This window comes from Oncorhynchus mykiss, chromosome 26 (genome assembly GCF_013265735.2).
Source record: "Oncorhynchus mykiss isolate Arlee chromosome 26, USDA_OmykA_1.1, whole genome shotgun sequence".
Classification (NCBI taxonomy): Eukaryota; Metazoa; Chordata; class Actinopteri; order Salmoniformes; family Salmonidae; genus Oncorhynchus; species Oncorhynchus mykiss.
The window spans coordinates 22,735,087-22,807,175 of NC_048590.1; the positions used below are offsets into that span (position 1 = coordinate 22,735,087).

The 72,089-nt window shown below is 44.9% G+C and overlaps 1 protein-coding gene across 5 annotated transcripts; it reads left to right on the forward strand.

Moving 5' to 3' along the window:
• Positions 1-11,934: 11,934 nt before the first annotated feature.
• On the forward strand, positions 11,935-53,207 carry acsf3 (acyl-CoA synthetase family member 3). Of its 5 annotated transcripts, none has more exons than XM_036963573.1 (11): positions 11,935-12,076; positions 12,670-13,468; positions 15,281-15,436; positions 32,212-32,366; positions 34,333-34,478; positions 37,240-37,323; positions 37,498-37,595; positions 37,768-37,894; positions 49,806-49,940; positions 50,165-50,276; positions 51,487-51,956. In XM_036963573.1, exons 2-11 carry the CDS (start codon positions 12,764-12,766, stop codon positions 51,662-51,664), a joined length of 1,896 nt encoding a protein of 631 aa, XP_036819468.1. In that variant the 5' UTR covers positions 11,935-12,076; positions 12,670-12,763; the 3' UTR covers positions 51,665-51,956. The 5 variants fall into 5 exon arrangements, with proteins under 5 accessions (XP_036819468.1, XP_036819471.1, XP_036819470.1 ...); XM_036963575.1 differs by lacking the exon at positions 51,487-51,956 and adding an exon at positions 52,493-53,207 and having other exon boundaries at positions 11,936-12,076; XM_036963574.1 differs by having other exon boundaries at positions 11,992-12,081.
• Positions 53,208-72,089: the final 18,882 nt, after the last annotated feature.

The following is a 72,089-nucleotide window of genomic DNA, read 5'->3' on the forward strand; positions in this document are numbered from 1 at the left end:
GGGTGTGTCCTCATGTAGCAACCCAGGCAGGAGCCAGAGGTTTGGACACACATAAACAGATGATAGTGGCGGGCAGGGCGGGTAGCAGTGGGCGCGTCCTCGTTAGCACCAGAAGTGTAGGGCTAAATTGGGCCCCGTTGTCTCCCCTGATCTGCTCTGCCGTCACACCTGCTCTCCAACCCTGCAGCTGTCAGTCAGCCCTGTCAACACACACACGCTGCCCCCGCCAGGCAATGGAGAACAATGGAGCCCCGATACAGAGGATCAAATCCATATCTCTCTCTCTCTGCCTCAGTCTTTCTCTCTCCCTCTCTCTTTCTGTCAGTCTTCTCTCCATCTGTTGTTAAGAAGACTACCGCTGACCTGCTTTACAGTTACCAGGGCTGCTTCCTCCTCCAGCACACACTCGGTTAATCCTCTCATTACTGGGCTTCACAGGCTGAGTGGGGACTAGGGGGAGGTGAGGAGGAGGTGAGGAGGAGGGGATTGACAGATGGCATATGGAGCATGTTCTGTCAGGGCAGAGGGAGACAGGGGTGCTTTTAAATAGACCATACCCCTGGCTGGGCAGGGCCTGGGCAGTCTGACTGGGATTACATTAACCAGATGAATACCTCAGCAGCGATGATCCATCTCATGGTTCCTACGACTCCCCCCTCCAGTTCCGACTGCCACAGTCCCCCTCACACCATGTCACTCTACTGTTACGGGTCTGAATACGGCACACTAACAGTACATACAGCAGTAATCTATACTGATCGAAACAGATCGCAACCCCTTTCAACTCATTAATCATGGTGTTCAAGTCTCTACATTGGGTTTTTGTATATCTCCCAGTGAGCACTGTTAAGAATGAAAAGACAGACCAGGCATAAAAGAGAGTGAGGTCAAAGGGTCAGTGGGGTCATGACCTTATCTGCCAGTTAGCATGTACCTGCCCTGTCTGGGCACCATCTCTGGTCAACTCCTCTCAGACCATCTGTCTGGTCTGACCACACACAGCTGACCCCCGACCTCTCAGCCCCACCAGGCCATACATTTACATTTGACATTTTCATCATTTAGAAGAGACATTAGGGTTAAGTGCCTTGCTCAAGTACACAGACATATTTTTCACCTAGTTGGCTCAGGAATTTGAACCAGTGACCTTTTTTACTGGCCCAACACTCTTAACCACTAGAGTACCAGCCGCCCACCCCCATCGCCCAGCACTCCCCATCTCCCCCTGCTTCCATCCCTGACCCTCTGCCTGTCTAGTTCAGTCTCACGTCCTTTCTCTCTATCCCTGCTCTCTATCCCCCTCTTTCTATCTGAAACATCGTGACCTCCCACCAGCACACTCACACACTGGCTCCCTCAACAATATTGCTTTTGAACAAGCTCCAATAAATAAACAATTACCAGAGAGGATGACTTATAAGGCTGAATTGCTTCACGATGGCGATGCGTTTCATTTCAGATTTCACAGTCCCCTGGAACAGAAGACAGGAGGCCAAACCAAACATGCTCCCTCTTTCCCAGGCTCTGAGCCTGTTGTGTGTGAGAACAAACACACACACACGCACGCACGCAAGTATGCAAGTATGCAAGTACAGCCAGCCAGGCAGGCAGGCACGCACGTACACACCCACTCACCAACTTCCGCACCATGGCTGTTTTGGATGGTCTTTAATTGACTCATAGACTAATGCCCCATTTTCATGTTAATGTATGGAAGTAACACATAATGACTAGAAGAGACATCCATCTCTATCTGGGGTTTACATGATCCCATAACTGCCTTGCAAATTAAATTGTTCAATCTACAGCCATATATAATCATTAGGGGGCAAGTGACCACAGTTTCAGTACACATCTAAAGTAATGGATTGATAAAGTTGTTATGGCAGTGCCCTGGAGTAAGTAAGTAGTCCTTCACAAGCCTGCCTGACCGCAACTCGCCATAAAGACTAACATAAAAAATACACCGAGATCAATACATAGCGAGATAAAACAATTTGAGGGGCGTGTAAGTGCTGGCCTCAGGGAGTAGAGGTCTAACAGTGTTCATGTTCACCACTCCACCATGGGGATAACACTTCAGAAAGCTAGGGTCACATTGTCCTATACTGTAGATGGGGTCAAATGAAACAGCAGGGAAAAAAAGAGAAGAATTGGGAACTTAACAGGTGCAGGACAGAGGAACGTATCAAAGAAAAAAATAAATGGCCTCAACTCTGGCATGGTGATTTAATCAGACGCACAAAAAAGACCGCGATCCGAGTTGGATCACCGTCATACACCACTGTGAAACACGCCTACTTAAATAACCTCTAGAGACAAGAGTCCTTTGGGATACAGTCCCTCAACACTGTTTCCAAGAGGAACTAGATATAAAACCTATAAAATGTGTTCTACTCACAGGGTTCATGGCTATATAAGACACAGCTTGTGTCAATGTGACGTCTAAAGTAGATTTTTGGGACGTTTTAGCCAACCCTAAACTTAACCCAAATATCCTAGCCTGCTACGTTAATTCTCCTAACCTGCTTCGTAAGTTCTCCTAACCTGCTATGAAAAGTCAAATCTGACATAAGCTGTATCCCTTCTAGTCAAAACCGCTCACAGGGTTTACATTTTCCCTATATAAACACGGTATACAAAATGATTGACACATTTGTCTCACCTGTTTTTAGTCTATTGCACACCTATATTACTTGACATGGATATATAAACCAACATGTATTCATGTTTTTCCCGTATATGTCTACTGTGTAAAATGCATTGTTACGTTTAATGTACTATATGTATTCAAATGACTGGATGTACATGCCTCTAGAGGTTATTTCAGTAGGTGTGTTTTACAGTGGCATATGACCTGACGAAGATCCAACTCGGATCAAAACATTGTCTTTTTTGGGCATCTGTTACAGTCACCATGGGAGCATACCAGAGTTGCATTCTTTTTCTTTTTCGTGAAATGAATCAGAACATGTTTCCTCCATAGTCTGTGATTACAGTATAGAACTATGGCACGACTTTCCCCCTTGAGCCAGACAGGTACATCAACTCAGAATACCAGTATCTCAGATACTGCTGCAGGGAGGTGTCCAGACAAAACTCTCGCTTTTAATTTTGTTAGTCGATTTCCGTTTTCAGGCCATCACTGGAGATAAGCCAGTCGTGAAAAACTAGAAATGCCATTTCATATTTAATTCTTGTATCGTTTCCTCTGCTCCTGTCATCTCTGCTCTCTGCAGTAACCCTCCATTGTTCTCCTGCTGGTATTGTTCTGTGGGCTTTGCATCTGCGAGCCATGAGCCATTGTTCAGCGCCATGCCACACAAACAGAGCTCAATTAGGCAGATGTCCTTTCTGTAGCAACGAGATTGTTTTGGGCAGATCTCCATCGAAGCACCTGTCTCGCACATGTTCAGCCCACTGATGGGTCCATAACTTCCCCCCTCTCAAATTATTACCATATAAATAGCACACGCTGCACATGTCTAGTTCCTAGAAAAAACGACTCATCTCATGAATACTTCAAATGAATAGTTAGATCGAAAAATGGAAATGGCACCCTCTCTTTTGTTGTGTTTGACATTCTATATCCTCAATGAGGATCTTTAATGAGAGAGGGCACGACTGGAGCATCATGCCTTACACCCCAAGTTTGTATCCCAGAAAAGAGCATTGTTGTTCAGGCTGTGGCCGGTCCATCTCTGGGTCCAACGGGTGTCCTGTGGCTGGAAGTGGAAGTCCCCAACGGCTAGTTAGTCAGTCTGTGGGTTGGATGCAGGAAGTACAGAGCGGTGATTGCATAATGAAAGCCAGGCAGTGGGCTGGATCCAATCTTCTTAAAGAGGAACCATGTGGTAGTACCTTCCTCAAACACAAATCCACTAAGGGAAAAGCACACATGCATATATACAATAACACACACACACACACACACACACACACACAGATTGATTGATTACAAACTCACAGAAACGGTCATGTGCACTCACACACAATAGTACATTATACATGCTACACTGTTGAATTGCAATGTCATTATGTACCTCTCTATGGGAACCTATGAGCTCTCCTTGCCTGTTAGTCACTGCTGGAACCATTTCCTCACCAGTAGGACTGAATCTATGACCCCTGATCCCTCAGTTGCTGCTACATGTCACGGTGCTGTGACCAGGCCGTTACCATGGGACCCTGTTGCCTGTAGGGTGGTGAGATGAAACCAATGACCTCATTAACCCAGCCCATCAAAGATCCATTAATGGCCAATTCATTAGGCCCTTTCAAGCATCTCACCACCACAAATGTCTTAAAAGGGATATTTCAGGATTTTGGCAATGAAGCCCTTTATCTACTTCCCCAGAGTCAGATGAACTTGTGGTCGTGGATACCATTTTTATGTCTCTGAGTGCCTTTTGAAGGAAGTTGCAAACTAGCGTTAGCGTGATTGCTAACTAGCATTAGCACAATGACTGGAAGTATATGGGAACTGCTAGCATGCTAGTAGATACTATAGACTTCATCATTGCGCTAACGCTCGTTAGCATTGGCTCGCTAAACTACCTCTAACTTCCTTCATACTGGATGCAGAGACATAAAAATGGTATCCATGCGTTCATCTGACTTTGAGAAAGTAGATAAAAGGGATACTTTGGAATGTTGGACCTTTAACAAAACCAGACATATAGCAAATAGAGGGGAAGACATGCCTAAGAATGTCATGTTAATTCATAGGAGCATATTTCTCTCTGTGTGTGTGTTTTTGTTTGTTTGTGAGTGTGCGTGCGATGTAACAACGTGTGGCTGACACACAAGCATGTCACATGAAAAGCGAAGGGTTTTCTTGTTGTTTGCCATCACAGTACTTTTAGAGACTATAAATAAACAACTGAACCAGGGTTAGACAGTATTAAGAGATATCCATATCCATCCAACTGTTGTGTCGCATCATAAGGTTAATTAATATGTAATAAGATCGGCCATCACCAAAGGATTTATTGTACCTACTCTTAGACAAAAAGGGGGCCATTTGGAACCTAAAAGGGTTCTTTAGCTGTCCACATAGAAGAACCCTTTGAAGAACCCTTTTTGGTTCCAGCTGGAACCCTTTTTAGTTCCAGCTAGAACCTTTTTTGGTTCCAGCTGGAACCCTTTCCACAGAGGGTTCTACCTGGAACCCAAAAGTGTTCTCCTATGGGGACAGCTGAAGAACCCCTATGGAGCCCTTTTTCCTAAATGTATGTAGGGAGGACGCAACAACAACGGATCATAACCATCATATGGTAAAAGCCTCATTGTTATTATTTACAGCACAGTTTGGGAGCATGCTGCATATCAGCATTAGAGGATCATTCCCCTGACAACACAACAGTCTCCACCTCTTTAGAATGACATACCTTTCGGTTAAGTTTGTGGTGGCATATCCTAGGGACACATAATAAGGTATGCTTGTCACAGACAGTTACTTAAGCAATGTGTGCTCAGCTTTCTGTTAATACTCAATCTGTGACTACTTCATGCAGTTTTACAGTACATTACAAATTACACAAACAGACAAAAACAAACATGAGGGTATTAGAAACCTCACCAATGTGTCTGTGTACGCATAATTCTGTTGAAAACAATTTGTTTTTACCTATTATCTGAAGAGACTTTAAAAAAAGATGTGAAATAAGAAACTATATAATTCATACCGTTTATATTATCATCTGTTTTGATCAACACAACTACTGCCATCTAATTCAACAGGGTCGGCTCTGGTGCAATATGTTATCTTGTCACTGAAATAGATACTCTTAATCTGTTCACAAACTTCATGGCTTAAGAACTACAGCTAATTAACCAGACGAGAATACAGGAATACATTTTAATATTGATTTTCACCGCCCCCTTTCTCCCCAGTGCATTGTGTGTGTGTGTGTGTGTGTGCGCACGAGTATGATTATGAATATTTTAAGAGCACATTTAACACGGTGAAGCCAGACTGCCTGAGAGAGGGATTTGCACCCACTCTTCAGCTAATGACCCTGGGCGCTTCCAGCAAGCTTCCTCATATTTTAAAGAAAGTCGATAGCGCACCAGCCCAGTCAGCAGCATTAAGATTCATACAGACGCCACGGGACTTGAAAAAATTAATAACACGCGTGCCTAACAATCCTTCCTGCGATTTAGTGGAGCACTGAACCCCTCTGCTTGAAATGCAAAGTGGTAATGAATACACAGACAAGATGAATTCTGAACACGCATCCCCCTCAACACACACACACTCACATCCTCTACCTACACACCCTCCTCCCCCACCACTACCACTACTCAAAGTACACAGAGGGAAAAAAAGTTCAGAGCCTCTTTAAGACTTGAGATATGGCGCCTCTGAACAAAAGATTTTCACATTTCACATCACTGCTTGTGATGAATTTTTGAAGACTTCATATTTGCAGCTGTGGGGAGGCATTGACAGGTCCACTCGCTACAAGGTCGACTATTTTCAAGAATCAATCCCAACAGCTCTCTGCTTGTTTACCAGAGACGTGAAGTGTTCACTAGTATGGAGGGCTTTCTGAGGCTCCCTTGTTGAAAAATGGGACAGGTCTGTCAGGAGCTGGCAGCTCACAGAATGAAGACAATAACAGCTGAGGGTTCAGTCACAGTGCACAGCTACACAGAGGAGTCTGTGTGAGGACACAAAACTAGACGACAATGATGAAGATCCACTGTGGGATTAGAGAGAGGCTCTGTAGATATGGTGTGTGACGTTTCTGGGTGGCGGGACAACTTAAATATGTCTGACTGATTATGTCAGATCATTACCAAGAAATCCTGGATATTGATAAGACTATTCCCCTAAGAAATATACCCTTGGGTTAACACTACACAGTAAAAAGTAATAATGCTTGATTCCTTGTTAAGCATGTATGAGCCCCAGCCCCAACCCCAGCCCCAGCCCCAGCCCCAGCTCCAGCTCCAGCCCCAACCACAGCCCCATCCCCAGCTCCAGCCCCAGCTCTAGCCCCAGCCCCAGCCCCAGCTCTAGCACCAGCCCCAGCCCCAGCCCCAGCCCCAGCTCCAGCCCCAGCCCTAGCTCCAGCCCCAGCCCCAGCCCCAGCTCCAGCCCCAGCCACAGCCCCATCCCCAGCTCCAGCCCAAGCTCTAGCCCCAGCCCCAGCCCCAGCTCTAGCACCAGCCCCAGCCCCAGCCCCAGCCCCAGCTCCAGCCCCAGCCCTAGCTCCAGCCCCAGCCCCAGCCCCAGCCCCAGCCACAGCCCCAGCTCCAGCCCCAGCCCCAGCTCCAGCCACAGCCCCAGCCTCCAGCTCCAGCCCCAGCCACAGCCCCAGCCACAGCCCCAGCCACAGCTCCAGCCCCAGCCCCAGCCCCAGCCACAGCCACAGCCACAGCCACAGCCACAGCCACAGCCACAGCCCCAGCCCCAGCCACAGCCCCAGTTCCAGCCCCAGCCCCAGCCCCAGCCACAGCCACAGCCACAGCCACAGCCACAGCCACAGCCCCAGCCCCAGCCCCAGCCCCAACCACAGCACTGCAGCAGAGCTGGTACTGTTACATTCTCCCTGGGAGGCTAGACAGCATATGGCACTGTCTCTCTGTGAACACACCACCCAAGCAGAGTGCCAGTCTCAGATAGAGGGGGAGAGAGAGAGGGGAGGAGGTGGGTAATGTAATGAGAGAAGAGTGAAGAGGAAGACAGACGGATGTCAAGCTTTGTGCAGAGAAATAGGATAGGGGAAATAAAAACAGTGCTCCGTGTTAAAAGAGGGAGATGTATGTTTCAGGTGATTTATTTCTCTCATGTCCACATAAACCATAAACGTCATGTATTGCAAACACATGCAATGCCTTAGACATAATAAACACAATCCCTCCATTTGAATTTAGGAAGGAATTTGGCAATTTTCCTTAAATTAGGAACATATTGTGAAAGAGGACGTATATGGATTAGATTAAAGAATCAAAGTTGACATCTGGATGTAATATAACGTTTCCAAGTGCAAACCCCAAACACAGCAAGACATTTTGTGTGGTGGCTTGCGGTGAGTCCTCATCTCTAAAAGCGTCTGCTAAACGACATATATCTCTGAAAGTTAGAGTTAGTCTGGGAGTACATTTGGGAAAAGTCCTGATTGTCGGTCCTGCTCCATTGTTTCCATTTCCTTGGAAGGATGTTGAAAGGGAAAGAAGGGAATCTATAAGTCATTAGTGGGAAACCATCAGCCGGTCCATTGCAAGCCCCTCGGTGTCTGATTGGTTGAGGATACCTGCTGGAGGAACCTTCACTGGTTATCACACTCCTATTCATCAGACTTCTTACTGTTTCTACCTGGTGCCTAACTGTACAGTCAACATACTGTCACTGTGTGACCTGGAGGAAGCAGCTCCCATCTGCCACAAGGCCATCATCTCAGCCTTGGCCTGGCCTGGCCTGAGTTTGGTCACTTTGAATGAGTCCAAGCTCATATACAGTAAGTAGGTAGTAGGCTACAGAGCCATTAATCCCCCATGCAGACGGAGCAGCTCTCCAGGCCATCAGCAGCTCACATCAGCAGCTCATCACCAGCCTGGTGCTCCATATGTGCCTCACACACCAAGGTCCCCAGTGGGCCTCAGCCCTGTGAAATGATACTGTCTGCATGCCTGTCTGCCAACAAAGGGCATTTTTAAAGTCTCTGCCCTGGCTAGTGAGCTGCATGGCTTGTCTGCCAACCCCATGGTTGTTTGTCGGCCAGGTCAGTACTGGAGGGTGGGGAGACGGGGGTGTCAGAGGTCAGGCACTGAGCAGCTGGGCCAATGACAATGCACACATTATAGCCGATACTAGATTGGCAAAACATCACACACACATAAACATACAAACACATAAAGTGCAAACAAAGATAAAGAGAGAGACATATACACCCCCACCACACGCCCCCCATAACCTAATTTTAGCAGTTGCCACACAAAGGAATACCCCTCAGAAGCAGGAGGGTTTTTCCAAATCCATCTCCAGAGTGAGTGGGATTCTTGGGGGCCAGCATTGATGACATATGCTGTGGGAAGATGGGCAGACAGGAGATCCAGTGTCATATCTGCAGTGTGTGTTTCAGAGTCCCGAGTGGTGATGATTGCTTATCCCCCACCACAGCACACATGTTTGGGATGCGGAACAGTTGGACGTGGCCGAGGGCTAAATTGGGTCAGAGCGACACAGATGGAGCCAAACTCCCAGTGGGTCACTATCAGCAGAACACGAAAAATAACGTCCTTTGAATCTTGACAGAAATGATCTATTTGCCTACAAAGTATTATTTGCTGTATAAAAAAACCCATCCAGAACGAAACAAGCACTTGAAATCCAAATTAGGTCACGTAGCTTGCTAGGGGTGAACCCCCAGGCTCCAAAGTCCTCTGGATGTCTGGATCGCTTAAACATAATAGAAGATGTGTTTTTGTCAAAATTCTCTCCCTGATGTCAGGAATCACATATGTGGTTAATGCACAAAAAAAAAAAAGTTGTTTTACACTTCAATCGAGACTCGAGAGGTTTCTTTTCATGTTACTTTGAAAGAACATGACAGCGTTATCCTGAGAAGAGACACTGTATATCCCTTACAACTGGTGTGAGGACTCTGTAAACACCGAAGGAGATGGAAGTGCTGACGTTTGGAAAAGGGTACAGTAGTAATGCTCAGGGAATTGCCCCAGAAAGCTAGCATGTGGGCCTTTCATAGTAGACATTTTAATTAACGGTTCAGCATAAACCAAACATGTTTTTGCACAGATGGGGAGCATTAGGCATCAGTGAGGTCCCAGTCTAGTCCCAAAGAGTGTATGGAGCACAGCTATCCAGTCATAGCAAAGCATGTGATACAATTCCTCTCCAGACAGCTCTGTAAGAAGATAAACACTGTGTTAACCAAGGAGAGTGTCTCTTGTTCTGTTATTTATTTCCTCTGAGTTGAAAATATTTCTAAGAGCTTTTCTAACAAATGACCTCGGTGCTGCCGCATCGATTATTTTGAAAAGACTCAAAAGAGAGTGGAAAGGTCATCCATTCAATCGTAATCATTCCTTAGCAAAAGATTGAATGATTTTTGTCGCTTTGTACAGCAAAATCCTCAGCTGGCTTTTGAAAGCATCAACAACTTCTCCCAACATGAAAAAAAGCAGTATCTCTGTCTTTCGCCTAGAATAAACCATCGCCCAAGGAGACGTATCCCAGTAAGCTTGGGCACAGCCCAAACGCAGTGGTCCCGGCCGTGGTGGTTAGTATGTGGGTGGTGTGAGATAGTCAGATGTTTACAGTGCTGCATCTCTTGGATGGAAGTCAAGTTTGCAGCTGCAGCTCAGAATAATTCATCGCCCCCTCCACGCCCGGGAGGATCCACAGGTAGTTGATGAAGTGGCAGTGCCAAGCGTCCCAACTGGTGAAGACAAAGCGCAGCTGCTGAGAGTCAACGCGGCCAGATGCCGCTGCCGACGTACCATGTGTTCCAAGTGGGGCAAGAGGGGGAGAGTAGAGGCGCTTGCCAAGATCATTCTCACATGGTGCCAACCTGACACATGTTCTGGCACTCCCGACGGTTTCTTCTCCCAGCTCGCGCCTCTCCTTCCCTCAGATATGAGGGGGTCCTCTCTCACTCTCCCACACTCTCTCCTGTCTGAAGTCTTGTGCCAGTCCTGTGCCAACCGAAAGGGGAGTTGGCGCCCGCTGCCGGCCAAGTTGCACGCCCGCTCCGGAGCTCCGTCAAAACGGCAGGCGCTGGCTGGCATCCTGAGAGGAGAGTGGAGTGCCAAGCGTCTGTTCGCCAGGTCACCATGCCCCCCATTGTGTCCATCCCAGTATGTCTCTCCAGAGCAGTTCCATGTGTAGTGCTGAGTGGCTGGAATTCCAGATCTGCCTTATGGTATGTGTCAGCAACATGGCTGACCTCGACAGTCGCAAATAAGCCGTTTTAATCCAAACAAACATGTTGTTTGTGACCAAAGTACAAACGTAGAAAACAAAAATATGTATCCACATTCGACAGGTTATGTTGTATCAGTATAGCGGTGTCAATTACTGAGCCAATATTCTGATAAAGGGATGCTCTATGAAGATGATATAGCTGCTGGTGGCATCTTCTCGACTGGCGTTTCCTCTGTGAATGGAATGGCTCTCCCTTTGACGATACTACTTCTGAAACTGGAGGGGAGTTTTTCTGAGACAAAGCCTCCAGTTTCATAGGAACATGCCATCCTCGTTTGCAATGTAGGGGTTCAGGGAAGTGAAAACTTTTTGAATGAGTGCCATGTCTGAACAATTCTTATCTGAGGCCCGCGACTGCCAGCTGGTGGCTGAATGTGCCCGGCTCTGTGAGATGATGCCAAGCTAGTTGGCACACTGGAGAACTGGCATAGAGTGATCTAATGCCAAAACAACTCTGTGTGGTGCATATCCCACTTTCTCTCCTCTTCCATCTCCCTCATGGCCCATGTCTCAGTTTGAATTGACACGTGTTCACAACAGAAGTCTTAGTGAGATTCTCAACAACAGATGCCACCAGGTTGAGGCAAGAGGAGGTGGAAAGAGATTCAAGTTTGCAAACTCCAAACATTGAGATTTTACATAGTTTACATTAATGAATGGGTTACCAATAGTCATAGAGGTTATTTTAAGAGGTCAGCGAAGTCTTCTACCACTTGATTCCTCACCACTCTTGATCCAGGAAAACAAATCCCCCCCCCCCCAAAAAAAACAGAATTACCAAATTGCATAAACATAACTCAATTAAATGTATAACAAGGCTATTGGCTCTTTTGTGTTAAAGTGGAGTAGCATCTCCTCCAACTCCACACCTTTTCCTGGACAGTGTAGCCTAACATCATAATAAAGCACAGATACATCTGTGTTTTAAAGTAGTCAAGCATTGCAGAATGAAAAGGACTTGTTTGTACTATTGTTTATATATCCTGCAAATTTAACAAAACCTGGATTTTCAGTCTCAGATTGCTTTGTTCCGTGTTTCACAACCAGAACCCTAAAATCTAGCTCCAGTTTCCATTCGGAGTTTTATTGTGACGCACCGTCACAAGAATAACCGGTGTTTGGGTAAGGTGAATATTTACATTAGCAGTAGGTTTGAATTACCAGGTTAGCAAACATTGCGCTCTTTGAAAAAATGGATATCGTTTAAACACACTAACATCGCATGTTAGAATGTAAAACACAGTCGGGTTTTCTCGCTAAAAATCACAGTCTTCACCAGCATGATCTAGCTAGCTAAGCTAGCTGCTATTTATGAGCATATTCATTGAGTGGTGTTACGTTAGCTAGCCAGTTAGCTGCACCATTACCCCCATGTCCAAAGATCAAGTCAGAGTTACGTCACTGTATCTGTAAAAGCTAAACTGTATACCAAAGTGATTGAAGCAAAAACCAACAGTGTGCTCACACCACAAACGGATTATTATTCTGTGCCACTGCCTGTCCCTGAAGGATTTGTCCTTTCAAAATAAACAGCTTGGCATAGCAAGATATTTGCCAGCAGTCTAGCCTGCACAGTATTCATAGAGGTGTCATTGTGGATAAAGGCAAGCCTGTCAGAAATACAGTCTTATCACTATAGCAGGGATAGCGTCTATTCTTATGAAAACAATTTCACTTAGCCTATGTTAATTATGAATCTCTCTCAAAATGAACAGGTATTCCAATGTGACCATTGTGTGGCTTGACATGATGAGGATGGACTTTTTATGAGGATAACATTGGTAGCTTTGAGCAGCATAGTCTCCCATCATGTTGCCAGGGGCAGTACGTCACTCAGTCCCTCTGTGGCGCTCTGCTTTGGCCTCTGGCTGCTTCCAGTGTGAGGCAGGGCCAGGGAGATGGCTGCTGAGACGGGTCCTGAGGAGAGCCTACACCTCCACAAGAGCAAGGCAGGCTGCAGCAGGGGACAGTGCCCCTGTGTTTTCCAGAGCCCAAGTGTACAGGGACAAGCTGGCCATAGTGGATGACAGTGGGAGCCACAGCTACAGGGACTTGTATGGCAGTAGTAGGGGCCTGGCTGGGCGTATCAAGGCAGCTCTGGACTGTCCCTCTGGGGACCTGCAGGGGAAGCGCATCTCCTTCCTGTGTGCCAACGATGCCTCGTACACGGTAGCCCAGTGGGCATCCTGGATGTGTGGCGGCACGGCCGTGCCTCTCTACAGGGAGCACCCTCCGTCTGAGCTGGAGTACATCATCTCTGATTCCCAGAGCTCCCTGCTGGTGGCTGGGCAGCCGTACGCAGACACCATGGAGCCCCTCGCCCACAGACTGGGACTGCCCTACCTGCAGCTGCCCCCCACCTCCAGCCTCAGCTCCCTGCTGGAAACCCCAGAGAACCAGCCTGAGCCTGGCATCACAGACTGGGCCCAGCGTCCTGCCATGATCATCTACACCAGCGGCACCACAGGCAGGCCCAAAGGGGTTCTCCACACTCACAGCAACATTCAGGCCATGGTAAATTGATTATTCAGTTGTTATATGCATGAATTGTGAGCATAAGATGAATACTATTGTTATTCTGTACACTGCTTTTTATCATAATGATGTACCGAGGCATGTTGAATATTTGATCAGTCTGAAGGTTGGACTGAATTTTGAAAGTTAAACTTCAGCTTTTTTTTCATTACTGATACTAACCAGGTTTCGATCCAACCTTTTCAGGGCTCCTGAGTGGTGCAGCAGTCTAAAGCACTGCATCTCAGTGCTTGAGGCGTCACTACAGACACCCTGGTTCGAATCCAGGCTGTATTACAACCGGCCGTGATTGGGAGTCCCATAGGGCGGCGCACATTTGGCCCAGCGTCGTATGGGTTTGGCCGGTGTAGGCCGTCATTGTAAATAAGAATTTGTTCTTAACTGACTTGCTTAGTTAAATAAAATAACCATTTAGAGTAAAGTACATATCGGATAAAATAATGTCATGACAGTCCTGATGGAAACATAATATTTTTCGGGAAACCTTCCAAACATCGACAAAACAAAATACGCTAGACAAGGTGTCGGTAAAATGAATAATGCAACAAATGTAGGTGGAAAAGCTGATTAAATATTGATATAATAATAATCATCATATCAAAGTAAACTTAGTCACGTGAGGACATGTTGTGTGGTCCTCCCACTACAACTCATTGGGAAACCATGCAGTTTATAAAGCTTCAGGTGAAATAAGTTATGATTAACTTCACAGGGTGGTGAAAGTGCAAGGTGATGAGCTTGATGCTGCTTTCAATGCTAAATATCGAGGGTCTTATTCTTCTGACATGATCACCGATGCTTGGCTGCCGTTTGACAAGTCAAAATAAATATCGCTCTTTTTTCCATAATCTCATCGTGTAGGCTATAACGCAAAATGTTTTGAGACAACTGTCAGTAGAGTTGAAAATGCAATGGTAACCCATTTAACTTTATTTTTATTTGGTACATGGAAATTTAACTGCAAAAAAAATGTGTTTATATGTACTTTGTCATCACGCACAGCCTTTTATCTGCAACAAGTCAATTAGATGGAAACACAACTCATTGTTTTTTTCTATAAGTATTTTTGAATATATTCGCATGAACACCTGTCGCCAATCGGATGGAAACGTAGTTAATGTTAGTATTTTTTAAATGTTTTATTTCCTGGTGTCGGTACTGCAAACATCTGAGAAGTCTTTTTCTCTCAAAGTATTAATAGGGTTTCTGCTGAGACAGTTTTCTGTAGCCCTTTGGTAGTACGTAAGGGTGGGTTGTCGGGGGTTACACATACGACGGACACAGTGTCGTTTTGCTTTTGTTCCACATGAGCTTTCTGAATAATCGGCCAAATTATTTCATTACATGGGGCACTTCAGGCTGTGGAGGATTTATTTTGGTACATTTTCAACCAAAATTGACCTGCATGTCCAATAGAGTGGAAAATTAGATCACCCTCAATTAAAGAGCTTCATTTGGAAATGACAAGCCCAGGGAGGGAGCTCGGTGAGGGAACACGGAAGAGATGGTTCCTGGAAGGTTGAGCGCTTAGGGACACTATCCATTCCCTCTGCTCCTTCCAGCTATCTGGCCCTGCTTACTAAAGACAGGGGTTTACTCTCTTCTTGCACGGTGGTTACATTCATAATTATGTTTGATAAGGAGTGAAAGAAACCTTCAGGCAGGACCACCATGAAAGCTTTTGAGTGAGCTACCCATCATTATATAGAAAGGAAATGTCCAAAGAACTGGAAGGAAAACATTGTATGACCAAATAGCTCAGTGGATCTCTCATGTCTCCCTCTCTCCCAGGTTCAGGGTCTGGTGTCAGAGTGGGGCTGGTCCAGAGATGATGTCATCCTTCACACCTTGCCCCTGCACCACGTCCACGGCATCGTCAACAAGCTGCTCTGCCCTCTCTGGGTGGGTGCCACCACCGTCATGCTGCCTACCTTCCAGCCTCAGAAGGTACATTGCAACTATAGTACACTACTACTTCTAACATGTTGTTTCAGTTGACTCCCACCTCATGTCCTGTCTGTGTGCTGTCAGGTATTCTACTGCAGTCTGCCTTGTGTGTGTTAGCAGTAAGTAGTGCTCTGTAAGGGACTTGTGGGGATCCACTCCACAGACCTGTACAATGGAGACACACCGGGGTGGGAGGCGGGTGGGGAGTAGACGGGGGCTGCTGTTCAACCTTATCGGCTAGTTGTCAGCAATTGGCGCTAATTGTAGCAGGGTTGCTGTGCTGAAAGCACCGGGCCGGTAGTGTCAATAACAGAGCCTGGAGCTGAGCTGACATGGACAGGTCCATGATGCCCCCTCTGCCTCATTCCGCCGGGCCGCTGGGGGTCAGGAGTAGAGGCAGCCAGGCAGGCAGGCAGGCAGTGCTCCCCCCCAGACTGTCACACTAAGCGTTTGGGGCTGGGTGATGGATTGCCCTGTGTGGCTTTGTATCTGACCACGCCAACTCACAGCACAGGCTTTAGAGCCAGATCAATCGATGAGGTGACATTGAAGGATGATAGTGCTTGTTTGGAGGGGTGGTGGTGGAGTAGGTAAGGGGGGTGGTGTCAGAGGGGTTTTAAGGTCTAGGAGAACTTAATGGGAGTCAAGGGTATGATTGACAGGTAAGGGCTGTAGAGGACAACCAATAAAGAGGAGGTTTACTGTAGTATCAGAGCATTTCACTTTCTTTGTACCTCACCTGACCTTGTGTACAAAATAGACAGCATACACTTTGCTCTCATCCCTAAGGACGCCTTGTAGATTTTTCTTTCATTTTCTTGAAGTCATGATGAGATACAAATCAATATACTGTAATATATTAATGTAGCTCCAGGCTTTTTCTGAGTGACTGTCTAATAGACCGGTTTGACATTTTACTGAGAGTACACTATATTTACAAACCTTATTGACACCCCTTCTAATGAGTGGATTTGGCTATTTCATCCGCACCCGTTGCTGATAGGTGTATAAAATTGGGCACACAGCCATGCAATCTCCATAGACAAACATTGGCAGTGGAATGGCCTTACTAAAGAGCTCAGTGTCTTTCAACCTGGCACCATCATAGGATGCCACCTTTCCAACAAGTCAGTTCGTCAAATTTCTGCCCTGCCCTCAGCACAAGAAATGTTAGTATGGACTTTCATGAAATGGGTTTCCATGGTCGAGCAGCTGTACTAACACAAGCCTAAGATCACCATGCGCAATGCGAAGCGTCGGCTTGAAAGGTGTAAAGCTCGCCGCCATTGGACTCTTGAGCAGTGGAAGCGCATTCTCTGTAGTGATGAATCACACTTCACAATCTGGCAGTCCGACAGACGAATCTGGGTTTGGCGGATACCAGGAGAACCCTACCTGCCCAATGCATAGTGCCAAATGTAAAGTTTGATGACATTCCAGACGGTTCTGTGCTTCCAACTTTGTGGCAACAGTTTGGGGAAGGCCCTTTCCTGTTTCAGCATGACAATGCGCCCGAGTTCCATACAGAACTGGTTTGTCGAGATTGGTGTGGAAGAACTTGACTGGCCTGCACAGAGCCCTGATCTTAACCCCATCGAACACCTTTGGGATGAATTGGAATGCTGATTGCGAGCCAAGCCTAGTCGCCCAACATCAGTGCCTGACCTCACTAATGGTCTTGTGACTGAATGGAAGCAAGTTCCCACAGCAATGTTCCAACATCTAGTTGGAAGCCTTCCCAGAAGAGTGGAGGCTGTTATAGCAGCAAAGGGGGGACCAACTCCATATTAATGCCCATGATTTTGGAATGAGATGTTCGATGAGCAGGTGTCCACAGACTTTTGGTCATGTAGTGTATGATAATTGTGAAAAATACATGCATTTTTGCCTCTAATGGACATACCTGTGGTTGGAACTAGATGAAGGATAACCAGTACAGACCAGGATACAGAGAAGTGAGGCTAGACATGGACATTGAGTGCTGACTGACTGAGGTAGTGTGTGTTTGTGTGTGCAAGGCTTTTTCTGGATCACAATGGGGCATAGCTGGTGGGTGTGGTCGCTATCCGGAAATGTAAGAGGCCCTCTTGTAGGCCGCAGTGACAAAATGTATCTGTTTAAAGCTAATTTCCGGATATTCTACACGTTTTGCCATGAGGCTGAGAATTAAAGCACATTTCCAGCAATTCTACACATCTTACCTTTGGGCTGAGAGAACATTTGAGGTTTTAAAGCTAATTTCCTGCAATTCTACACATTTCACCATGGCTAATGCTATCTGAGTGACTCAAACATTATAACAAAATCAATGGGGGCCCCATGCCATGAAAAAAACACTCCTGAATGCATCATTGTATAACATTTTTGATTCTCCCTGACTGTCTAGCTTTTATTTTGGTGATTGTTAGTTCTCAAAGATGATCTTATTTAAAAATATATAGGTCTGTCTTTTCTACATTCTTTATATCTGGTTTTAGTTGTTTGTGTTTACTCTGAAAACATTTTTCCATCCCGTATATATATATATATATATATATACAGTGCCTTGCGAAAGTATTCGGCCCCCTTGAACTTTGCGACCTTTTGCCACATTTCAGGCTTCAAACATAAAGATATAAAACTGTATTTTTTTTGTGAAGAATCAACAATAAGTGGGACACAATCATGAAGTGGAACGACATTTATTGGATATTTCAAACTTTTTTAACAAATCAAAAACTGAAAAATTGGGCGTGCAAAATTATTCAGCCCCTTTACTTTCAGTGCAGCAAACTCTCTCCAGAAGTTCAGTGAGGATCTCTGAATGATCCAATGTTGACCTAAATGACTAATGATGATAAATACAATCCACCTGTGTGTAATCAAGTCTCCGTATAAATACACCTGCACTGTGATAGTCTCAGAGGTCCGTTAAAAGCGCAGAGAGCATCATGAAGAACAAGGAACACACCAGGCAGGTCCGAGATACTGTTGTGAAGAAGTTTAAAGCCGGATTTGGATACAAAAATATTTCCCAAGCTTTAAACATCCCAAGGAGCACTGTGCAAGCGATAATATTGAAATGGAAGGAGTATCAGACCACTGCAAATCTACCAAGACCTGGCCGTCCCTCTAAACTTTCAGCTCATACAAGGAGAAGACTGATCAGAGATGCAGCCAAGAGGCCCATGATCACTCTGGATGACCTGCAGATATCTACAGCTGAGGTGGGAGACTCTGTCCATAGGACAACAATCAGTCGTATATTGCACAAATCTGGCCTTTATGGAAGAGTGGCAAGAAGAAAGCCATTTCTTAAAGATATCCATAAAAAGTGTTGTTTAAAGTTTGCCACAAGCCACCTGGGAGACACACCAAACATGTGGAAGAAGGTGCTCTGGTCAGATGAAACCAAAATTGAACTTTTTGGCAACAATGCAAAACGTTATGTTTGGCGTAAAAGCAACACAGCTGAACACACCATCCCCACTGTCAAACATGGTGGTGGCAGCATCATGGTTTGGGCCTGCTTTTCTTCAGCAGGGACAGGGAAGATGGTTAAAATTGATGGGAAGATGGATGGAGCCAAATACAGGACCATTCCGGAAGAAAACCTGATGGAGTCTGCAAAAGACCTGAGACTGGGACGGAGATTTGTCTTCCAACAAGACAATGATCCAAAACATAAAGCAAAATCTACAATGGAATGGTTCAAAAATAAACATATCCAGGTGTTAGAATGGCCAAGTCAAAGTCCAGACCTGAATCCAATCGAGAATCTGTGGAAAGAACTGAAAACTGCTGTTCACAAATGCTCTCCATCCAACCTCACTGAGCTCGAGCTGTTTTGCAAGGAGGAATGGGAAAAAATTTCAGTCTCTCGATGTGCAAAACTGATAGAGACATACCCCAAGCGACTTAGAGCTGTAATCGCAGCAAAAGGTGGCGCTACAAAGTATTAACTTAAGGGGCACGCCCAATTTTTCTGTTTTTGATTTGTTAAAAAAGTTTGAAATATCCAATAAATGTCGTTCCACTTCATGATTGTGTCCCACTTGTTGTTGATTCTTCACAAAAAAATACAGTTTTATATCTTTATGTTTGAAGCCTGAAATGTGGCAAAAGGTCGCAAAGTTCAATGGGGCCGAATACTTTCGCAAGGCACTGTATATATATATATATATATATATATATATATATATATATATATATATATATATATTTTTTTTTTGATTGGAGCTGGTGGGAGGAGCTAATGAAGGATGCGCTCATTGAAATGGAATGGTGTCAAACATGTGGAAACCACATTTATTCCATTCCAATAATATATAAACAGTTGAAGTCGGACGTTTCCATACACTTAGGTTGGAGTCATTAAAACTCGTTTTTCATCCACTCCACAAATTTCTTGTTAGCAAACTATAGTTTTAGCAAGTTGGTTAGGACATCAACTTTGTGCATACAGACAGATTATTTCACTTATAATTCACTGTATCACAATTCCAGTGGGTCAGAAGTTTACATCCAAAATGATGTCATGACTTTAGAAGCTTCTGATAGGCTAATTGACATAATTTTAGTCAATTGGAGGTGTACCTGTGGATGTATTTCAAGGCCTACCTTCAAACTCAGTGCCTCTTTGCTTGACATCATGAGAAAATCAAAGAAATCTCCCAAGACCTCAGAAAAATAATTGTAGACCTCCACAAGTCTGGTTCATCCTTGGTAGCAATTTCCAAATGCCTGAAGGTACCACATTCATCTGTACAAACAATAGTACGCAAGTATAAATACCATGGGACCACGCAGCCGTCATACCACTCAGGAAGGAGATGCATTCTGTCTCCTAGAGATCAATGTGCTTTGGTGTGAAAAGTGCACATCAATCCCAGAACAGCAGCAAAGGACCTTGTGAAGATGCTGGAGGAAACAGGTACAAAAGTATCTACAGTGGGGCAAAAAAGTATTTAGTCAGCCACCAATTGTGAAAGTTCTCCCACTTAAAAAGATGAGAGGCCTGTAATTCATCATAGGTACACTTCAACTATGACAGACAAAATTAGAAAAAATAATCCAGGAAATCACATTGTAGGATTTTTTATGAATTTATTTGCAAATTATGGTGGAAACTAAGTATTTGGTCAATAACAATACTCTTTTAACAGGTGTGCCTTGTTAAAAGTTAATTTGTGGAATTTCTTTCCCTCTTAATGCGTTTGAGTCAATCAGTTGTGTTGTGACAAGGTAGGGGGGTGTACAGATGATATCCCTATTTGGTTAAAGACCAAGTCCATATTATGGCAAGAACAGCTCAAATAAGCAAAGTGAAATGACAGTCCATCCTTACTTTAAGACATGAAGGTCAGTCAATACGGAACATTTCAAGGTACTTTGAAAGTTTCTTCAAGTGCAGTCGCAAAAACCTTCAACCTCCACATGAATGGAAGACCCAGAGTTGTTGAGGATAAGTTCATTAGTGTTACCAGCCTCAGAAATCAGCCAAATAAATGCTTCACAGAGTTCAAGTAACAGACATATCTCAACAGCAACTGTTCAGAGGAGAAACCTTCATGGTCGAATTGCTGCAAAGAACCCACTACTAAAGGACACCACTAATAATAAGAGACTTGCTTGAGCCAAAAAACACGAGGAATGAACATTAGACCGGTGGAAATGTTTATTTTGGTCTGGAGTCCAAATTGAGATTTTTGGTTTCAACCGCCGTGTCTTTGTGAGACGCGGTGTGGGTAAACAGATGATTTCCGCATGTGTATTTCCCACCGTAAAGCATGGAGGAGGAGGTGTTATGATGTGGGGGTGATTTGCTGGTGACACTGTCTGTGATTTATTTAGAATTCAAGGGACACTTAACCAGCATGGCTACCATAGCATTCTGCAGCGATACACCATCCCATCTGGGTTGGGCTTAGTGGGACTATAATTTGTTTTTCAACAGGACAATGGCGCAACACACCTCCAGGCTGTGTAAGGGCTATTTGACCAAGAAGGAGAGTGATAGAGTGCTGCATCAGATGACCTGGCCTCCACAATCCCCTGACCTCAACCAAATTGAGATGGTTAGGGATGAGCAGAGTGAAGGAAAAGCAGCCAGCATATGTGGGAACTCCTTCAAGACTGTTTGAGAGAGTGCCAAGAGTGTGAAAAGCTGTCATCAAGGCAAAGGGTGGCTATTTAAAGAATCTCAAATATAAAATCTATTTTGATTTGTTTCACACTTTTTTGGTTACTACATGATTCCATATCTGTTATTTCATAGTTTTGATGTCTTCACTATTATTCTACAATGTAGAAAATAGTAAAAATAAAGAAAAACCCTTGAATGAGTAGGTGTTCTAAAACGTTTGACCGGTAGTGCGAGTGTTACCCTTCAAAAGTTTTTATTAAAACAATAATTGTGTCCTTCAAACTTTGCTTTCGTCAAAGAATCCTCCATTTGCAGCAATTACAGCTTAGCAGACCTTTGGCATTATATTTGTTAATTTGTTAAGGTAATCTGAAGAGATTTCACCCCATGCTTCCTGAAGCACCTACCACAAGTTGGATTGGCTTGATGGCCACTTCATACGGTCAAGCTGCTCCCACAACAGCTCAATAGGTTTGATATCCAGTGACTGTGCTGACCACTCCATTATAGACAGAATACCAGCTGACTGCTTCTTCCCTAAATAGTTCTTGCATAGTTTGGAGCTGTGCTTTGGTCATTGTCCTGTTGTAGGAGGAAGATCCCTTTTAACCTGTACAAATCTCCCACTTTACCACCACCAAAGCACCCACAGACCATCACATTGCCTCCACCATGCTTGACAGATGGCGCCAAGCACTCCTCCAGCATCTTTTCACAAATGTTCTTCTTTGTGATCCAAACACCTCAAACTTAGATTTGTCTGTCCATAACATTTTTTTCCAATCTTCCTCTATCCAGAGTCTGTGGTCTTTTGCCCATCTTAATTTTTTTATTTTATTGGCCAGTCTGAGATATGGCTTTTCTTTGCAACTCTGCCTAGAAGGCCAGCATCCTGGAGTCGCCTCTTCACTGTTAACATTGAGACGGGTGTTTTGCGGGTACTATTTAATGAAGCTGCCAGTTGAGGACTTGTGAGGCTTCTGTTTCTCAAACTAGACACTCTAATGAGCCTGTAATCGAACCCACAAATGCTGATGCTCCAGATACTCAACACGTCTAAAGAAGGCCAGTTGTATTGCTTCTTTAATCAGCACAACAGTTTTCAGATGGGCTAACATATTGCAAAAAGGTTTTCTAATGATCAATTATCCTTTTAAAATGATAATCTTGGATGCGTTAACACAATGTGCCATTGAAACACAGGAGTGATGGTTGGTGATAATGGGCCTATGTAGAAATTCCATAGAAAAATCTGCCGTTTCCAGCTACAATAGTTATTTACAACATTAACAATGTCTACACTGTATTTCTGATCAATTTGATGTTATTTTAATGGACAGAAAATGTGCTTTTCTTTCAAAAACAAGGACATTATTAAGTGACCCCAAACTTTTGAATGGTAGTGTGGTTGTTTATGTATTTACACTGCTCAAAAAAATTAAGGGAACACTAAAATAACATATCCTAGATCTGAATTAATGAAATATTCTTATTAAATACTTTTTTCTTTACATAGTTGAATGTGCTGACAACAAAATCACACAAAAATGATCAATGGAAATCTAATTTATCAACCCATGGAGGTCTGGATTTGGAGTCACACTCAAAATTAAAGTGGAAAACCACACTACAGGCTGATCCAACTTTGATGTAATGTCCTTAAAACAAGTCAAAATGAGGCGCAGTAGTGTGTGTGGCCTCCACGTGCCTGTATGACCTCCCTACAACGCCTGGGCATGCTCCTGATGAGGTGGCCGATGGTCTCCTGAGGGATCTCCTCCCAGACCTGGACTAAAGCATCCGCCAACTATTGGACAGTCTGTGGTGCAACATGACGTTGGTGGATGGAGCGAGACATGATGTCCCAGATGTGCTCAATTGGATTCAGGTCTGGGGAACGGGCGGGCCAGTCCATAGCATCAATGCCTTCCTCTTGCAGGAACTGCTGACACTCCAGCCACATGAGGTCTAGCATTGTCTTGCATTAGGAGGAACCCAGGGCCAACCGCATATGGTCTATCAAATCAAATGTATTTATATAGCCCTTCGTACATCAGCTGATATCTCAAAGTGCTATACAGAAACCCAGCCTAAAACCCCAAACAGCAAGCAATGCAGGTGTAGAAGCACGGTGGCTAGGAAAAACTCCCTAGAAAGGCCAAAACCTAGGAAGAAACCTAGAGAGGAACCAGACTATGTGGTGTGGCCAGTCCTCTTCTGGCTGTGCCGGGTGGAGATTATAACAGAACATGGCCAAGATTTTCAAATGTTCATAAATGACCAGCATGGTCAAATAATAATAATCACAGGCAGAACAGTTGAAACTGGAGCAGCAGCACGGGCCAGGTGGACTAGGGACAGTAAGGAGTCCATGTCAGGTAGCCCTGAGGTATGATCCTAGGGCTCAGGTCCTCCGAGAGAGAGAGAGAATTAGAGAGGGCATACTTAAATTCACACAGGACACCGGATAGGACAGGAGAAGTACTCCAGATATAACAAACTGACCCTAGCCCCCCGACACATAAACTACTGCAGCATAAATACTGGAGGCTGAGACAGGAGGGATCAGGAGACACTGTGGCCCCATCCGATGACACCCCCGGACAGGGCCAAACAGGAAGGATATAACCCCACCCACTTTGCCAAAGCACAGCCCCCACACCACTAGAGGGATATCTTCAACCACCAACTTACCATCCTGAGACAAGGCCGATGATCACAAGGGGTCTGAGGATCTCATCTTGGTACCTAATGACAGTCAGGCTACCTCTGGCGAGCACATGGAGGGCTGTGCGGCCCCCCAAAGAAATGCCAACCCACACCATGACTGACCCACCGGACCCAAACCGGTCATGCTGGAGGATGTTGCAGGCAGCAGAACGTTCTCCACTTCGTCTCCAGACTCACGTCTGTCACGTGCTCAGTGTGAACCTGCTTTCATCTGTGAAGAGCACAGGGCGCCAGTGGCGAATTTGCCAATCGTGGTGTTCTCTGGCAAATGCCAAATGTCCTGCAACAGTGTTGGGCTGTAAGCACAACCCCCACCTGTGGATGTCGGGCCCTCATACCACCCTCATGGAGTCTGTTTCTGACCGTTTGAGCAGACACATGCACATTTGTGGCCTGCTGGAGGTCATTTTGCAGGGCTCTGGCAGTGCTCCTCCTGCTTCTCCTTGCACAAAGGCGGAGGTAGCGGTCCTGCTGCTGGGTTGTTGCCCTCCTACGGCCTCCTCCACGTCTCCTGATGTACTGAACTGTCTCCTGGTAGCGCCTCCATGCTCTGGACACTACGCTGACAGACACAGCAAACCTTGCCACAGCTCACATTGATGTGCCATCCTGGATGAGCTGCACTACCTGAGCCACTTGTGTGGGTTGTAGACTCCGTCTCATGCTACCACTAGAGTGAAAGCACCGCCAGCATTCAAAAGTGACCAAAACATCAGCCAGGAAGCATAGGAACTGAGAAGTGGTCTGTGGTCACCACCTGCAGAACCATTCCTTTATTGGGGGTGTCTTGCTAATTGCCTATAATTTCCACCTGTTGTCTATTCCATTTGCACAACAGCATGTGAAATGTATTGTCAATCAGTGTTGCTTCCTAAGTGGACAGTTTGATTTCACAGAAGTGTGATTGACTTGGAGTTACATTGTGTTGTTTAAGTTTTCCCTTTTATTTTTTTGAGCAGTATATATATATATATACATACATATACTGTACCAGTCAAAAGTTTGGACACACCTACTCATTCAAGGGTTTTTATTTGTACAATTTTCTACATTGTAGAATAATAGTGAAGACATCAAAACTATGAAATAACACATATGGAATCATGTAGTTAAACAAATCAAAATGGGCAGAGAAGCACGGGGCAGTTATCTGTCCAAGAAAATGTACTTCCTAAATAGTTATATGATTAGGGTATAGTTTACTACACTGCGTAGATGTAAATATTGATCACATATATTTGTCCGTCTGAAAATCTTCCCTCTCCTAAAAGGTATGCTATGAAAATAGCTCAAGTCTCTCCAACTCTGCTCTCTTCAAACTACATACAGTGTGGCAAAAAAGTATTTAGTCAGACACCAATTGTGCAAGTTCTCCCACTTAAAAATATGAGAGAGGCCTGTCATTTTCATCATAGGTACACTTCAACTATGACAGACAAAATGAGCACATGACAAAAATGCAATTTCAGAATGTAGGGGGGACATGACCCACCCCGTCCCCAGTGACAGTTGCGCCCCTGGTTTTAATATATTATCATTAGCAATGGGTATATAAAAAAAACGGACTTAATTAACTTACAGTGTGAGGTGAAGAAAAAATTACTTCGAAGCTCAACTTAATATTGATTGACCTGGGGAGTTAAGACAATCAGACATCCCCAAATGGGAACTTTCCTACATTTCCCCGCAGCAGGCCAGGTACTTCTATCACGTTGGGGGCGATGAAACAACGGAAGTCCACTCATTTTCAATTAAGGAAGCGAAGTGGGCATGGGGACCGTTGGGCGATGCGAGCATGGGATGTGAACAGGGCCGGAACCACAGTTGGGGAAAGTTGAACTTTATACTAATACTCAGAGAAATCGTGTTGCTATTGATCAATCGAAGCTCTCTATAGTTTCCAGACACTATTGGATTGGCTGTTGATACCTAGCATTACCTAGCCTGCTTGCTAGCACCAACATGAGGGCGAAGCAAGCGTGGCTATCCAAATGTATGTGTTAAAAGGATCATGACTTCGCCAAACACTTTTCCCTTCTTGTCTCAACATTTTAAATAATACTCAAGACACATTATCTTCACACATATTTTAGTTGCTTTTCACCGACAGCCACAACTCATTAATCAACTAGGCCTGTTGCCATGTGCGCTGCCCAAATTGCAGGCTTCCCAAATAGGCAGAGGCCTATAAAAGCTTATGATTTGAAACAATCCACAGCAAAAAAAATTGAGGAAGCTAATGATCCTCGACGCTTCTGTGGCTAAGTCATGCTTTCTGGTGAAGTATTTTGAATGATTTGATTTATTTCTGTATAGACTGTAAATAGGCCTATATAGCCTCATTTTGGCAAATGTATTTGCCATTTCTTTCCTGTTCTACTGGTTTTCATATCATCTTTATTTTCTTGTCCATGCAGAAGCCAAAAGCACAATCCCAGTCATATTATCAACCCATCCTCGTTGTTGCTGAGATTTTCATTCCTGTCACATATGGAACAGCTCTCATCAGGTGAACTGTTTAGAATGGTTTTTTCCCACTAATTGCATTTTGGCAAATATTTTATTGGCTTCTTCATTACAGGAATTGCATGTTCTGTTCAGATGAATTACCATAATCTAAATGTGATTTATTTCGTTCTGCGCACAGTGGGTAGACACCCTAATTGGTTACACAACCAATTCATATGGGTCCGGTAAATTTCTCAAATGGCCAGTAAATTAAAATCTTCCCGGTCTCGTTGTCCGGCGCAACATGTTCCTAACGGAAACCCTGGTGTGTCTGTGTGAGTGGATGGAGGGATGGTTGGATGTCCCTGTGCATAACTGTCTCTGACCCCAGAGGAAGGAAGGAGTGCTCTGCTCGGTCGATCAAGCAGAGGAGTGGGTGTGTGGCTCCAGCAGGCCCCCAGTGTCCGGTCTGGAGCATGAAATGTCGAGCTCTGCTGGTCGGTACCAAAAGCCCTGTTCTGCCTTAAAAAGCCTATGCAAATTATGATCGCCCCTACGGTGAATTAATTTTCGCAAATTCGCAACAAATCAAGATATTTTTATATTCTGACTACTACATTTGTCATCACATAGGATCACGTGCTGACAGTGTTGCCATCTTAGCGACTTTGTTGGTATATTTAGCGAGTATTCAGACCCCTCTAGCAACACATTTTCAAAAAATCGACTATCGACAAATCCAGCAACGTTTTGTGGTGTTATTGGAGATTTTTGGAGACTCTGACGTGAAAGCACGTATCGTTCTTACTCTTCTCAACGAGCAGCGGGTGCTGCCGTGGGCCCCACCCCTGTCCCAAAGCACCCACAGGCGGCCCAGTCCTTGCGCAGCAGTCCCTCCCAGCTGCAGTCAGAGCAGGAGATGTTCACCCCTGCTTTCTCAGACTCTACTGCTGCTACCCACTTCAAAGTGCACAGAAATGGTGTTCTAGCACCATACTTTCTGAAAAAGTTGGTTACGGATGTGGGTGACCAGCGTTTCAGCCTCCTCGATGAGTCCACAGATGTAAGTGTTTCTAAGTACCTGGGGGTTGTGATAAGGTACTTTAGTGACACCAAGCAGACAATTGTATCAACATTTCTGGGGCTTGTTGAGTTGGAGGGAGGAGATGCTAAATCTATGCCCGTGCTGTTGTGGCTTTCCTCTAAGTGTTGTCTTTAGAAAGAGAAACTCCTGGGGATAGGGACTGACAATGCCTCTGTTATGACGGGGATTAACAATGGGGTCCATAAAGTGCTGAAGGAGGAGTATGGCCTCAAACATCTGGTTCTTATTCGCTGTGTGTGCCACTCTCTGCAGCTTGCTGTAAGTCATGCTTCCAATGACACCATCCCTCTTAGTGTGGGGTACTTGGTACAAGAGACTTATAACTGGTTTTCAGTGTCTCCAAAGTGCAGGGAGGCCTACAAGGCCATATATGAGACCATCAACTGTGGGGGGAAACCTTTACAGATAACCAAGTTGTGTGCCACATGTTGGCTCTCCATTGAACCCGCGGTTTCATGCATTTTGGACCAGTGGGAGGAGCTTAGGCTGCATTTCGCAGTCACCAAGTCCAGTGAACACTGCAACATGGCTGAGGTTTTATACTCCATGTACAGTGATCCTCAAAACATATTGTATATTACTTTTTTGAAGTCAGTGCTGGGTGAGGTACAGTAGTGCTGGGTGAGGTACAGTAGTGCTGGGTGAGGTACAGTTGGCCATCAAGGCTTTTGAGGGAGAGCTAGTAGATCCACTTAAGCTACTTGACAGCTTGGTTAGCCTGATCAAGTCTGTGAGCAGCAGGGTGCTGAATCCACTGGCAAATGTTGATGTACTCAAAGGGCCAATAGATGGATACATCAGTCCCAATCCGTACCTTGGTTACCTTTTTGAGTCAAAGGCAGCTGAGCTCCACCTTGCGCCTGAGGATGAAAACAATGTCCAAAAGCGGCGAGTAGCCTTCACCATCTCCCTCACTAAGGAGTTTAGGGTGAGACTGCCGGACAACATCGAAGCATTGTGTAGCCGTCACCATCTCCCTCACTAAGGAGTTTAGGGTGAGACTGCCGGACAACATCGAAGCTTGTGTAGCCGTCACCATCTCCCTCACTAAGGAGTTTAGGGTGAGACTGCCGGACAACATCGAAGCATTGTGTAGCCGTCACCATCTCCCTCACTAAGGAGTTTAGGGTGAGACTGCCGGACAATATTGAAGCATTGCAGTACATGTCAGTTTTCAATGTGGAGGAAACTCTAAAGCACAATAAGAGCCCTGGAGAATAGCCAAGCTCCTTGGCTACTCCCCTACAGAGATAGACTAGATTGTCCAGCAATGGCGTTCCATCCATCTTAGTAAATGGAATGAGAAAAAAACACACTGGGCTTCTGGAGTGAGATTTGGAAGTTCAGGGATGCAGCTGATATCAACCCGTTTCAAGAACTTGCCATGGCTGCTGTGTCTGTGTTGTCATTGCCACACTCTAATTCTGAAGTCGAGAGAGTATTCAGCCAGATGAGTGTGGTAGAAAGCAAACTTAGAAATCGGATGTCCTTGCAGACCCTTAACTCTATCCTGTACATTCGATATGGACCGAAGCTGTCTGGTGAGGCTTGCTATGAGCACCAGCTGCCTGATAATGTTTTGCAGCTTTTTGGCACATCAGCTGCTTACTCATTTAAGTCAGCTCCCTCAGTTGCTGAACCTGCCATAGAGAGCCCTGACGAAAATGACGGTGGCCCACTCTTTCTGTGAGCCAGCACATCCTGTGTGTGTATGGAGGGGGTCTGAAAAAAAAAACAATTAACCTGAATTAGGGCCAGATTAGTTAACCTAATTTTCTCACATTGCCATTGACAGTTTTTTTCTATTGTCTCTTTTTGGTCCATTTAGATTGTTAATGTAGATTTTATACAAAAAAATGTAAAAAATGTTATGGTTAAAAATGTTCATGTTTTACTGTGACTTGTTGTAGGCTCCTAAGCGGACCATAAGGTTAAAAACCAAACCAATTAAATAAAATAAAAAATAAAATAAAATAAAAAAAACTAAGTAACTCCGCCAGAGTGTCTCTTTTGGATCACTTTTGCCGGTCCCAAGCCCGGATAAACGAGGAGGGTTGGAATAGTGACATTAAAAAAAACAATAATCGACAGAAGAAAGTTCATTTGTAGTTCTAAACGTATTTAGGGTGTTTTTAACTCACTTTTTATATCTCCCACGACATTATTCCTCTCTCCTACAGTGTCCATCACAATTATATGCACATGGCCAATTATGCAAATTAGGTGAAAATGTTATTTAGTGACTTTTAGGACAGCCAATAGCTACTTTCCTTACTGAGGAGTTGGCAACACTGCGGGCTGACACAGACCAATTATGGTCCGACAGGCTATGAGGAGGCTCGCGGCAGGTAGCCTAGTGGTTAGAGCGTTGGACTAGTAACCAGAAGGTTGCAAGATCAAATCCCTGAGCTGACAAGGTAAAAATCTGTCATTCTGCTCCTGAACAAGGCAGTTAACTCAATGTTCCTAGGCCGTCATTGAAAATAAGAATTTGTTCATAACTGACTAAATAAAGGTAAAACATATATTTTTTTAAATGCCATAGACATTAAGGTTGACTCTCTCAGGCAGGATTAAAAGGATTACATCGACCATGATCCTTTGCTAGTTATGGTCACTTTAACCATGATTCTTAGCGATTTTTTGGGGGGTGCCATTCAGCCTCATTCAGCAATATGGCACGCTTCAAATACTTCCGGCTTCGTGTGCCATTGGGAGATTTCCATAGGAATACGTGGATGACGTCAGTGCTAGCATTATCTACTGGTTGTAATGTCAGTGGGCTCCAGCCATGAGTACAGTAGGAGAGATAACAGAACATACCAGGACTGGAATCATGGACCAGAGGCCAGGAGAGCAGAGGACTTGAGGTTAATGGCTGAGAGTTCATGATCCATCCTCACACAACTGAACTGACTGCAGCATTATGTGGTGGTGGTGGTGGTGGAGAAAAGGTATTGACTACAGGGCTAGTAGAGAGTAGCTGGGTGCTGCTGGGTTAAGGGCTGTTTGGGATGCAGGCTGCAGCCGAGGGTCTCCAACATACACTCCCCCAGGTGGAGGGCAGCTCTTTGACGGACATAAATTGGCTTTTCCCCCCTCCTGAGTGGCTGCTGGGGGAAGCGCTCCACTGCGCTTGATCGACACGGCCCAGAATGCCCAGAACAGACACAGGAAATAATATTCCCCTCTGAACCCCGCTATCTAGTCTGTCCGTGTGTGCGCGTGGTTGTGGATGTGTGTGGCTGAGCAGATAGATAAAGTTTTGTGAGTTTGTGTGAATAGATGGGTCTCTGTGGGATAGTCCACACTTCTGCCTGTTTATTTAGTACATCATTTTTAAACCTTCATCTATTTTGATATTGCAATATTTAGAGCTTGATGAAGGGAAGAGGAGCGACGAAGCAGGTAAGTTGAGAAGGGGGAGAAAGCTTAAGGGAGTACGAAGTAGAAGAGGGTGAGTTAAGAGGACAGGGAGGAGGGGAAGTTGAGAAATTGGTGGCAGATGAGGAGGGAATCTGTGTTGGGGGGTGATGGAGTGAGGGACAGACAGAGGAAGACTGATAAGAGTAGGGGCAGTGAAGCAGGAAATTATGAAATGGAGAGAGTGAGAGTGTGTGAGAGAGGGAGGGAGAATGAGGAAGAATGAGGGAGGAGGTTCTAGGAGGGAGAGACGTGCACATGCCTCCCAAGGGGGACAGAGCCAAGGAGAATCTGTCGTTCACCTTCAATTAATTCACACTGTCCTCCCACTGTGTGTTGGGGGTGCAGCCAGGCGTGCCGGGGGTGTGTATGAGGGACTCGTAATATCTGTGTGTATGTGTTTGTATGTGTGCATACTGTGTAAGTAGCTTTGTCTTTGCGTGAGTGTATGCGAGGCGCTTATGTATAAATGTGTAGCCATGTATCAGTTATTCTCTGTTTATGTGCATCCGTCTCTCTGTACGACTGAGAAAGAGGAGGAGGAGGGCGACTGCCCCTGGGCTCCTTCACAAATGCTCTTGGAACACATTTGTAAAAAAAATATAGATAAAAATACATGTAAAAGGTATTTTTAAAAGGCAAACGTGACTGACCTCAATAACATTCCTGTTGAATTCCTCTCTAAGAAGCTGTTAGACTGACCTTTGCCGATCCTGTCAACATTTTTGTAATAAACTCGCCTGTTGACAGTTTTCATCTTTAGCCAGGCCCTCGCCTCGCTCTTCATTCACTGTAAATAATGTACACACAATACCATGGCACCCTATCCATCTGCTTTACATTTAGTGATCTGGATGTGATGGTTTTGTTGGCATTAATATGGGGTGGCTAATCCATCTACGCACAATGTAAGAGACTGTTTCTGACTCCCTCCCTGTCCCTCAGGTATGGGAGGTCCTGCTCAGCTCCAAGGCTCCTATGGTGAATGTGTTCATGGCTGTTCCAACCATCTACTCCAAGCTGATCCAGCACTATGAGCAGCACTTCACCCAGCCACGCGTCCAGGACTTTGTCAGGGCTGCCTGCAAGGAGAGAATCAGGTGACAAGAACCTTGTAGTCTACTTATACTAGTGTCAATACCACAGGAAAGGAGTAGATCTCCATCAGTAGCAGTATCATAATATTCATATAAGTGGACGAATAACTTTAACAAGCTCATTGCTTATCTATTGTGATGAAATGGCATACTTACAAGACATCTTCAGAGCGAATGGGTTCTCATGAATCTGGACAGTGGTTTCTCATTCCGTCAGAGAGTGAAGCGATAGTTTGAAGGGGAAGGGATATGTGTCAGAGATCAAAGGGATGGGTTTTTAAAAAGAGACGGGGCTTTGTAGTGAGATGTGACAGACGCTTTCTCCAAATGTACCAGGGCTTATGCTCGAGAGAGTGAAGAAAGCAGTGGGACGCGGTAGATGGAATAGAGTTACAAACTCTATATAAAGCCTAGCACTTATGTTACCTCAACCTAAAGTTGCAAAGCTACCGGTAATTTACCAAAGTGACCTGAATCGTCTGTGATTTCGGTAATTAACAGAACATTTAAGGTAACTTTGATCATGTATAGTTGAATAACTTTTTTAAATATTTTTTTTTATGTTCATATAAAGTATACATGTTTTTATGCTTCTAGCAGATAGACCATTTGGTTCAAGAGAAAATGGCCTAATTAATGAAACAATGGCATTGTTTTTAATGAACTCTGCAACTCTTGAATTGCCACCAGTTTGGGCGCCAAAACATTTACAATGTTTATTGTAAATAAACATAGTAAAATAAATAAATATTCCTGCTGAAACACCCCTCTGATTTGGCCTTGATTTTCGATAAGAAATGCAGCGGCACTGACTGAAACAAGCCAAACAAGGGTTGGGTGTGGTTTAATGGAGGTGTCTTTGTGTGTTTGCAGGTGACAAGTGTTTGTACATTCACTCTGCCAAAACAGTACACAGTTGCAGTCACTCACCTTTCTAGATAACTTGAAACAGTCAAACCAGGTCTTGAAGTCGCCTAGGTTAACTTGTACTAGACAACTTCTTTCTCCAATTAGCTTCAGCCGGCTGGTGTGCGACCGTGGCAAAGTAGGTTTGACATTGGATAGCCTATCTGTGGGGCTAGTTAGGGACCTTAAAATAAATTATACAATGTGAGTAGGACAAAATTATCATGTTGCACATGAAATGCTTTCAATATTGTATATGAATTTCTACAATTTAAAGTTGGTTTGAGGTTTTGTCATTTTAAAATATTGTCCAATGTACATTGTGTAATTTACTGATGGTCCTTCACTAGCCCCATAGGGAACGTCAAACCAAATTGGCCATGGACATTATGATTGGGTAACGTGCAGCTGCTCTCCGAATGAATGATTACTTGCGTGCTGTGGGCATTTGGGCAAGATTAAAATAAACCTAAGGAAAACTGGTATAGTAGCCTTCATTCCGTGACATTTATCCCATCATCTCGCAAATCTCTGTTTTGGATGAGACTGACTTTATGACCAAAATTATCCTATTTACACTTTGTAATCAATCTTGACACTGGAAATATGTTTCTGACTCATCAATGCCACTTGGCTGTTTTCAAAGCGTTTAAGACTAATGGCTTTTTCATTTAAAAAAAAATAGGCCGCCAGATGGGGAATTCTGGGAAAAAGATTTACAGCTTTGTCAAATGTTTGTTGTTGAAAATCATCTTATTTGTTTATTTGACATTTGATAAGGCCACACAGAGGGCCAGAGATCATTAGACACCTGTAATGATCTGAAGTACTCTAAAAGGCCACTAGATGTCATCTTGTAAAATTCACCCAAAAACTTGAAAGTCGCCAACATTCTGGTAGTTGACTAGTAAACGTAGAAAGTTTACAGTAATATACCCTCCCTTTGCAACCCTACGCCAACCTGAAGCTACTCCAGTCAATGCTAAGGGCATTGAAAAGAGATGGCTTCATCAGAGCCTGGGGCTTTACTGAGTGTGACCCAGACTGGCCCCTCTGTCCCCAGGCTGATGGTGTCTGGCTCGTCCGCCCTGCCCCAGCCCACCCTGCTACGCTGGGAGGAGATCACAGGACACACCCTGTTGGAGCGCTACGGCATGACAGAGATAGGCATGGCCCTGTCCAACCCCCTGAAGGGTCCTCGCATCCCAGGTACACACACACACACACACACACACACACACACACCATTGACCACCACCATTTTCCTTTGTACAGTGATGTCATAACCTCACACACATCCAGAAACTGTATGACAGTGAGACTGTCTTTAATTAATATTACAACATGCCGACAGGCTCTGTTGGAGCGCTGTCTTTTTGCCCTGTCTGACAGTTGTCTCAGTTGTCTGAGGAACATGGTGTTGATCAGACTATTTCTGTCTGGTTTACCTATGTTCTTATTCCAGGTGGTTTAGTATCAAAGCTCTATGCTGTTGTTGTTTCTGGTTCCATCCTCAGGTGACTGGAGGGTTGTGTTCCTTTCTTCAGTCTTTCCATTCCCCTTCTTGTCTTTTGAGTGGAGGATCTTCAAAGCAGCGGTATGACAAGGCAGGCTAATTTGACTGTCTGTAGCCCAGCTAATGCGGTCTCTGTTGTTGTGAGCGCCTGTTTGAAATAAAGAGGCAGGCTCTATTTAATCCTGGGAGGTGGTTATTAAGACCAGCTCTGAGACGCTGCGGTCGCATCGACGTCTTTCCAGCAGCAGTCTATGAGACGCTTGTGGAAGAGCGCATGTGATGCCGTCGCCTTTTTAAAGTAGGTTAAACAAATCAATAACAACCACAGAGCTCTCAGAAAAGAACACTCTTCCTCCACGGCACGCCGCCCCTTCAAAACAACTGTCAACTGTTAACCAATCAAATAGTGTTTTATTATGAATGTATTTATGACAATCTATTGAAGACATGTATTGTTATTTTATGAGTGAGTATACACACAGTTGTGTAATAATACAAGAATAATGGTCATATTTGTATCGTGTTGGTGGTTGTAATTTGATTCATGTTTGGCTTCACACTGAGGAGCAGGCTATACCCTAAAGCTATCTCTCTCTTAAGCTATTCATCTCCATCTCATTTGTATTTTTTCTTTCATCCTGTTCCCCCCCCCCCCCCCTTATTTTGTTTCCCCCCTCTAACACCAGCCCTGGCAGGAGACACATGTCCCCTTTCAGCAGAATGACTTTGCACATCTCAACCTCCACCCTTTCACTTCACACCCTTTCCCCCCTCCCCCTTCTCTCCTCTCCCCTCTCCATCCCACTTTCTCCCTTCCCTGTGCTTTGTGTTTAGGGGAGGTTGTGGGGAGGTTGTTGGGGGGTTTGAGCAGCAGTGCTCCAGCAGGGCACCAGGGGGCGCAGGGCTGTCAGCTCCCCAGGGCAGTCCAGAGAGAGCACAGTGTGAAGGAAGGCTGCTGAATTATGCATGGGGAAGGCAGGCGTGGAGCTGCACCGCACACAGCTCTCTGCTCCTCTCCCTTCCTCCATCCTCTCCTTTTCCTCCTCCTCTCTGCCTGGCTGGTCTCATTTGAAAACTCTAGCTGGCAGGATGTGTGTGTGTGGCTGGCTGGCTGGCTGGTTGGCATGGCTGATGCTGCAGTCGTAATTAGAGGTTCAGATGGGCTCACTGATGGAGCCTTGTTAATGGGCCTCTGTGCAGTCAGGGGAGCCATTGTGTTTCTGACAGGGCTGTCGCCACAGGGCCGGCTACATTCCACTACACACACACATACACACACACACAATTTACACACACACACACACACACACACACACACACACACACACACACACACACACTCCTACTGTATATCTGTAAAGCTATATTAATTCAACTCTGCTTTAATAGGCGTGAAGAAAAGGGCAGTAATGAGGACGTCATATAATAAGATGTTATCTTATTCCTAATACCACTGGAATGTTGTTGTTGTTATTGTTTGAATTGATTATTTTTGAGGGCTGCTGTTGGGCGTATCATTTCATTAGTCATTTCCAGCTGTCACTCAACGACCTTATGTCCCGCTCAGTGCTGTCCTCATTCCCCTGCATGGTTAGTAATTGTTCCCTGTGTGGAATGTGGGTAGAACACGGCTCTGTAATATTCCTGTCTTCTATTTAGAGTTTCTAGTCACTCGTTTAGCCCTTGCCCCCTTTTTGTAATTCCCCTCCAGTCTTTCTGTTCTGCCTGTAGCCTTTGAAGTGGCAGTCAATCTCAATTCTCAGTAAAGTAACGGTGACCTGAATGTTACATGGCTCCAAAATATGTCTGGCCACCCTCCTGAATGGAGAGGAAAATGCGAGGGAGACAGGGAGGGGAAGAGAGAGAGAGATTGCTCGGGCTCAAGTATAAATGGATTTTGGTTAGTTTTGTGATTGAGGAGAGAAAGCTCTTTTTATCACCCCCGTCGTTGGCAGCTTTCTGCTGTGTTTGGAAGGTGAGGAGGAATGAGGACACGCTGACGATTACCCAGCACACTGGGAAACAACCCCGGGAGAAAAACTAAAAGACAGGGACCGAGATGGACGTCATCCTGTTACACAAAAACAACTCAAATGAAGGGGACGGTGGCAGGAGGGATAGGACAGGAAGTGACTTTCGAGAGAAGACAGAGATAAACTAGGCTGGTCTGGTTTTGAAACAATGGGAAGATAGTTTGTATCTCTGTGTTTCTCGCTCTGCTGATGAAGTGGAAATGGAGTGTGTTTGATTGGCATTGCCAATCAGGGCTAAAGTTGATTAGATAAATTTGAAGCAGGGAGTTATTTTGTAATTATGGCCTGTCTGCCCTGTTCTTTATTGGGAGAGCAGTGGCCTGTGAAATGACATGGCCCACAGTGTCACACAGAGAGCAGGCTGCACAAAGGTTTCCTTCTCTTTTGACGGTGGCAGTCATTAGAGCTTATCTCTCTATAGGTCACACAGACAGAAGGAGAAAATGCCTCAGGAGAGGGGAATGTGTGTGCATTCATATGTGTTGGTGGTCACATGTAGGAGAAGGATTGTCATTTAATCACTATATTTTTATTTGTATTTGTCGATGCAAATATTTTGGGGGTGAAAATGGTTTTATTTACAACCATTAGCATTAATTGTGATAGTGTAATTAGTTCCATTTTGTATACATGATGTGAGTATTTACCGTTGTTTGTGTGTATGTGTGTGTGTGTGTAGGTGCAGTCGGTGTCCCTCTTCCAGGAGTGGAGGTTCGCATTGTCATGACGAACGCAACCAGCACCACCATCGCCGAGGGCAACAGCAGAGAAACTCAGGTATTCAGCAGTCCGAAACACTCACATCCAGAGATACAATAGGACTCCCAGATTCTGTGGAAAAATATCTGTCTAAAGAGTGTATTCATGTTGTTAAAAAACATATACAGTTAGCATGTCCAGGACCCTGTCTGTCTTAGCCACCCACTGTAGTGTGTGTGTCTGTCTTTAGGTGCGTCCAGGGTTGGAGGGGAAGGAGGGGGAGCTGATGGTGCGAGGAGACCAGGTCTTCACAGAGTACTGGAACAAACCAGAGGCCACCAGGGAGTCTTTCACTGAGGACGGCTGGTTCAAAACGGGTACAGTACACGGTCTGTCAGGAACACACTGTCATCTCATGATTTATTGACTGGTAGCAGCTAAACAGGCTCATAACTTGAGACTAGTGAATGTTTCACATGACCACCAGGTCTGTGGTGGCTGGGGTTCACCATGTTCTCTCTACTTCGCCAATTACACCCAGAACACTGGATGAGGCACGTTGTCAGAACTATGTTTGTCATGACCTCTCTTTCTCCAGGAGCTGTATTTAAACATTTAGGAAGAAGGCGTCTCGCTCCCCTTCAGTGACTGGCTTGTGATAAATGGAGGATGTGTGTTTTTGGTGCTGGGAGGCATTTCTTCTCTCTAAGTGGTTGTGACTCCTCTGTGGGTTGGGGAGAGGAAGAGCAGAGCTGTCAGTGGTGCAGAGGCCGACTAGGCCCTCTCTGGCCCAGTGCATTCCCCCAAGGAGCCCCGCTTTAGTAGAGGGCTACAGGGAGAGAGGAGCTGCTCAGAGAGAGAGAGGGAGATGGTCAGGGATAAAGGATGGAGAGAAGTGGGCAGGAAAGAGTGGAGGAGGTACAGATGGAGAGGGAGCTGCAGGGGGAGAGAGGGAGAGAATCAGGGAGAGCTGGCAGGGAGGAAGGAGAGGGGGCTGCAGGGGCAGAGAGGGAGAGAGTCAGGGAGAGCTGGCAGGAAGGAAGGAGAGGGGGCTGCAGGGGCAGAGAGGGAGAGAGTCAGGGAGAGTTGGCAGGAAGGAAGGAGAGGGGGCTGCAGGGGCAGAGAGGGAGAGAGTCAGGGAGAGCTGGCAGGGTGGAGTGGGTTTAATTGGCTTTTAGGGCTGGAAGGACAGAGTTCCAGTGCGCCGCACGCTGCTGTCACACTCCATTAGGCCCACTGGCCAGATAATGAGAGCCAGCACAATCAGCTCCCAGCAGACAAACCAGCCAGCCAGTCAGTCCCATAGCCAGCCACTGCTACTGCCAAGCACCCTGCCTGCTTGCCCCACCCGCCTGACTGCCTGCTCCATCCTACATACAAATGCACATACACACAGTCACACTCACCATCACCTCAGGCAGCCTGCTTGCCATGGCGACCCTGCATCCACCAGCTCCAAAAGCAGCTATATCCTCACTACCAGCCGAGGTTGGTGGGACAAGCTATAGGAGGACAGGCTCATTGTAATGGCTGGACTGGAATTCATGGAACGGAGTCAAACATATGTTGGATTTGTTTGGTACCGTTTCATTTATTCCATTCCAGCCATTACAATGAGCCTGTCCTCCTATAGCTTGTCCCAGCAGCCTCCTCTGCTCACTACAGCACTACTTTACCTTTACTTTGACATACCTTATATGCCCAAGCCTATTCACTATATTCTGCAGCGCCCCCCCCCCCCCCCCCCCCCCTTGACACTGGAGGTGTTAGGAGTGTCAGATCTGATGTCACCTCATCTGAAGGCTTGTGGCCAGTTCGTATAGTTGAATAGGGAGGCTGGAGAATGTGCGCGGAGGGCCTTACTGTAATGATCAACTCATGACACAGTGTCAGTTTTCACAGTGCTATTCCCTGTCCAGTGCCTGGTTCTTTGTTTGTCACTGTGTGTGATCTTGGCTCTGTTGGTAGGCAGGGTGAAAAGGTGTGAGTTTCAAGACGAGTACTACTTACACTCTCCCTCACTTCCACCGACTTCCTCTCACACTCATACCCTTTTCACCCTCACACCTGCTCCCCCTCTTACACTCTCCGCCTGCTCACGTCTCCATCTAACACTCCTCCCTCTCTCCCTCCCTCGCTCCCTTTCTTTACCCTCACCTGAACTAGCTGTCTGTCTCTCACCATCTCCATTTTTAACCCTCTCATCTTCCTATTGGATTTTTTATTTTTTAAATTTGACTAGGCAAGTCAGTTAAGAACAAATTCTTATTTACAATGGCGGCCTACACTGGCCAAACCCAGACGACGCTGGACCAATTGTGCGCCGCCCTATGGGACTCCCAATCACGGCCGGTTGTGATACAGCCTGGATTTGAACCAGGGTGTCTGTAGTAGAGGTTGACCGATTAATCGGAATGGCTGATTAATTAGGGCCGATTTTTCTTAACAATCGGAAATCAGAGGACGCAAGATTTGCAGATTTTTTTTTACCTTTATAAATACCTTTATTTAACTAGGCAAGTCCGTTAAGAACACATTCTTATTTTCAATGATGGCCTAGGAACGGTGGGTTAACTGCCTTGTTCAGGGGCAGAACGACAGATTTTTCACCTTGTCAGCTCGGGGGATCTAATCTTGCAACCTCACAGTTTACAATCTTACAACTAGTCCAACGCAATAACGACCTGCCTCTCTCTCGTTGCACTCCACAAGGAGACTGCCTGTTACGCAAATGCAGTAAGCCAAGGTAAGTTGCTAGCTAGCATTGAACTTATAAAAAACAATCAATCATAATCACTAGTTAACTACACATGGTTGATGATATTACTAGATATTATCTAGCGTGTCCTGTGTTGCATATAATGTGACTGAGCATACAAGTATCTAAGTATCTGACTGAGCGGTTTTAGGCAGAAGCAGGCGGGTAAACATTCATTCAAACAGCACTTTCGTGCGTTTTGCCAGCAGCTCTTCGTTGTGCGTCAAGCATTGCGCTGTTTATGACTTCAAGCCTATCAACTCCCGAGATGAGGCTGGTGTAACCAAAGTGAAATGGCTAGCTAGTTAGCGCACGCTAATAGCGTTTCAAACGTCACTCGCTCTGAGCCTTCTAGTAGTTGTTCCCCTTGCTCTGCATGGGTAACACTGCTTCGAGGGTGGCTGTTGTCGTTGTGTTGCTGGTTCGAGCTCAGGGAGGAGCGAGGAGAGGGACGGAAGCTATACTGTTACACTGGCAATACTAAAGTGCCTATAAGAACATCCAATAGTCAAAGGTTAATGAAATACAAATGGTATAGAGCGAAATAGTCCTATAATTCCTATAATAACTACAACCTAAAACTTACCTGGGAATATTGAAGACTCATGTTAAAAAACCACCAGCTTTCATATGTTCTCATGTTCTGAGCAAGGAACTGAAACGTTAGCTTTCTTACATAGCACATATTGCACTTTTACTTTCTTCTCCAACACTTTGTTTTTGCATTATTTAAACCACGTTTCATTATTTAATTGAGGCTAAATTGATTTTATTGATGTATTATATTAAGTTAAAATAAGTGTTCATTCAGTATTGTTGTAATTGTCATTATTACAAATAAATATCGGCCGATTAATCGGTATTAGCTTTTTTGGTCCTCCAATAATCGGTATCGGTATCGGCGTTGAAAAATCAGAATCGGTCCTCTAGTCTGTTGTGATGCCTCTAGCACGGAGATGCAGTGCCTTAGACCGCTGCGGCACTCGAGATTTTATCCTGTGTGCTCACCCTTTACCATACACACAGACTCCCTCAGAGAGAGAGGGGTAAGGAGAGAGGACGCAAGAGGACGAGGGAGATGAAGAGAAAAGAACAGGGAGAGCCAAGAGCTCAACATGGTTTCTGTTTGCCTGGCGGTCTCTTTAATTGGGTAAGTGTGGCCCTGCTACAGCCTGACTGGCACCTCTATGGATAAGCTGTCACCCTGTTGAGCGCTCACTTTGCGCCCATCTCCACACCACGTTTGTTCCCATTGATTTTCCTCACTTCTCTTTGTGTCAACTCACTCGCTCGGCCTCTCTTCTCTCCTCCAATCTGCCCTGCTTTTAAACGTACTCCTCAGTAGCTCCCTTTCAGCTGTCTGTGTCTGCTAGATAACCTACCAGGGAGGGGGACAGAGTGTGTGTCAGTCTCCTTAACTGGCCAGGGGCTCCAGGCCACCTATTGAGCAGATCATTCTGGTTTAGAGTTACTGACTGTTTGACTGGGTTCTACCATGCCAATGGCCTCCCAAGTATACAGCACTAATGATGAGCCAGTCTCTGGACATGAAACCTGCCTCCACATCCCTCTATCAGGATCTTAACATCATTTCAACCTCGGGACAACCATGGTGACACACAAGCACCCAGACGGTGTGAGGAACGCTGCCAAGGCCTAACGCCATCATGAATTCATAACCAATGTTGTGGATGGATCGTTATCTTCGACTCCCTCCATAAAATATTGACTGTGGTCAGATTTCTTCTGCCTCTGGTGTTTGTGTGCAGGCTGCCTGCCTGTGTGGTTAGGCTCTAACGAATAAGGTTTTTCCATTGTGCCAGTGCAGACCTTAAGACTGTCCCTCGTAAACAAGACCATTCATGTTATTAGCCGTAGCGCTGCGGAGATAGAAATGGAAAGGGGGAGAGGTAGAGGAAGAAAGAGGGAAAGACTGGGAGAAGTGGGGATCAGCTGGTCTCCAGCACTCTAGCAGGACAGCTGACTCTTTTTCCCCGGGAATGGATTATACGCTGAAAAACAATAAATAATTATACCTATCAATAAATAAAGATGACTGGGAGGGAAAGCATTAGCAATTTTCCAAATGCTGCGTGCACATACCTATGAATAATGGAGGGGTGCTAAAAAGTTGCCAGTTCTCAGGTAAGCACTGTTTGGGGACTGCACATTAGCCTTGCTGTGCTCATAATAACAGGCAGGCTTGGATGTTGGTGTGCAGGCCACTGAAGGGAGTGGGGAGAATGCTAACTAGGGTGAGTGGAGAGGAGTGGAGCTCATCTCAGGGCAGAGAGGAGAGCAGAACCTCTCTGCACAGAGCTTCAGAGTATCTGTAGTGAAGAATGGGAGAAAGTATAAATACAGGTGTGCCAAGCTTGTAGCGTCATTCCCAAGAAGACCCAAGGTTGTAATCGCTGCCAAAGGTGCTACAACAAAGTACTGAGTGAAGGGTCTGAATACTTATGTACATGTTTTTTTTTTGTGTGTATCTAAAAAAAAACAGTTTTTGCTTTGTCATTATGGGGTTGATGAACGGTAAAAACGATTTAATCCATTTTTAAATAAGGCTGTAACGTATCAAAATGTGTAAAAAGTCCTTTCCTCATGCACTGTAGATACTGTATATTTGATTTGTTTTATGATACTTGGAGTATATATAATATAATCAAAAATAGTATTGCAATACTCTCGTGTCATTTTTTAAAACATTTTTTACGATCACTAGTCTGTGGGCCGTTGATTTTGTGTGTAGTTTGTTCTGTGGCCGGATTTTGCATTCAATCTGCAAATATTTTTTACATTTGTGTGTGTGTGCTCAGTGCATGTTAGGTTTTAAAGTTTTGTCAGTCTTAACCTCTCAGCTGAGGTGAAACTAGTGTCTGCAGGACAGTCAGCAGCCTTATTTTCCAGGCAGGCAGCCATCACTAGTGATTTAAGCATTCCTCCATTGCTCCCAGCAGTGTTCTTTACCTCCCTCTCCCTTCCTCCCACCCCTCCCCTCCCACCCTCCCCAATGTCACATTTCACCTCCGGTCACAACGCGGCACCCCGCCAATGTCACATTCCCCTCACGGCTCTACCACCCAGCCTCCCCTTGTTCCATTTCCCCTATGGTAAGGCTACACTTCCATTCCAATGAAATGTTCCAATCAAGGTGTTGACATGTGGAGCAGGATATGTGGTAAACCACCAGTTCTACATTGAAATGCTATAAACATTATGTGTGCCCCAAGAAGAAACAAAGACAGCCCACATTAGATTTATTGACCTACTCTACTTTTGTCTTGGCATTGATTTTCTCTTTTTAGCGGAAAGACTGATAGATAAATAGTGAATATTTTCTGAGCTGGCTGTCAACTGTAGACATGCTGTGGCTGATGGCAGATGGAAGGGGATGGAGGGACCTCTGTGCTGTTCTGCTAGAGTTGGCCATGAGATGAGAGGAGAGGAGGTATAGGTAGGATGGAAGGAACAGGCTGTAAGTATTTTTAGACTCACTGATAAGGCAGGAAAATGCCTACAGTACATTGATTGGCATACCAGCATTACCGCTACAGTGTAGGCAGTGTGCTGCCATGTTGATCTCTGCTATGTCTTGGCATAAATGGCTACTTTTTAGATTCTAGGGAGCTACTGCACCGGCTCTGTGTGTCAAACATGGTGAACAGTTCCATGCAAACTGTAGTCAAGTAGTTAGTGTAAGTACACGCCAGATCTCCCGGGAGAGGTTATCAATAGTAAAAGTTTGCTCGCTATCTCGCCAAGACGATAATCAACCGCGAGCAACGTAGTCAGGAACATTAACATAAAGCAATTCTCTCCCTTTAATTGCATTGTACTATACAAATGAGATCACTCATCCGAGTGCCAAGCCGCTTTCTTGTACGATATTAATTACGCAAAAAAAAGGAGCTGTGACAAAAGTTAAGGATGATAAATAACATCAGAGCTGGTGATTTTTGTCGGCGGTTGTCTGTTATTCATCCTCATTAGCTGTTCCATTTAGCCGCCTGGGTTTTAATGTTGGCATTAATATTAATGTCTCCCTGCTTTGTGTTGACTGTTGTTCTTAAAGAGTGAACAGAGTAGCAGACCCCCCCCCATTCATCCAGCTCCGATAAGGCCTTCTCCTCTTTTTAATTTTTTTATTTTTTTTACCCCTTTTTCTGCCCAATTTCGTGGTATCCAATTGTTGTAGTAGCTACTATCTTGTCTCATCGCTACAACTCCCGTACGGGTTCGGGAGAGACTGAAAGTAATGTTGAAAGTCATGCGTCCTCCGATACACAACCCAACCTAGCCACACTGCTTCTTAACACAGCGCGCATCCAACCCGGAAGCCAGCCGCACCAATGTGCCGGAGGAAACACTGTGTACCTGGCAACCTTGGCTAGTGCGCACTGCGCCCGGCCCGCCACAGGAGTCGCTGGTGCGCGATGAGACAAGGACATCCCTACCGACCAAGCCCTCCCTAACCCGGACGACGCTAGGCCAATTGTGCGTCGCCCCATGGACCTCCCGGTCGCGGCCGGTTACGACAGAGCCTGGGCGCGAACCCAGAGTCTCTGATGGCACAGCTGGCGCTGCAGTACAGTGCCCTTAACCACTGCGCCACCCGGGAGGCCCGAGGCCTTCTCCTCTTGCTGTGATGCTGGATGTTCTCACTGAGAACATGGCTACTGGCTTATCTGCATCACTGCGTTACTTAGTTAGTTGATGGCGTCTTGTGTGAGGTGAAAATGCTGACTGACTGATACAGGACCAACTTGATGTCTTTAAACTTGCAACTGGCACAGAAAATGTACCACGTGTTCCATGTGTCTCTCTCTTAACACCTAGAGCAGCGGCGCCTGGAGTTGACAGGAAGTGTGTGTGACGCTGAGCGTGGCCTTTGTCATTTGTCTCACTCTGCCCTTTCTAGAGTCCCCCCCTCACCAAAACCTCCCACAGTGTAACCTTACCACTGAGTGTGCCCAGAGCACCCAAAGACAAGTGTTAGTGTATGTTTGTGCCTCTGCGTTTTTTGTTTTGGCTTTGGGCGGTGCTGACTGTCACTTCCCTGCCTTTTCCCTGTCTGACTTCCAGCCTGGCTTGAGATCATGGTGGCAGGCAGGGGGAGACAGACACTGGCAAGGTGCTGAGAGGAGAAAGGAGAGGAGACATGTCACTGCAGACCAGGAGACTTTTTCTGCGCCCCATCTTCTATTCTATTCCACGTTTTTTAATTTCTTCCGTGCCATCCATCGTTTTTTCCCCCATGCCTACGAAGGAGATGAAAGCCCGGCGCAAGTAGGCTTCTTATCGATTATCGTTTTAATCGTCCATATCTCCACTCCTCCTCCGCTTGTCCTCCACAACAGTACAGAGACTGAGACTGGGATGTCAAATCACAAGTATTCTTCAGTGTGTCCAAAAGCCGTCCATTTTTATCAGTGTCTTCTCCAATCACTATTCCCACTGGTCCCTCATTCCAAACAGGCGCTGTTTCTCTCTCCTTATTTTCCCGTTCCTCAAAGATATAAGGTCACAACAGCCATCGTCAAGTGAGCACCAAGTGTGTCAAAGTCAGCTGAAGAGTGTTTGACTGTACTGAATGTTAGTAATGTGTCTGTCTGCTGTGTTGTGTAGTCCCCTTTCCCCTCAGACATCATGGAGCCGTAAAGAAGGGTGAAGTGAAAAGCTTTGCATATATTCCCCTCCAACCCCATGGCATCCCACTTATCTGTAGTCATGTAAAACATGTTCTCATTCTACTTTCTATTTACATGAGAACGGGGCTACACGCCTGTGACTAAATTATTCCTGGCTTTTGGGGTTTTCTTCCTTAAAACCGAAGGGAAGGAAGGGGAAACTGTAAATACACTATTACTGATGTTAACACCCATCCAGTTCCTCTGCTCCCCCCCTCCTCCCCCAATCCTCCTCTCCTCCCCCGTTGCCCCGGTCTATCAGTGCAGAGCAGTGGTCTGTGAAGAAATTCCCAATATCTAAATTTACACACTGTATCAATCTTGTTTAATAGACTGGAAAGCTTATTGCTCCGGCGTGGAGCCGGGAGAGAGGGCAGCGGTGATAAATTGCGGCGTCCCTGCGACAGCCGCCCGTGATGTATAATGAAATATTTATGATTTATCCCGGCTAATAAACTGAAATGAAGTGCGTGATGTATGGGAACAGATGGGCCCTCTATTGATGCTGTGCTCGGTGGAGGCAGGGAGGAGAGAGAGAGAGAGAGAGAGAGAGAGAGAGAGAGGAGGGCAGGCAATGGGAGAGGAAGAGACACTGTATGAAGGAGGGGGGAGGGGAGAGAGAGAGCAAGAGGAGAGAGAGAGAAAGGGGAGATGGAGAGGAGGGGGTGGAGGAGTCGCAGTACTGAAAGAGGAGCGTGCTGAAAGAGGCAGGATGGATAGAGGGATGTAGAGGAGTTGAGAGGATAGATGAATGTATTTTGGGAGGTTGAGATGATTAAGTGCGCGAGTGATAGAGAGGAGATGAGACTGTAACTAAACTGGTTTTGATTTATGCTTAAGTCTTTATCTAGTATTTCCTTACCTTGATACCATATACAAGTGTGTACTATGCATATGATAATGTACACTGACATAAGTTATAGAATGTAGAGGTGACTAAATCGTCTGGTAGAAGTGAGACTGAATAGAAGGTAATGTCGTAGTTCTCTTCTCCTGATGCTGTATCTCTAATGAAGGAGGGGTGACCTTGAGACAGAGAGAGGCTGGGTGACCCTGAGACAGAGAGAGGCTGGGTGACCTTGTGGATGTGTCAACAGCTGCACCTTCCACAATGTCCTCTACCAGTCACCACCCACCAGCCCTGGGCCAGGCCCTGTTCTCCAGCACCTGCTTAACCCCCCCCCCCCACCACCAAAACACCTACACCTCTCACATACCCCAATACACCCCCACACCTCTCACATACCCCAATACACCCCCACACCTCTCACATACCCCAATACACCCCGACATCTCTCACATACACCCCAATACACCGCTACACCTCTCACATACCCCAATACACCCCCACACCTCTCACATATCCCAATACACCCTGACATCTCTCACATACACCCCAATACACCCCCACACCTCTCACATATCCCAATACACCCCGACATCTCTCATATACACCCCAATACACCGCTACACCTCTCACATACACCGCTACACCTCTCACATACCCCAATAAACCCACACACCTCTCACACGGCCCAATACACCTCTCACATACACCCCACACCTCTCACACACCCCAATATACCCCCACACCTCTCACACACCCCAATACACCCCTACACCTCTCACATACACCCCCACACCTTTCACATACACCCCCACACCTCTCACACACGCCCACACCTCTTACACACCCCAATACACCCCCACACCTCACACACCCCAATATACCCCCACACCTCTCACACACCCCAATACACCCCAATATACCCCCACACCTCTCGCATACCCCATTACACCCCCACACCTCTCACATACACCCCAATACACCCCACATCTCTCACATACACAGCTACACTTCTCACACACCCCAATACACCCCACATCTCTCACATACACAGCTACACTTCTCACACACCCCAATACACCCCCACACCTCTCACATACACCCCCACACCTCTCACACACCCCAATATACCCCCACACCTTTCACATACACCCCCACACCTCTCACACACCCAAATACACCCCCACACCTCTCACACACCCACACACCTCTCACACACCCTAAAATACCCACACACCTCACACACCCCAATACTCCCCCACACCTCTCACACACCCCAATACACCCCCACACCTCTCACATACACCCCCACACCTCTCACACACCCCAATACACCCACACACCTCACACACCCCAATACACCCCCACACCTCTCACACACCCCAATACACCCCCACACCTCTCACACACCCCAATACACCCCACACCTCTCACACACCCCAATACACCCCACACCTCTCACACACCCCAATACACCCTAATACACACCCACACCTCTCACACCCCCCAATACACCCACACCTCTCACACCCCCCAATACACCCCTACACCTCTCACACCCCCCAATACACCCCTACACCTCTCACACACCCCAATACACCCCTACACCTCTCACACACCCCAATACACCCCTACACCTCTCACATACCCCAATACACCCCCACACCTCTCACACAGCCTTCATTTCCCTCTCCCTGCCTCAGCTGGGGACTCTGTAATGATCCACCAGAACTCTCGCCTTCTCTCCACACCTCCCCCTCGCCTCATCTCAGTCCCACACTCATCCTCCACAATGACCCACTTCCCCTCCTCATCGCCCCAGCTGAGCCCTCACACTCAATAACCAGCCCCTTATCACACTCAATAACAGCCCCTTATCACACCCAATAACCAGCCCCTTATCACACTCAATAACAGCCCCTTATCACACCCAATAACCAGCCCCTTATCACACCCAATAACCAGCCCCTTATCACACTCAATAACAGCCCCTTATCACACCCAATAACCAGCCCCTTATCACACCCAATAACCAGCCCCGTATCACACTCAATAACCAGCTCCCACACTTCACACACACACACATAAACTCCCCCTTCCACACACCACTCCCAAACAGGCACACACACACACCCCTCTAGTACTCCCCCGTGGTCACACCAGTAGGTGTCTATCATGGCTCTTCTGTCTGACGTCACAGTATGCCAGTCAGTCAGTGTTCCTCTCCTCAGCCTCTCTCTGAGCCCTGGCTGGTAGGTGTGGCGTTTCCACTGAGAGAAAGTGTTATCTAGCGATGAGGTGTCAGGTGGCCTGGATGTCAGCCAGCTCCCAGATATGGTCCACGGATGTTTGTGTTTTCCTATATTATATAGGCTGCTGTTTTTACAGTGCCACAGAGACGGCCCGGCACACCTGAGTCTTGGCGTTGTGCAGCTAATCAGTGGTGGGCATGGGGGAGGTAATTAAGGGGAACTCCAGCTGAGCTTCTCGCTCTCTCTCTCTCTCTCTCCTCTCAGCTATTTGCCCAAGAGATAGAGGCAAAGCAGGTTGAATGCATCAGCAGCCTATGTGTGTAGCATCCAGTATATTGCCATTCACCTGCTGATTGATGGAGCTCTCAGTCTCAGCTGTTCTGCTGTGGTCTGTGGACTGTGGACTGTTTACTGTGGTTCCTCTGAGTCTCTGACACACTAATGAAGCAGGCCTGTGTTGTGGTACTGTGACTCTATGAAACACTGAGCAGGCCTTCTTCACTATGCCACCCACCCTCTCTCCCTCCTCCACACACAAGCCTGTGTTACACACACAATATGCCAAGTCATGTGACAACCCGGTGGGAGTAGGGGTTGAATGATGGAGTGTGTGTTTTTCCATGCGTGGTAGATGTGCATACCTATGATAGACGAGGACTGTTAAGCAATTTTTGTTTTTGTTTTGCTGTGTTTCTCCTACGTTGAAGCCCAGTCTCCCTGTGCTTGTATGGTGTCCTGCAGGGGACACAGCGGTCTATAAGAATGGAGTGTACTGGATCATGGGCCGCACCTCGGTGGACATCATAAAGAGTGGAGGCTATAAGATCAGTGCTCTGGAGGTGGAGCGACACCTGCTAGCCCACCCTGATATCACAGGTAAACACCCCCTCCATTGGCTCCTTTATGGTGCTTTTCCACTGCAGGGACTTACACCGGCGCTTGGCCTGAAGACTCAGGCTTTTGTGTTCCCATGGTTGGCACCATTAGACTGGTTGGGTTTAAACAACATTCATCATTTTACTCGTTATATTACACTAGCTTTCAGGATGTATCTTATTTCTGGGTATTATGCTGATGTGTGGTGACCCTTGACCTCTCAGATGTGGCTGTGATTGGTGCTCGGGACGCCACCTGGGGACAGAAGGTGACAGCGGTGGTGCAGCTGAAGAGGGGGCGGAGCATGACACTGTCAGAGCTGAAGACCTGGGCCAGGTAACAGGCAACACGAAGGACATTAATGTCACACTAGTTTTATAGCACCATAAAGCAGCGTTATTAAAACCATTTATAAACACTATAACTCCCAATAACTGTAGAAGTATTTATTTCAAAACCATTCATTGTACCACGTCCATAACGGTGCTTATACATTGTAGATCCACTGAATTACAGACGAGTGCCAGACCAAATTCTAATAGATATTCCATTTATTGGTATGTCTGCTAGCTAGCTGTGCTTTGTCATGCTGCTCCATTCCATCAAACATTTGGTGTTCATGGTTCTGTGGCTTTACTCATTGGGAACATGCGACAAACCTTAAATTGTGTGATTTTGAAAATAGAATTGCGTCCTCCGCATTTATTGAAATAGAGGAAGACTTCACTGCTCAGTCCCCCGGGGAGTCATCCAGACCTGTTTATAGTAACTGCTGCTGAAGCCTCAAAATCAATAGCAATCTAACTACTGGAGAGACAGAGAGAGAGAGAGAGAGAGAGAGAGACCACTCTCATTTAACTGAAGGGGCCATGGGCAGATGTGGACTTATGAAGGGAGCTGAGGAGAGAATAGAGAGAGAGGGAGGATGAGGAAATGAGGGATTTTGATGGAGGACTGTCTGTCTGGCAGGCAAGCCGTTGCTGTTTCGGTTTTGGCTTCTTTTTTTCTCTAAATGTCACTGTGGTTTATTTTGCCCCCCAACACTGGCAGAAGACACATGTCCTTTTCTGTGGAGTGGCTTAGGGCATCTCTCTCTCTCTCTCTCTCTCTCTCTCTCTCTCTCTCCCTCTCTCTCTCTCTCTCTCTCTCTCCTTGTGCCCCCCCTCTTTCACTCGCTGTCTGTATTCTTTATTTTTGTCTCTCTCTCTCTCTTTGTCTCTCTCTCTCTCTCTGTCTCTCTCTCTATGTCTCTCTCTCTCTCTCTGTCTCTCTCTCTCTCTCTCTCTCCTTGTGCCCCCCCCTCTTTCACTCGCTGTCTGTATTCTTTCTTTTTGTCTCCCTCTCCGTCTCTCTCCCTCCATCTGTCTTTGTCTTTCTCTCTATCACTCTCTGCCCACCCCGTGTGTGTGTGTTCGTGTGTGTGTGCTGTGGGCTCCATATGGTGTGGGGGTGTGCAGGCCCTACTGCTGTGCCCTGCTGGTCCTGCATGGTGGATTAGCAGCGCTGCCTGTCTGCCAATGACCCTGCCCCCCCCCCCCACCCACAGGTGCTGCCTGCGGACGCGCAAGAACAGGGCCAAGGCAGGGCCGGCCAGGGTGAAGGAGATGGAGAGGATGAACAGAAAGGGGGGGGGGCAAAAAAGTGCATGGATGCTCACTCCTCAGTGCCCCGGCTTCAGCTGTCACCCTGTATCTCTGTCAATCGCTGTGTTCCTCACTGGCTAGTGCAGACACACACAAACACTAACACACACATACATACACAACAGGCAGAGCTTCCAAGAGATGGGTGTGTGAACAAGCCCCATTAGACAGACACACACACATATATAGTTGTGTGACACGGTCATGAAGTCATATGTATAGCGAGTAATGCAGAGAAAGAGAGACAGACCCATCTGCTGCGAGGGACAGAAGTATGATTTATTGATTGACTATTCTCTGTCTATCGCCACAACACAGCCATTAGATAATAAAAACGCTTCAGGCTTCACGGCTCGACATAACAACCATGCATTCAAAATGGCAGACATTTAATTAGCTCAGCCTTGTGTTTTTGCCTTGACTATTTTGTTTTTATTTCATGCTGATTACATTGTTTTGTATTAACCAAATAGGAAATGTCTTGAAGCAGTCTGGGGGATATTACCGTGGGAGAGAGACGCTCTAGTGCGTATGAAGGACGTTCTCTTATCTCTCAAACTGACTGCAACACCAGAGGCTCAGCCTTTGTTCCACTGTAATTGTTATTGTGTGTACGCTCAAGTAGTGTCTCGTGGCTTTGTGCCTGTGTGTGCCTGCCTGTGTGTGCCTGCCTGTGTGTGCGTGCCTGTGTGTTAAGCAGTAGAAGAGTTAATATGTGTATGCCTTTATATGTGTTTCAGTCTGTGTGTTAATTGTCATGTGTGTTGTTTCAGTCCTGTGTGTTATTTGTCATGTGTGGTGTTTCAGTCCTGTGTGTTAATTGTCATGTGTGGTGTTTCAGTCCTATGTGTTATTTGTCATGTGTGGTGTTTCAGTCCTGTGTGTTAATTGTCATGTGTGGTGTTTCAGAGAGCACATGGCTCCATACACCATCCCTACAGGCCTGGTCCTTGTGGAGGAGATGCCAAGGAACCAGATGGGGAAGGTCAACAAGAAGGACCTACTCAAGCACTTCTTCCCCAGCTAACTAGTAGAGAAGCCTGCACCTCCTTCACGGCCCACCTCCTCCACGACACCTCCCTCCAGCAGGAGCAGAGACCCTCCTCATACTACAGTAAACCATCGAGATGAGCTCCAAGTGACTGACTCACCAGACAGTGGTCTGGGGAAGAATGAAGAGACCTCATTGAGGATCCCACTAACTACACCACTGACCCCACTCAGCTCTGAGTTACCGTAGGACTGTTCACTGCTGGGCCTGGAGGCACTGAGCTCAACAGTGCTGTCTTACACGTGATTAAACTACTGTGGAGATATATTTAGTTTGGCTGCTATGACAGAGAACTGATTTAATACGATAAGGCTGCGGTGCCTTCTTTAAAGACTGAGTGCTGCGATCATTAGCATGACTGGGGATCATGGCATGAATAATTATGCCAACACACAAGTACATTAAGAAACCGTGAAAATGATAAGAGCAGCAAGAGATCCTTGACATTATACACAGAAGAAGAGAGGGGAGTACAGTGCATTCTTAAATTGCTTATAATTACAATCCAGATGGATACCCTTGAATTGGCAATGAAGTTTATTTTAATGTAATAAAATGGATGATGTATGGAAAGGCCGTTTTTGGTGTTTGGTTTATTGATTGCAGCCTTGCTTAATATTCAGCTACTGTGTAAGGGGTGACATATCGAGTGTGTGTGCAGGTAGGTGTGTGCAGCTGTGGTTACACAGGTGTGATGAGAGCCTAGAGGCAGAGAGGAAGGGGTCTAGATAGAGAAGTGTCCCACAGCTGGGAATCCTCCACCCTCCTCCCTCTCTTCTCCATTATCCGCCTCTCTCTTCATCTCTCCTACAGGCTACTGTGAGAGATAGTGACTATGCCATTCATTGTTTGCCACCGTCATCATGGGTCAAGAACGGATAACTTGAGCATTCCCTCTTAGCAGAATGGTGACATTTCTACACTGAGTAAAAATATAAACGCATCACGTAAAGTGTTGGTCCCATGTTTCATGAGCTAAAATATCTCAGAAATGTTCCATATGCACAAAAATGTCTCAAATGTTGTGTGTAAATTTGGTTGCATCCCTGTTAGTGAGCATTTCTCCTTTGCCAAGATAATCCATCCACCTGACAGGTGTGGCATATCAAGAAGCTGATTAAACAGCATGATCATTACACATGTGCACCTTGTGCTGGGGACAATAAAAGGCCAGTCTAAAATGTGCAGTTTTGTCACACAACACAAGTTTTGAGGACGCATGCATTTGGCATGCTCACTGCAGGAAAGTCCACCAGAGCTGTTGCCAGAGTACTTAATGTTCTTTTCTCTACCATAAGCTGCCTCCAAGGTCATTTTAGAGAATTTGGCAGCACGTCCAATTGGCCTCACAACCGCAGACCACATAACCACTCCAGCTCAGGACCTCCACACCCGGCTTCGAAACCTGCGGGATCGTCTGAGACCAGCCACCCAGACAGCTGATGAAACTGTGGGTTTGCACAACCAAAGATTTTCTGCAAACTGTCAGAAACCGTCTCAGGGAAGCTCATCTGCGTGCTCTTCGTCCTCACCAGGGTCTTGACCGACTTCAGTGGGCAAATGCTCATCTACGATGGTCACTGGCACGCTGGAGAAGTGTGCTCTTCAGGGATGAATCCTGGTCTCGACTGTAGCGGGCAGATGGTAGACAGCGTGTATGGCATTGTGTGTGCGCCATGGTGGCGGTGGGGTTATGGTATGGGTAGGCATAAGCAACAGACAATGAACACAATTGCATTTTATCTATGTCAATTTCAATGCACAGAGATACCGTGACGAGATCCTGAGGCCCATTGTTGTGCCATTCATCCGCCGCCATCACCTCATGTTTCAGCATGATAATGCACAGCCCTATGTTACAGTGATCTGTACACAATTCCTGGAAGCTGAAAATGTCCCAGTTCATCAATGGCCTGCATACTCGCCAGACATCACCCATTGAGCATGTTTGGGATGCTCTGGATCGACGTGTACGACAGCGTGTTCCAGTTCCCGCCATTATCCAGCAACTTTGCACAGCCATTGAAGATGAGTGGGACAATGTGATGTGTTGTGCTGTATGGGGCAAATGGTGGTCACACCGGATACTGACTGGTTTTCTGATCTACGCCCATACCTTTTTTAAGGTATCTGTGAACAACAGATGCATATCTGTATTCCCAGTCATGTGAAATCCATAGATTTGGGCATCATTTATTTATTTCAATTGACTAATTTCCTTATATGAACTGTAACTTAATAACATTGAAATTGTTGCATGCTGCATTTATATTTTTGTCTATAGTAATACAAGTACACATAATGACTCCATGGATTCTGAGAAAGACAGACTCTATAGTACTCCTACCATTGATGTGTTGGCTTGTTAAGAGCAGCCAGAGGCAACATCCTGTTCAATTTGAATATAGAGTTTGTGTATCATTTAATATACAATTTGTTAGTCTGTACACACCCTTGAAAATAGCAGAGTAAAATTCTGTTGGAGGTGTCGGAGGCAGGGGGAGATCTGTGTAGTTAGCCGATGTATCAGAGCCCCAACGTTGCTTCTCTTTGTGTTTGCATCTTTGGGAGTGATCTTGTATAAATGATGTTACGGTATGGCGCAGCTCCATATCAATAAATCAGCACAATTACAGTGTGTGTGTCAAGGCAGGGCTGGAGCCTGGCAGCATCAGGCTGGGAGCCAGTGGTGCTGCTGGGCCAACCTGGGATACTGGCTCCCTGAAACCTGGCAACCTGCTAACACAGACACACACCTACAGTGCAGCATGGAGAGAGAGGTACAGTAGAGAGAGGAAGACAACACACACCTACAGTACAGGATGGAGAGAGGGAGGACGACAAGGAGAGAAATAGGAATATAACAAGTATGGAGTAAATGGACAGGAAGGGAGGAAAACAAGAGAGTGGTAAAGAGGTGGGGAGAGAGAGTGGAAGGAATGAGCCCCCTCCTCTTCCTCCTCCACCCACAGTCACCAGAGACCTGATTAAAAGAGCAGGTCTATCGATCTGTGGGCTGGCAGGGCAGGATGGATGTGCTGGGAGGATTGCTGGGGCACCAGTGGACAGGCTCTGTGCTCGCAGCGCCCACACCGTGGCTGGACCTGGCCAGCATGGCAGTCACTCAGGGTGGGCCCAACACTCAGGTGGTGGGAGGTCACTTCCAGGACTCGTGATGGAGTGCTTGTGCCCTTGGACTACTTCCTCCTCTTTTCCCCCCTCCTCTCCCAAACACACACACACAGATACACACACCCCCACCCCACTGGCTGTGTAGCCGCTGGAGCGTGGTGGTCGAGGTTGTCTACAGATGGCTGCTTATTGGGCCCCAGGGCCCAGAGGGGCCACCAGGGAGAGGAGGCAGAGAGAAGGGCAAGCGCTGCCCGCCTCTGCCGCGTTTCACTAGGCTCATCTTGCCTCCTGCACGCCTGCCTGCCCGCAATGAATGATGCTATAGCTGCATGCAGAAAGACAGACAGCCTCTCCCCTAACACACGGGGAGAAGAAAGAGAGGGAGGAGACTAGAGCAAGCCAAATGTCATCGCAATCTAACACTGAATTGAAATGAGCGAGGGGGGTTTAATATTTGAAAGGGTGTGGGCTTTCAAAGAGAATGCCCTGCTGCTTTGTATGGATACCTGGCTAATTGAGAGCTTTTGTATTTCCACTCAGCTCAAGGTGTTTCTTCATTTTTCTCTCCATGTTTCTTTTTTCAAACTTCTCTCTTTTGAGTCTTCTAAGTCACTTGGCACATGAAAGGGATCCATCATAAATGATTCAGAGAGAGAGAGAGAGAGGTTCATGCTGGATCCTCTTTGAAACACTCCTACTGCAGAGTAAACAGGTCTGACTGTTTGAAGTAATTGCGAGATACAGGGAATGAAATGTATTAAAAACATGATACATAAATGGTATGTACTGGGAGAGAGGGAGGGAGAGGAGGCGAAAACAACAGCCTGCAAACATATACAGTCAAACGTGCACACGTACACACTTTTGACAATAACAAAAGGCTGTGTTCAAATGAACATTGCAGTGCCTGAGTGCCAAGCCGGTGGCTAATTGATTAATGTGACAGAGCTAATAAAACGTAGTGGAGTGAGGGATGGAAGGATGACAGGCCTCATGTTATCTCTCAGCCGCTTTCCAGCCACGGGACATGGTGGGGGCACACACCCCTCACCTCCCCGCTCACCCCCCAGTGTCTTCTTGGGCTATGTGCTGTGGAAGCCAGCTCACTCAGGCAGTACAGTGCTGCTGTTTGCATGCTAATGTTTATTCTGTTCTACCTCTGTGGCTCTGCCCAAGGCTTGGTTTTCATTCAACTCCTGCTGACTTGGGATCTCTTTTAAAGGGACAGAGAGCGATCGACTCTTCGTCACCACTGACACAATGTTACAACTGGCTCAGCTCTCATGGGGATTGGCTGTGAAGTATACTGAAAGGACAAGTGTCCTGAAAGGACAAGGAAATACACATACTGTAACAAAATATACATACTGTAAAGGAAATACACATACTGTAACAAAATATACATACTGTAACAAAATATACATACTGTAAAGGAAATACACATACTGTAACAAAATATACATACTAACAAAATATACATACTGTAAAGGAAATACACATACTGTAACAAAATATACATACTGTAACAAAATATACATACTGTAAAGGAAATACACATACTGTAACAAAATATACATACTGTAAAGGAAATACACATACTGTAACAAAATATACATACTGTAACAAAATACACATACTGTAACAAAATATACATACTGTAAAGGAAATACACATACTGTAACAAAATATACATACTGTAAAGGAAATACACATACTGTAACAAAATATACATACTGTAAAGGAAATACACATACTGTAACAAAATATACATACTGTAACAAAATACACATACTGTAACAAAATATACATACTGTAAAGGAAATACACATACTGTAACAAAATATACATACTGTAAAGGAAATACACATACTGTAACAAAATATACATACTGTAAAGGAAATACACATACTGTAACAAAATATACATACTGTAAAGGAAATACACATACTGTAACAAAATATACATACTGTAACAAAATATACATACTGTAAAGGAAATACACATACTGTAACAAAATATACATACTGTAACAAAATATATACAAATATACATAATACAATTGTATTATCTTGTTTTTTATGTTTTCTTCATCATCCGGCTCTAGAGGTTAATTGTTTCCAGTTCCATACTTGTCCTTTCTGCATATGTGAGCATTCAAGAGGGTGTGTGTATGCAAGTGCCTCTGTGCCCGAATGCGTCTGTGTGGGTTTGCAGTTTTTATCTGTAATGGACAGAGGATCTGGGCTGCAAACTTTTTGAGGAGCAAAACGGATCAATATCGAATTATCATGTTCCAGCACTCATAACTCGGTCTACTCAACAATGGGGAAAGACAAGGTCATGGGAGAATAAATAGCAGGCAGACTAGCTAATGATCTATCATTCTGGACAAGCGCAGGCACCCAGGAGCTGGGCGGCTGACAAGATCATTAATAAAAGCTGCTGGGAGCGTGATCGATCGCTCTGATGGATGATCACAGCCACAAATACTATAAAACACCTGGCTGTCCCGTCATCCCCAGCCCCAAGGTGAGCTAGCCTGGTCAGAGACGCTCCTGTCCTCTCAGTATCCTCTTCAGTCCAATCAAAAAACCTCACAAACAAACAGGCGTCTCTATCAGACCAACCTGCTGGGCAGATGGCTGTGGTGTGGAATCCCTTTAGTGTGTGAAAGAAATTGTCATTTTGTTTCTCTCTCTAGTGGTTAATCTAGACTGCTGTGTGGCTGTGTCTCTGGGTGTGCTGCTGTGTAGAAGAGGCGCCCACTGTGAGGATCATTGTCGGCTGATGAATAGATACAGGACAAATCTGCTGGTAAATCTGGGAGTCAGCAGGTGCTGGAGTAACACACACGCCGTTCCTTCCTTACTCAGCAGTTAATCTAGATTCACAATCTGTATTTGAGGGATAATGAGTAGAGGAGATGTAGGTAGCAGCTCCTTGCATGGGTGCGTGTATCAATATCTGTACATTGATCTGGCCTCTCGTCCTCATCCATCCAGATATGAATTGATTTTCTGTGCAGCTATCTGTGCGGGGTATCTGACTGATGGGTCCTGCTCTCAGAGCATGATACAGGAGCCCCAGTCCTGTTTAGTCTTGTTCTGTTCCTCAGACATACAGCCAGTAAGGCCAGGGGCAGGACAGTCTCTTCAGTAAGGTGCTCAGGCAGGCCTGGGGTAAGGGATACATGGAGGATTGGTGCATGTGATTGAGTATTTATTATCTTCCAGAGAATACTGCAAGGATATTATGAGGGTCTCACAATGTCAAAGGCCTTAGTTCAGATTGGCTGTGTGACTGTCCATGGTTATGAGTCATGGGCTGTGCCTCTTAATGTGTAATGTCATGTTCTCTCCACTAAGGCTGAGCTGAGTGTCTGTGCCGAGCCGGGTGGGTTGTCGTTTAGTCCTGATCATAAATCAGAGGGGGCATTGAGATCGCCACACTGGCACTCTATGTGTAATTACAAAGCTGACATTTAAACAGGACCAGCCATATTTCATCCCTCTCCAGCCCAGCACCAGACCCAAAGTGTACCACGGACCAAGTCAACGGTTTTTATTTTTCAATAAGAAGAAAAGGAAAATCAATAAGAGGTAAAAATGCATTCTAATGCCTCGTTAATGGGTCTGGGTATTAATTATTCAGCGGCGCCCATTTTATCTGCTCATTAAAGTGGCAGCTGGGAGGAGAAATATGCAGCATTGTGCTGCAATGGCCAGGATCATTACCACAATCTCCTCTTCACAATGCAGGACGAGCGCACGCACGCACACACAGTACCAGAGCACTGATGGAACACACGTTTTGGTCACTCTCATCTCCTGTGTTTTGATACTGTTTGTGTGCATGTGCATTCCTGTATCTGTATGGGAGAGTGTGTGTTTGTTGTTTTTTGTACGTAAGCGTTATATATAATAGATCAATCTTTGATATACCGATGCATATCTCTACATAACACTGTCTCCACAACCCCCTCCATCTAGCCCAGGACATCTTTAATGCAGGAATGGCAGTGTTGGAGGGGAAATTAAAATTCCTCTTTGGCCCACTGTCGACCTGCGTAAGCAGCGTGATCTGTCAGTAAGGCTGCGTGACAGGATTTCTAATGACACTGCAGCCGTCCTGGGCACAAATTGCTTTGACTTGATTTATTTCTCCTTCTTATACCACCACCATCCCCCTTCACCACACTGCCATTCAAGCACAAAGCCAAGCAACACACACATGTACACACACACTCACACATGCTGAAATCTCCTCTCCAGTACCATGCCAGTGGCAGAGAACATCTGTCTTTCGGTCCCCCTGCCACACAGCGTTAGAGTCAGGGTAGGTCGCTCACTCGAGCGGCCTGTCTGGGAAGGCCTCTGGGCAGAGCTGGCTGTGGTGGGGCGTCCAAGCGGAAACTTGTCCTGCGGTTCATCCTGCCTGCCCCTCTCCCTTTATGTGTTTGGGAATGGGGATGGTGGACATGGACAGGCATGGGGATGAACTGGAGTGGACCCGGATCAGGGGTCACTAGGGCCTCAAAAACATGCAAGGTCTCCTAGGCTATTCTGGTGTTGGTTCTGTCAGAGTGTATCTATGTTTGTGTTTCTCTCGGGCAATGCTGAAACTGCCCTGAAAATGATGCTGCCGTGTGCTCAGTCACTGTTTGACCAGTTTTAATCTCTGCATTTAGACTGTTTAAATTGTTTCAGTTCAGTTAAGTTGCTATTTATCTAACCAACGTGGAATCCTATCAGAGCAAGCAGCCAGGCGCCTGTCAGTCAGGCTGCAGATAGCTCGCTCATGCAAGAACAGCGACAGATAAGGAGGGAGAAAATGCTATTTAATCAGAAGGGGGAGGAGGAGGAGGAAGAGGGAGGCTGAGCGCTGGGGAGGCAGGTGTGCTTTAAGGACATTTTAGTTCCACTTTCAGGGTCTCCCTCTATCTCCATTTCTCTTTCCCTCCCACTCTCCTCTCCCTCCATCTCTCTTTGCCCTTTACCTCTGTACAGGCAGAAGTGGGTGAGGTATTTATCATCTTTATTCCTGGAAGTTTGAGGGCCCTGCGTGGACCTGATAAATGGGGCAGGCAGTGATGTGCAGCCACCTCGGGGGTGGGGGGGGGGAAACGAGACAGCTATTTAGTGGCTGAACAAGACACATCACTTTTCTTTGATTGTTTTCCAACCGCATGGAGGAGGATAAAACAGAGCCGAGGCAATCTAAGAGGGGGGGGGGGGGGGGGATCAACAGGAGTACTATCGTTTCCCAGAAAGGAAACCACAAATAGGCCCAGGATGGGCCAATATCCATATATACTGGAAAATTGCCTTGGGTATCACCATGTTGACAAATCTTTTTCACTTTGACAATGATTACTCTGTTATAGCACACATAAAGCATTTAGACAGCCTCCCTACCAATGAGACCACTATCTCTGGGAGCAGAAGGGCTGCAGGAGGTAGCAGGAAGTGTTTTCAGGCCCAGGGCAAGGGCACTCATAGTCAGGGCCCATCCGTGTGTGTGCGTTTCTGTCGCTGTGTGTTTCTGTCTGTGTGTTAAGGTTGTTATAGTAATCAAAAACAAAAACTGAAAGGAAAACGAATCATGACTATATACAGTGCCTTGCGAAAGTATTCGGCCCCCTTGAACTTTGCGACCTTTTGCCACATTTCAGGCTTCAAACATAAAGATGTAAAACTGTATTTTTTTGTGAAGTTTCAACAACAAGTGGGACACAATCATGAAGTGGAACGACATTTATTGGATAATTCAAACTTTTTTAACAAATCAAAAACGGAAAAATGGGGCGTGCAAAATTATTCAGCCCCTTTACTTTCAGTGCAGCAAACTCTCTCCAGAAGTTCAGTGAGGATCTCTGAATGATCCAATGTTGACCTAAATGACTAATGATGATAAATACAATCCACCTGTGTGTAATCAAGTCTCCGTATAAATGCACCTGCACTGTGATAGTCTCAGAGGTCCGTTAAAAGCGCAGAGAGCATCATGAAGAACAAGGAACACACCAGGCAGGTCCGAGATACTGTTGTGAAGAAGTTTAAAGCCGGATTTGGATACAAAAATATTTCCCAAGCTTTAAACATCCCAAGGAGCACTGTGCAAGCGATAATATTGAAATGGAAGGAGTATCAGACCACTGCAAATCTACCAAGACCTGGCCGTCCCTCTAAACTTTCAGCTCATCCAAGGAGAAGACTGATCAGAGATGCAGCCAAGAGGCCCATGATCACTCTGGATGAACTGCAGAGATCTACAGCTGAGGTGGGAGACTCTGTCCATAGGACAACAATCAGTCGTATATTGCACAAATCTGGCCTTTATGGAAGAGTGGCAAGAAGAAAGCCATTTCTTAAAGATATCCATAAAAAGTGTTGTTTAAAGTTTGCCACAAGCCACCTGGGAGACACACCAAACATGTGGAAGAAGGTGCTCTGGTCAGATGAAACCAAAATTGAACTTTTTGGCAACAATGCAAAACGTTATGTTTGGCGTAAAAGCAACACAGCTGAACACACCATCCCCACTGTCAAACATGGTGGTGGCAGCATCATGGTTTGGGCCTGCTTTTCTTCAGCAGGGACAGGGAAGATGGTTAAAATTGATGGGAAGATGGATGGAGCCAAATACAGGACCATTCTGGAAGAAAACCTGATGGAGTCTGCAAAAGACCTGAGACTGGGACGGAGATTTGTCTTCCAACAAGACAATGATCCAAAACATAAAGCAAAATCTACAATGGAATGGTTCAAAAATAAACATATCCAGGTGTTAGAATGGCCAAGTCAAAGTCCAGACCTGAATCCAATCGAGAATCTGTGGAAAAATTGAAAACTGCTGTTCACAAATGCTCTCCATCCAACCTCACTGAGCTTGAGCTGTTTTGCAAGGAGGAATGGGAAAAAATGTCAGTCTCTCGATGTGCAAAACTGATAGAGACATACCCCAAGCGACTTACAGCTGTAATCGCAGCAAAAGGTGGCGCTACAAAGTATTAACTTAAGGGGGCTGAATAATTTTGCACGCCCAATTTTTCTGTTTTTGATTTGTTAAAAAAGTTTGAAATATCCAATAAATGTCGTTCCACTTCATGATTGTGTCCCACTTGTTGTTGATTCTTCACAAAAAAATACAGTTTTATATCTTTATGTTTGAAGCCTGAAATGTGGCAAAAGGTCGCAAAGTTCAAGGGGGCCGAATACTTTCGCAAGGCACTGTAGTAAACTGAAATAAAATAATTAACAACCTGTTTGAAAAACTGTACTGAAACTATGAACTTTGACTCCAAAACGAACAAAAATCATGAATTATGTTTATGTCATGTTTTTGGGGTGGGACAAAAATCTAATTGGGTATTTGTGGGCAGAACTGAAAAAGCGTGTGCGAGCAAGGAGGTCAACAAACCTGACTGTTACACCAGCTCTGTCAGGACCCGAAACGTTTGACCCAAGTTAAACCATATAAAGGCAATGCTACCAAATACTAACTGAGTGTATGTAAACTTCTGACCCACTGGGAATGTGTTGAAAGAAATAAACGCTGAAATAAATCATTCTCTCTACTATTATTCTGACATTTCACATTCTTAAAATAAAATGTCTCAAACTGTAGGCTATTACACCACGTTTTATCATTACCGCATGTCAGATGCATGAAAAATGTGGAAATGGACTTGAAAACAGGTGGAATTGCCTACACTCCAAAATACGATGTGGTTCCGCAAGAACACTGACATTTTTCCAAGGCAGAGACGAGTGGCGACAGAGTGACAGCAGTTGACGCATAAATTCTGGCCTAATGACAATAACCATGTCATTACACTTTTTGGTGTTTTGTGTATGTCTCTTTCCATTCACCACTGTTTGGAGGCTGGAAATATGCTGTGAGTGTCCATGAGGCCCATGAGGTCTCTTAAATTGCACATAAATCAGACACACTGTACACAAACAGTGGTGTAAAGTACTTAAGTAAAAATACTTTAAAGTACTACTTAAGTAGTTTTTGGCCATATCTGTATTTCACTTAACTATTTATATTTTTGGCAACTTTTATTTTTACTGCACTACATTCCTACAGAAAGTTGTGTGCGTTTTTATTATGTTTTCCCTGACAACCAAAAGTACTCGTTACATTTTGAATGCTTAGCAGGACAGGAAAATGGTCCAATTCACACACTTATCAAGATAACATCCCTGGTCATCCCTACTGCCTCTGATCTGGCTCACTAAATAAAAAAATGTGTGCAGTCTGTTTTTCTTAATATAAGGAATTGTAAATGTTTCTTTTTTTTTTATTTTGATACTTAGTCTATTTTAGCAACTACATTTACTTTTGATACTTAAGTGTATTTAAAACCAAATACTTAAAAACTTTTACTTGCATAGTATTTTACTGGGTGACTTTCACTTTTACTTGAGTGCTTTTTCCACCACTGCACATAAATCACAACAAAGTTCCTGTTTCTGTCATGTCTTAGGCCACCTTCATGTAGGTCAAACACACCCTAATGATTGGTGGATAACAGAACCTCCCACAATGCAGGAAATGGCTGCAGGATGAATGCGGTGTTCAAAATAACTTATGTAGAATATAGTACAAATAACGAAAAACCCTTGAATGAGTAGGTGTGTCCAAACTATTGACTGGTACTGTAGATATCTAAACTAAGTGTTATGATAACTAAATGTATTAACAGGTCCATATAAAATAAACAACCCTTTACATAATACCATAGACGCAGTGTTCTGCTAATACAACAATGTGCACCGTTCATCTTTCATTGTCATTCCCAGCCGATACAGGTACTGTGCTTGTCTGCATTTGTTCTGGTGGTAACGGGGCTACCTTGGCAAACCAACTTGGTCTCAAAATATTTTATGTTATTCTGTACGTAAATCTGAGATATCCCATATAGTATGATATGTTACATTTCGTGTGGTATGTATTAATTTGTTGATGTCCAACATCCATTTCGTATAATATGTTACTAATTACAATTTGTACAATATGTTACGATTTTGCTAAACGTATGCCGTGTTACGAATACCAATTTGTTGTTCTTAACTCTAGCTAGGTGGCTAACATTAGCTAGGCGGCTAACATTACCTAGGCGTGGGGTTAGGGTTAATGTTAGGAGTTAGGTTAAAGTTAGGGGAAGGGTTAGCTAAAATGCTAAAGTTGTCCGTGACGAGATTCTAACATGCAACCTTTGGGTTGCTATGCGTTCGCTTTATATACCCACCCACCCTCCCTGACCAACCACCCCCCGTTTGTTTTTGCCTTAAATTAGGTAACCTTCTGTTTTATGTAACCATACCAAATCACACTAATTTGAGTGTCCCGGATTTACGTTTACTAAGTTATGTCTAGTCTTTGAGACCAGGCAGGGCAAACATGTCAGAGTGGTCATACCTACAGTTGAAGTCGGAAGTTTACATAAACTTAGGTTGGATCCATTAAAACTCGTTTTTCAACCACTCCACAAATTTCTTGTAACAAACTATAGTTTTGGCAAGTCGGTTAGGGCATCTACTTTGTATATGGCACAAGTAATCTTTCCAACAATTGTTAACAGACAGATTGTTTCACTTATAACTCACTGTATCACAATTACAGTGGGTCAGAAGTTTACATACACTAAGTTGACTGTGCCTTTAAACAGCTTGGAAAATTCCAGAATATGATGTAATGGCTTTAGAAACTTCTGATAGGTTAATTGACATCATTTGAGTCAATTGGAGGTGTACCTGTGGATGTATTTCAAGGCCTACCTTCAAACTCAAATGATGTCAATTAGCTTGACATCACGGGGAAATCAGCCAAGACCTCAGAAAATTAATTGTTGACGTCCACAAGTCTGGTTCATCCTCGGGAGCAATTTCCAAACGCCTAAAGGTACCACGTTCATCTGTACAAACAATAGTACGCAAGTATAAACACCATGGGACCATGCAGCCGTCATACCGTTCAGGAAGGAGACGTGTTCTGTCTACTAAGGATGAAGGTAGTTTGGTGTGAAAAGTGCAACTCAATCCCAGAACAACAGCAAAGGAACTTGTGAAGATGCTGGAGGAAACAGGTACAAAAGTATCTTTATCCACAGTAAAACAAGTCCTATATCGACATAACCTGAAAGGCCGCTCAGTAAGGAAGAAGCCACTGATCCAAAACTGCCATAAAAAGCCAGACTACGGTTTGCAACTGCACATGGGGACAAAGATCGTACTTTTTGGAGAAATGTCCTCTGGTCTGATGAAACAAAAATAGAACTGTTTGGCCATAATGACCATTTTTATGTTTGGAGGAAAAAGGGGGAGGCTTGCAAGTCGAAGAACACCATCCCAACCGTGAAGCACGGGGGTGGCAGCAACATGTTGTGGGGGTGCTTTGCTGCAGGAGGGACTGGTGCACACAACTTATTGTGGGAAGCTTGTGGAAGGCTACCTGAAACGTTAAACAATTTAAAGGCAATGCTATCAAATACTAATTGAGTGTATGTAAACTTCTGACCCACTGGGAATGCGATGAAAGAAAGAAAAGCTGAAATAAATCATTCTCTCTACTATTGTTCTGACATTTCACATTCTTAACATAAAGTGGTGATCCTAACTGACCTAAGACGGGGAATGTTTACTAGGATTAAATGTCAGGAATTGTGAAAAACTGAGTTTAAATATATTTGGCTAAGGTGTATGTAAACTTCCGACTTCAACTGTACCTGTGTTGAGTCCCACATACAACCGCAGTTCCCTGATTCAGTATACACGGGGTTTCTCCCTCCCCACATTGACTGATATCATTCAATAATAAAAGTTGTGTCTGGTAAAATTTTAATGCAGAGTGAGAGCTCTCTCTCCATTCAGAGACATCAGTGTCAAGCCTGTCTGTCAGCTGTGCTGGCTCTATACATGTTTCTGTGAACACAGTCACTGTTCTATTACCATTGGCAGTTAGGATAGGTATGGTAATATCTGACACACAAACAGGTACTATATTGAAGTTTGAACAGGTCAGACTAAACCTACCTAATTATGTTCTCCTATTCGACAATCGTTTGTAAGCAGGAAATTGGTGAGGTCTTTGCCAGAACCATAGAAGCGTAAATCAGCTCCTGGCCCCTCATCAAAGATACTACTGGTCTCTCTCTCTCACACTCATACACACTCTCTCTCTGTATGTCACTGTCACTCTCTCTCTCTCTCACTCACACACACACACACACACACACACACACACACACACACACACACACACACACACACACACACACACACACACACACACACACACACACACACACACACACACACACACACACACACAGAGAGAGAGCACTGATTACATGATCAATGTTGGTTATGATTGACCTGGTTGACACAACCTGATCGCTGCAGTCACCTTTCTATTTAACTTCAGATGTCATAAAATGTGAAGTGAAATAGAATGGTGAACACAGCGATCAGACTGGTTCCACCAGGCTAGGTTATGCCCTGGACATTACATGCATCTAAGAAGTAGAACATAAGCAACAAGTAATGTCAGTTTACATATATTAGGTTTCACAATTGGGCTATCAAATGTATCAAAGTAATGAAGACAGTTACCTTCTGTATTTGAACAAATGGTGAACCTGTGAAAGCTGTTGCCACTGACAGGTGAAGGTTGCTGGGCGGATACTTGCCAACATGTTCCATTCATAGGAATCCTCACAGTGAGGGCATGTCTGCATGATGCTGGTCTTCTCTATAATGCACGTTTGGCTGTAAACTGGACATCTCTCAAACAACTGCAGCAGGCAATCTTTTATTATTACATTTTTTTAACCCTTTTTCTCCCCAATCCTTGTGAAATCCAATTGGTAGTTACAGCCTTGTCCCATCGCTGCAACTCCCGTACGGACTCAGGAGAGGTGAAACACGACCCTGACAAGCCGCACTGCTTCTTGACACACTGCCTGCTTAACCAGAAACCAGCCACACCAATGTGTAGGAGGAAACACCAGGTCTCCCGGTCACGGACGGCTGCGACACAGCCCGGGATCGAACCCAGATCTGTAGTGACTCCTCTAGCACTGTGATGCAGTGCCTTAGACCGCTGCGCCACTCGGGAGGCCCTGCAGCAGGCAATCTAACAAAGGTGGTGTTGACTGGGAGGGCCTGTGACAAGGTGATATAATAGGCAGCCAAGTGGTAAATTGCATTTTGTTCTAAAGAAAGGACAAAGCTTTTTGCTAATGCACTTCACAACCAAAATGACTCTAGTCATTTGTGTCTGCTTGGCTGGGGAATTAGCCTACTATTTTAACACACATTACCTTTCATTGTTGATGAAGCCATCTGTGTAATCAGGGCATTAACTCAGGTCACTATCAGAGGCCTCATGATTGCGTGTGCTTTTAATAGAAGTCGAGGGAGACTTTCATAGGAGTTAAGGGTACTGGCAAACTTTTATTTTGAGGTCTGGCCTGACAAGCTGTGAAAATAGCAAGTGAACAGTAAATTAAAGAATTTTAGGAGGTTGCTAAACCATTGCAATCACATTGCCGGACATGATATGATGCCCACCTTTGCTTCCTCTGGGATCAGTTCATGACCAGGAGGTCGATCTGGCACCCAACTGTGCACTTTGTTTCACAGAAAAACAGGGTTGACAATTGTCATCATCCCTCAGTTATAAACATAGCTTGAGAAATAACGTAACCTAATTTGGAAGCTAATTCTATGCTTTACAGATGTAGACCGATTTGTTCCAGATTGGATTAGATTCAGGCCGGTGACGTCGTTACACTATGCAACCAACTGTGACATGTTTTGCTATGGCCCTGGGTTGGTTTGAGTTTGTTGCTGCTAGGTAGTAGTACACTGTTGTCGCCATACATGAGTTATCTAGTACCACCATAGCACAATCACGACAAAAGGTTTTCCTACCAGTTATTTGCCTTCTTTTGAAATGTTATCGTGTTTCCAAGCCAAATCCGAGTTTTATTGAGGTAGGCTACCAGTCTAGCTAATGTCAGCTATGCTAGTGATGTTAGTGATAATGATTATCAATATACATAACCATCAGTCTATGGTCTAACTACTGCTATATTCACCACCACTGGGGACCAACAAACTCCAACCACCTATTCCATGTGATAGGTTCCTTCGGCAGGGCATGCCATAGTTCTTGGATATGTATCCTTCTGGAAGCATGCACTGCATGATCAACCTGTATAGAGGGCTTTTCAGTTTCAAATGGCCGTGATCATGTCCCATTCAGGGACGTGAAGTGGGGCGGAGGGGGCGATTTGTTGACATAATTGTAACCAAACGCAACCTTAATTTACTAATTGTGACGCACTCAGGTTCCAAATTCCATTTTAGACGAGACTGACTTTGTGACCAAAATGATCATATTTACACTTTGTACTCAATTTTGACACTAGAATAAATGTTTCTGACTCATATCGATGCCACATGGGCCGTTTTCAAAGGGATTAGTTGGTTGTTAGGGGCAGTCACTCCTTAAACCTAACCTATCCTATGGCCTGACCCATCACCTTATGCATTACTGCCCCACAGTGGCAAAAAGTGACATTCCTAGCTTCCCACGCATAGGTTTCTTTCTGTCCCTAATACAAAAACTACACTGAACAAAAATATAAACACAACATATAAAGTGCTGGTCCCATGTTTCATGAGCCGAAATAAAAGATCCCAGGAATTTTTCATACACACAAAAAGCTTATTTCTCTAAAATGCTGGGTACAAATTTGTAGTGGTGTAAAGTACTTAAGTAAAAATATTTAAAAGTACTACTTAAATATTATTTTATTTTTTTTTGGGGGGGGGGGGGGGGTATCTGTACTTTACTATTTATTTTTATGACAATTTTTACTTTACTACATTCCTAAAGAAAATAATGTACTCCATACATTTTCCCTGACACCCAGAATTACTCGATACATTTTGAATGCTTAGCAGGACAGGAAAATGGTGCAATTCACGTACTATCAAGATAACATGAGGTCATCCCTAGTGCCTCTGATCTGACGGACTCACTAAACACAAAAACCCTGGCTATCCATACATTATTAAAACAAGAAAATGGTGCCGTCTGCTTTGCTTAATCGGAAGGAATTTGAAATGATTTATACTTTTACTTTTGAAGTATAATTTAGCAATTACATTTACTTTTGATACTTAAGTATATTTAAAACCAAATACTTTTAGACTTTTACTCAAGTAGTGTTTTACTGGGTGACTTTCACTTTTACTTAACTTTCTATTATGTTATCTATACTTTCACTCAAGTATCACAATTGGGTGCTTTTTCCACCACTGCAAATTTGATAACATCCCTGTTAGTGAGCATTTTATTATTTGTCAAGATAATCCATCCACCTGACAGGTGTGGCATATCAAGAAGCACCTTGTGCTGGGGACAATTAAAGGCCACTCTAAAATTAGCAGTTTTGTCACAACACAATACCACAGATGTGGGGCCTGGCTCCAAGTGGGTGAGCCTATGCCCACCCAGGCCCACCCATCACTGCGCCTCTGCCCAGTCATGTGAAATCCATAGATTAGGGCCTAATGAATTTATTTCAAATGACATTTCCTTATATGGACTGTAACTCAGCAAAATCTTTGAAATTGTTGCATTTATATTTTTGTTCAGTATAAAACTGAATTTATTTTAATTTTATTTTAATCTAACCTTTATTTAACTAGGCAAGTCAGTTAAGAACAAATTCTTATTTACAATGACGACCTACCCAAAGGCAAAAGGCCTCCAGCGGGGATGGGGTCTAGGGTTTAAAAAAAATATATATATAAATATAGGACAAAACACACATCGCTACATTTATTTTACCTTTATATAACTAGGCAAGTCAGTTAAGAACAAATTCTTATTTTCAATGACGACCTAAGAACAGTGGGTTAACTGCCTTGTTCATGGACAGAACGACACATGACCACACAGCATGGTAGCAACACAACATGACAACAACATGGTTGTAAAACTGAAACTAATGTAAATAATATAAAAACAACTGAAATGTTTTATTCAACTTAAATGCACACGCCAGTAGAAAACCACTTTTTCAAGTTGAAAGACGATGGCCAGAGTTGCTTTAAGTCAATAAGTCATAGTTTTCGTCAAAGTATGATATATTTGGGCTCGAACTGACAAATCCGAACTGCCCACTCCGTGCAACTCCGTGTGAATGTGTTAGTTAGAAACCAGATAAAGAAAAAGTACTTGCAAACGTAAATTCAATACTTGTCATACTTGAGTAAAAGTAAAGATTACTAGAAAATGACTCGAGTGAAAGTCATCCAGTAAAATACTACTTGAGTAAGTCTAAAAGTATTTGGTTTTAAATATACTTAAGTATCAAAAGTAAGTGGAATTGCTAAAATTGACTTAAGTATCAAAAGTAAAAATCATTTCAACTTCCTCATATTTCGCAAACCAGACGGTACAATTTTCTTGTTTTTATTTAATTTAAGGATAGCCAGGAGCACACTTACAAATGAAACGTTTGTGTTTAGTGAGTCCGCCAGATCAGAGGCAGTAGGGATGACCAGGGATGTTCTCTTGATAAGTATGTGAATTGGACCATTTTCCTGTCAAAATGTAATGAGTACTTTTGGGTGTCAGGGAAAATGTATGGAGTAGAAAGTACATTATTTTCTTTATGAATGAAGTGAAGTAAAAAAGTTGCCAACAATATAAATAGTAAAGTAAAGTACAGACACCCCCAAAAACGACTTAAGTAGTACTTTAAAGTATTTTTACTTAAGTACTTTACAACACTGCTTATGTCACGATCATGAGCAAAGTCATTGTAGTCTATCATTTCACTTCCCCTATGAAAACCATGAGCACGGGCTGACTTGGCTTTGCTGTACAGCAGCCGAAGCCTGCCAGCAGCCTACCAAAGGTTGCACCCTGCCCATTACAATGTAAAAAAAACACATACCAGCCATCTGTCAATAGTTATTCTTATCCACATTAGCGGAGCTTCACCCTATTCTTTCTAACTATTTCTATGTCGGATTTGCGGCCGCAATTTATGGAAGATTCCAAAACTTGAGATAACAATAGATGGCGAAGTCATCTAGGCCAGTGGTTTCCATCATGTCATGCCCTGATCTGTTTCACCTGTCTTGGTGATAGTCTCCACCCACCTCCAAGTGTCTCCTGTTTTCCCCATTAGTCCCCGGTGCATTTATCCCTGTGTTCCCTGTCTCTCTTTGCCAGTTCGTCTTGTTTTGCCAAGTCAACCAGTGTTTCTCCTAGCTCCTATTTTCCCAGTCT

What these genes read in the sequence shown, in the direction of transcription:
- acsf3 (XM_036963573.1), top strand. Translation starts at nt 12,764, where the DNA reads ATGTTGCCAGGGGCAGTACGTCACTCAGTCCCTCTGTGGCGCTCTGCT. An exon ending in GCAACAGCAGAGAAACTCAG is followed by an intron (nt 37,596 to 37,767) that starts GTATTCAGCAGT and finishes GTCTGTCTTTAG; the next exon opens with GTGCGTCCAGGGTTGGAGGG. An exon ending in AGCCCACCCTGATATCACAG is followed by an intron (nt 49,941 to 50,164) that starts GTAAACACCCCC and finishes TTGACCTCTCAG; the next exon opens with ATGTGGCTGTGATTGGTGCT.